The following is a 70,843-nucleotide window of genomic DNA, read 5'->3' as shown; positions in this document are numbered from 1 at the left end:
AGGTCTCGATGAGTGTGGTCTGGGAGGCGCTGAAGGCGGTGGTTAGAGGGGAGCTGATCTCCATTAGGGCTCACAGGGAGAAGAGGGAGAGGGATAGATTGGTAGGAGATATACTTAGGGTGGATAGGAGATATGCGGAATCCCCCAGGAGGGGCTGTTGAAAGAGTGCCGAAGCCTCCAAACGGAGTTTGACTTGCTGACTACGGAGAAAGCTGAGGCCCAGTGGAGGAAGGTACAAGGAGCAGCATATGAATATGGGGAGAAGACGAGAACTTTTAACGAGGCGAGGGAAAAAGGAAGTCTTCCCCCGACGATGTCGAGAGCTTTGATCTCGCTTATTCTTAAGAGGGACAAAGACACGCTGCAATGTGGCTCGTATAGGCCGATTTCACTCCTCAATGTGGATGCCAAGTTGTTGGCCAAGGTCCTGGCCACTAGGATTGAGGATTATGTCCCAGGAGTGATACATGAGGATCAGACGGGATTTGTGAAGGGCAGGCAGTTGAATGCAAATTTGTGGAGGCTTCTGAATGTGATCATGATGCCCTCGGGAGAAGGGGGGAGGGGGGGGGGGGGGGGGCAGAAGTGGTGGCAGCTATGGATCCATAGAAGGTCTTTGACCGGGTGGAGTGGGAGTACCTGTGGGAGGTTCTGGGTAGGTTTGGGTTTGGAGAGGGGTTTATAGGGTGGGTTAAATTGTTATACCAGGCCCCGGTGGCGAGTGTATTGACGAACCGGTTGAAGTCAGAGTGCTTTAGACTATGTCGTGGAATGAGACAGGGGTGTCCTCTGTCCCCCCCCTGCTGTCTGCTTTGGCGATTGAGCCATTGGCCATGGCCCTGAGGGAATCTAGAAGCTGGAGGGGTTTGGTTCGGTGGGGGGGTTAAGGAGCACCGCGTCTCACTACATGCGGATAATTTCCTTTTATATATTACAGACCCAGTGGAGGGGATGGGGGAGGTTATGCAGACCCTCAGGGAGTTTGGAGACTTCTCGGGGTATAAGCTTAATGTTGGGAAGAGCGAGCTCTTTGTGGTGCATGCGTGGGGCCAGAAAAAGAGTTTGGAGGAGCTGCCGCTCAAGATGGTGGAAAGGGGTTTTCGGTATTTGGATATTCAGGTGGCCAAGAGTTGGGGGGTCTTGCATAGGCTCAATCTGGCGCGGCTGGTGGACCAGATAGAGGAGGACTTTAAGAGGTGGGATATGCTTCCGCTCTCCCTAGCGGGTAGGGTGCAGTCTGTCAAGATGACAGTCCTCCCTAGGTTTTTGTTCATGTTTCAGTGCCTGCCCATCCTCATCCCTAAGGCCTTTTTCAAGTGTGTGAGCAAGAGTATCGTGGGATTTGTGTGGGCCAATAAGACCCCAAGGGTTAAAAGAAGGGGGGGGGTTTGGCGCTGCCGAATCTGTGTAGCTACTACTGGGCAGCAAATGTGTCGATGATTCGGAAATGGATGATGGAAGGAGAGGGGGCGGCATGGATAAGACTAGAGGCGGCGTCTCGATGGGTACTCGGCTGGGAGCACCGGTGACGGCACCCTTGCTGCTTCCGCCGACGTGGAATACCACGAGCCCGGTGGTGACGGCGATGCTGAAGATTGGGGGCAATGGAGGCGGCACAGGGGGGAGACGGGGGCCTCATACGGAATAACCATAGGTTTGCTCCAGGCAGGATAGATGGTGGGTTCCGAAGCTGGCACCGGGCGGCAATTAGAAGGCTGGGGGATCTATTCATTGACGGGACTTTTGCCAGCTTAAAGGTACTGGAGGAGAAATATGGGTTACCCCCGGGAAATACCTTCAGATACATGCAGGTTCGGGCATTTGTCAGGAAGTAGGTAGGAAAATTTCCATTGCTGCCTGCCCGAAGGATACAGGACAGGGTGATTTCGGGTGTGTGGGTCGGAGAGGGCAAGATCTCAGAGATATACCAGGAGCTGCAGGAGGCGGAGGAAGCCTCGGTGGAGTTGAAGGGCAAATGGGAGGAGGAACTGGGCGAGGGCCTCTGGGCAGGGTCAATTCCTCCTCACCTTGCGCCAGGATCAGCCTAATCCAGTTTAAAGTGTTACACAGGGCGCATATGACAGGGGCATGGATGAGTAAGTTTTTTGAGGTGGAGGACAGATGTGTGAGGTGTTCGGGGAGCCCAGCAAACCACGGCCATATGTTCTGGGCGTGCTCGGCGCTTGCGGAGTTCTGGAAGGGCTTTGCAAAGGTTATGTCCAAGGTCTTGGACACTCGGGTAAAACCGAGTTGGGGGATAGCGATATTTGGGGTATCGGAGGATCCGGGAGTGCAGGAGTCGAAAGAGGCCGGAGTTCTGGCCTTTGCCTCCTTGGTAGCCCGGAGAAGGCTCTTGCTATTGTAGAGGGACGCGAAGCCCCCAAGTGTGGAGGCTTGGGTCAGTGACATGGCAGGATTTCTTAGGTTGGAGAAGATAAAGTTTGCCTTGCGAGGGTCCTTGCAGGGGTTCTCCGGGCAGTGGCAACCGTTCCTTGACTTTCTCGCGGAACGTTAGGTAGAGGTCAACAGCAGCAGCAACCCAGGGTGGGGGTGGCTGATTTATTTCCCTTTTTGAAAGGGGCGCATGCCCTATTTTGTTTTGAGTTAGGTGTTAATTTGTTAAACTGTTTATTGTTTAGAGGGTTAAGTTGTTGTTTGGTTGGCATGTTGCCCTTTTCTCTTTGTATTAATTTCCTTTTTGGAGTGTTCTCTAAAACTTTTTGCAAAACTTTGAATAAATACATTAAAAAAAACACTTTCAAAATTCACAAAAGTTCCATTCGCATTGATAGTTCAATATAATAATTACTACTGATAAAATTAGAGGATGAGTAATATCAATTATATGTCGAGAATGGAATGCTGCGAGATCAAGCAGAAGTAGGGCACTCAGAAGTGTTTGAAGAAGCGAGCGCAGCGAAAGGGAGTGCACAACTGGGAGTTCATGAAAAATAAATTTGCGTTTATACAACACGATTCACAAAATCAGGATGTCCGGAGGGCTTTACTGCTCACCAAGTTCTATCGGAGTAAAAACTGGAAGTGCTCAGCAGGTAAGGCAACGTCTATAAAGAAGTGTGGCCATTGTTGTAATGGAGGAAACACAGAGTCAAGTTGCTTGCAGCAAAGTCCCACGAACATCAAAGGCTTGTTATCACTTCCATCGCTGTTAGGCATGTTTTCCCCTGATTTGTTTTATAAAATCCAATATAATATCTTAATCTCATTGGAAAATATCATTGCAACACTTGTAGGTGGGGGGAATTTGAACAAGCAGTACACATTCTCTGGCAGATTTAGCATATTTCGGGGCAATACATACAAAGAAGTTTTGTGAAAAAGAAAGCTGTATAATTTGTATGAAACAACATAAACTTATCAGAACACGGATAATTTAAAGCTTTATACACTGTGAGGTGAGGTCTTGTGGCGCAGTGGGTAGTGACCCTGCCTCTGAGCGAGAAGCTCTGGGTTCAAGTCCCACCCCAGGGCTATTTAATCTCATGGACTGAAGGTTAAAAAAAAGCTAAAGAGAGTAGTTTAACTGCCAGAGGCTACCAAGATAATTTTGCCGATGATTAAGAGCAGACTGAAGGGGTGGCAATTGGCTAGATTGAATTTGTCCTGCTTTTTGTGGACAGGACATTCTTGGGCAATATTCCACTTTGTCGGGTAGATGTCAGTGTCACAGCTGAATTGGAACAGCTTGCCTAGGGGCAGCTAGTTCTGCAGCACAAATCTTCAGTACCACAGGTGGGATATTGTCAGGGCCCAGAGCTTTTGCAGGCTCCAGTTCCTTCAGCCATTTCTTAATACAGTATCACATGGAGCAAATTAAATTGGTGAATACCAGCATCTCTGATGCTGAGGACTTCAGGAAGAGGCCGAGGTGGATCATCCATTTGGCAAAGCGTGTTGAAGATGGTTGCAAATGCATTCCGTCTTGTCTTTTGCACTGGCAGACTGGGCTCCCTGAGGATAGAGACGCTTGTGCCCTCTCTTCCTCCAGTCAGGTGTTTTATTCCCCAAGAGCCAACCGGCCATCCTGGGGTGGGCCTCAAAGGGGCTGGGCATGTCTGACTGCTCCAGGATGTAGCTGTCGGAGTCCAGTGAAAACTTCAGCAGTCAAGAGATCCAGTTTTCCTGAACCTGAGAACTAAGAATGGTGTGGGGGGTGCACACGTAACAGTGCAATAAACATATCACTGATAAACAAACAGAAAATGCTGGTTGAACTCAGCAGGTTCGGCAGCATCTGTGGAGACAGGAGCATAGAACATAGAACAGTACAGCACAGAACAGGCCCTTCGGCCCTCAATGTTGTGCCGAGCCATGATCACCCTACTCAAACCCACATATCCACCCTATACCCGTAACCCAACAACCCCCCCCTTAACCTTACACTTATTAGGACACTACGGGCAATTTAGCATGGCCAATCCACCTAACCCGCACATCTTTGGACTGTGGGAGGAAACCGGAGCACCCGGAGGAAACCCACGCACACAGGGGGAGGACGTGCAGACTCCACACAGACAGTGACCCAGCCGGGAATCGAACCTGGGACCCTGGAGCTGTGAAGCATTTATGCTAACCACCATGCTACCCTGCTGCCCCTTAATGAGCAGTTAATGTTCAAGTCCATATGACCCTTCTTCAGGCTCAAAATGTTAACTCTGATTCTCTCTCCACAGATGCTGCCGGGCTTGCTGAATTTATCCAGCATTTTCGGGTTTTATTTCAGATTTTCAGCATCGGCAGTATTTTGCTTTTCTATCACTGACATATGGCATTTTGATTTTGCTGAAAGCTGGCCAGTCTTCATGTGATGTACACCAGGCAGCAGAGTAGCGGGAATATCAAGATTCAAGATGTAGTCTGACAACTCTCAACAAGCAATTAGGCCACCATGAATACAAACTAATTTCCAAACATTTGAATTGTATATATTCCAGTGTACACATTCATATCACCTCTATTTCAGTTCCGCAACTCAATACAGGGTACTTTCCAGAGTACAGGGTTCCCAACTTTCATCGGATGTCTAAAATCTCTTTTTCGATGCTTCAACAGAAACCTAGCTTCTTTTACAATTTTTAATTGCAAGTCACGAATGACCGGCGACTAAAATTGGGAAAGATATCATCCTCAAAACAGCTTCTGCAGCTACACACTAGAAAATTGGCTTCATTGATTTGGCCCTGCTTGAAAGGAGCCAGTCAATATTGCTCATTACTAACCGCCTTCTGTTTCTCTGAGAATCCAAGTGTCAGAATTCTATTAACAGAATAGCAGGCTATTAAAGCACAACAGGATCTGATCAGGAGAACCCAAGGGTGGACACCCTGGATTCTCTGATTCTGGAGCTATGTCCCCACGCTGGCGTGGGAACGGTAGCATTTTACTCCAGAACAAAATGGCATAAAACGGCTGCCGATTCCTATTTTGCTGGGGGCTAGCATGCCGACAGCGTAGAGCACCCGGCTCCAGCTGTCGATACAGCCCAGCGAATTGCTGGGTCTGTGGCCGCGCATGCACACAGCGGCGGCCTTCAGCGGTCACTCCGTGCTACATGGCGGAGGCCGCTCACAGACCTGGCCCTCGAAATAGTGCCCCCCCCTTTGGCCAGCTCCAGCGCCCTGGGCCACCCCCCCCCCCCCCCCCCACCACAGTGCCCCCTGCCCGCGGATCGGCCCTGCCCCGACTATGACAGCGTTGGACTGAGTCCGCAGCCACCACACCGAGTTCCTGATGGATGAGACCACGCCCAACCGACACCGTCGGGAACTCGGCCGGTCAGGGGCGGAGCATCGGAGAGTGGGCCTCAGGCAATGTCCTGAGGCCGTCGATATGTGGCGCGGAGTACTCTCCGAGTACGCCGTTTTGGGGGGGGCCGCACACTTGCTACCCGTGCCTGGTACAGTAACCGGGCACATTCCACAAACCCCTGTCCAAACCCAAACTACCCCAGCACCTCCCACAAATAGTCCCACTCCACCCGATCAAAGGCCTTCTCTGCATCCATGACAACCACCACCTCCACATTTTGTCCCTCCGGGGGCATCATTATAACATTCAGTAACCTCCTAATGCTGGCAGACAGATGCCTTCCCTTAACGAACCCCGCCTGGTCCTCCCTTATCATCCCCGGCACAGTCCTCGATCCTTAAGGCCAAAATCTTGGCCAGTAACTTGGCATTCAAATTTAACAATGAAATTTGCCTGTAAGACCCACACTGCTCTTGATCCTCGTCTTTCTTTACAATTAGGGAGATCAAGGCCTGCGATAACTTCAGGGCTGATGCAGCCAGCAGAAGCCCCAGGTCCATTGCAAACAAATGGGAACCCATCCAGGCCCGGGGTCTTCCCCGCCTGTATTGCCCCAAGACCCTCCACCAGCCCAATGGGGGCTCCCAGCCCCTCCACCAGGTCCTCCTCTACCCTCAGGAACTCCAACCGCTCCAAAAATCACCTCATTCCCTCCTGGCTGGGGATTCTGACCCATTCAGCAGGAGGCCAGTCGGCCCATCGAGTCTGCACCGGCCCTGGGAAAGAGAATCCTAACCTAAGCACACCTCCACCCCATTCCCGTAACCCAGTACCCCACCTCGCCTCTTTGGACACTAAGGACAATTTAGCATGGCCAATCCACCTAACCTGCACATCTTTGGCATATGGGAGGAAACTGGAGCACCCGAAGGAAACCCAGACAGACACAGGGAGAACGTGCAGACTCCGCAAAGCCAGTGACCCAAGCCAGGAATCAAACCTGGGACCCTGGAGCTGTGAAGCAACATTGCTAGCCACTGTGCTATCGTGCCACATCTGCTGGATGTAAAGGTCAAATGTGTTTGATTTAGTCAGCAAAGATGTCATGGTAAATTGCACCCCTTACGCTTACAGAATTCGGAGAAGGAACGCTCCTCTTCGAAGCGTTTGCTTAGCTTTTGTTCAAAAGATCTGGAAGAGTGCCAAAGAAACTAAATAGATTAAACTATTTGTTTAATGTTTTATGAAATAGTTCAAGGCTGCTGTTATTTGAATTTACTTGAACAAATAACTTTTAGTGCTCAAATCTGCAAACAACAGCATCTGTGAATAAACCAATTTGATAGTTCAGTTTTAAAAAAAAAAGTATTTGGCACCACAGATATTAACCATTTCTGAGTATGCTTTGTGGTTAGGATACAAATTCATTTATGGGGTGCGAGTGTCGCTGACTCGGCCAGCATTATTATCCATCCCTAATTGTCCTCAAGGTGGTGGTGAGCTGCCTTCCTGAACCGCTGCAGCCAATGTGGTGTAGGAACACCCACAGCGCTGTTCAGCAGGGAGTTCCCTGGTCGCCACATTCCGGCGCCTGTCCGGGGAGGCTGGTACGGGAATCGAACCGTGCTGCTGGCCTGCTTGGTCTGCTTTAAAAGCCAGCGATTTAGCCTGGTGAGCTAATCCAGGCCCATGGCCTTGGCATCGCAAGTGCACATCTAAATACTTCTTAAATGTTAAGAGGGTCTCTGCCTCCACCACCCTTTCAGGCAGCGAATTCCTAATTCCCACTACCCTCCGGGTAAAAATGTTTTTCCTCACATCCCCTCTAAACTTCCTGCCTTAAATCTATGCCCCTGGTCATTGATCCCTCCGCCAAGGGGAAAAATTTCTTCCTGCCTACTCTATCCGTGCCCATCAATTTTATACATTGCAATCATGTCCCTCCTCGGTCTCCTCTGCTCCAAGGAAAACAACCTCAGTCTATCCAATCTCTCTTCATAGCCAAAAATCACCAGACCAGGCCCATGTGAAGGACACAATAGATTAGTTTGTACAGTTACAGCATTTCCAGCCAATTTTCCTCGCAGGTTATTTAAACTGCTTTGCAATAATTTATTTACTGTCTGTCTCAAATTTCCACATAATTTCTAGGGCACAGAGATCGATGACCATCTGCTTAGTGAGAAGACTAGTCCGCTTGCTGCAAATATGCTGCATTTTAATATCGAATTTAAACAAAAAACAACGTAAATAATTAGTTTGTATAATTTATTTTGAAGTAATTTACAATGAAAAAGACCATGAGCACAGTAGGATATTTTTATACATTAGCTGATAGACAGTCGTGTGAATTATAACAATTACCCAACATGGTCAACTAAGGGCTACCGTCAAATAGTTTAGCGAATTGGATGAAAATCCTCCAGAATCTCTGCATATGTCTTTTTTTCTGAAAAGAGACAAATAAGAAAATCAATCATACTCAAAAATTTAGAAGAACCAATCATTTCATAGTGCTATAATCCATAAGCAGACTCAAAGTACAAGTTGCGGTTGTTGGGACTGGATGCCTCAGAGTTTCAACATTGGCCTGGAAGAGAGGTAATTAACCGTAGCCACACGGCCAGAGACATCGCTCCACATCAGGGAGACGCGGGGGTTCCTCACAAGCGTGGGGCAAGGGAAGGATGGTGGCCTCCATGAACCACCACAGCCGGTACAGGGATTGAAGCCATGCTGCTGGTATCATTATGCATCTCACTCCAACCAGCTAGCTAACTGACCCGCACAGCCTGCAAATGAATGCTTCGTAGTTTTGCACATATTCCTCTGTCTACTATTTGACGGAGACATTAACCTTCAACACATTACCAACATAATACAAGTTAACTTCACAGCTGTAGTAGCGGGCAAAGAGGTGTCATAAGAATCAGCAGTAACTTTTAAAATAATTTTCCCTTCACTGCAAGGCATAGTCCAAATCCAACCTAGATTGATTAGAGCAGGGGTGGGCAAACTACGGCCCGCGGGCCGCATGCGGCCCGCCAAAGTTCTTTATGCGGCCCACCAAGATCAAGTCATTAAAAAAATAATTTTTTAAAATTTTTTTAATTAAAAAAAAAAATTTTGTTTTAAGGTTAATGGGGGGGGGGGTTGTTGGGTTACTGGTATAGGGTGGATACGTTGACTTGAGTAGGGTGATCATTGCTCGGCACAACATGTGTTTCATGTGAAGTTTCTTCGTTAAAATATTAATTAATAAAAATTAATTGCTTTTTTTTCTTTAAAAACCTTTTATTTTGGCTATTTTAAATATTAATTATTTTACTTAATATACTATGCAGCCCTTTAAAATTGTGAATTTCTGAATGTGGCCCTTGCACGGAAAAGTTTGCCCACCCCTGGATTAGAGTGAAGGCTTTTTTTTCTTTACTAGCTGTAAAAGTCCATAGTGAAACAAATATTCATCCGTTTTAATCTAATTCCTGCAACTGGCACTCTCACGTAGGTTACATGCCCAAGATAAAAAAAATAGAATTGCGTTGATGTAGCGGAGGACAATCTTGAAGATGGGCTTTGACACACTGGGATGTACTTTCCACAAGCTGTTCCTTTACAAATCAACACAATCATAAAAAGCTTTCTGTTTTTTCTTAAAGCACAGATGCCAGCCCATTTACCTGGGGGTAATGTAGATAGTTTTGTTGAAAAATGAAATAAGAGGATGAGAGACATTTAGTACGAACAGATTGCAAGTGCATACAGAAACAGCATGTTATACTGGGCAGAGTGAAAAGTGCTCCAACGGTGCACTAATGGATCATGTCTACTCTCAGTTATTCTTTTGAACTCTCCAGTACAGAGCATCAAATAGGTAATTTTATTCATGCGAAACTGGACTGAAACAAGGTTAACTCACTTCACACAGGTCACAATACACAGCAAATTTCAGCCATATAGGCTGACTGAGGAGCAAGAGGGAGGGAGGCTACCAAAGCCCATTGTGGCATCCGCAGATTAAGGCAGGAATTTGTTGCAATCTTCAAGCACGAACCCAAAGCCAAGAATGGCTGGGAAAATCATGATCATGCACTAACATGATGACAGTGGTGATTTAGGGAGTTCTGAAGCAGCACCTATGTGCAAAGGGTGTCATTCACTTAATTCTCAATAGTGAAACATGTGAAGAAGATTTGCTTCACTGCTTCGCTTCATGAAATTTAGGGAGAAAAACCATTGCATGTTCTGCGTATTCTGAAAATTATATTTCACTACGAAATGTCATTAATGGGTCTGAACAGATGAGGAATGCTGGGTCAGCTCTAATGAAAAATTATCAGTATCCCACATACATTTGCAATGATCCTCTCTCCAGGTATATGTTTTCTATTCTTTCATGTGATGTGGGCGCTGCTGGCTGGGTCAGCATTTATTGCCCATACCCATTTATCTTAAATGCATTTCAGAGGGCATCTTAAGGGTCAACCACATTGTCATGGATCTGGATTCACATGTAGAGCAGACCAGGTTACAGAATTCCTTCCCTAAAAGAACATTAGTTAACCATTCCATCAATCGCTTTATGGTCATCATTAGACTTATAATTCCAGATTTTTATTGAAATCAAATTTCACCATCTGCCACGGTGGGATTCGAACCCGGGTCGCTAGTCCAGACAATACCACTACACCACCACCACCTCCCCATTAAATACATCTGTAAATATTATTCATATCATTTTATTCATTACTTTCAATTCATGGTATATTTTTAACAATATTGCAAAGCAAATTCTGTATTTAAATTCCCAACCATCATATTCTAAGTACAGAACTAACCTTTGAACTTAGTTGAGCCCCATCTGAGCTGTCTAACCAAAACCCTGTGGCTGGCTAGCACAGGGCTAAATAGCTGGCTTTTAAAAGAGACTAAGGCAGGCCAGCAGCGCGGGTTCAATTCCCGGACCAGCCTGCCCGAACAGGCGCTGGAATGTGGGAACTAGGAGCTTTTCACAGTAACTTCATTTGAAGCCTACTTGTGACAATAAGTGATTTTCATTTCATTTTCATTTCAATGAAAGATGCTCCTCATGGCAATACTGCTTGCTGTGCCATTAGCATGGTGCAAAAACTTTCAGGAGATTCTGGGTTCAAGTTTAAAAAAACATATATTTCTGGCTTTTCTTTTTATGTAAATCCAGAATTTGACAGAGATAAATTTAAGAAGCTTCTTAAAGTTGGTTTGAGTGTTTCCACATTTTGTGCATGGAAGGAGTGGACGATTTTTTCATGTGAAGGTGTGGTTCTTGGAGGGGTGGTTTGCCAGCCTGGAGAAGCTGAAGGGGAAATTTGGGCCTTTAGACTCGGACATTTTAGGTACACCCAGGTGAGGAGTTTTGTTAGTTTTTTTTACGGCTTTACCAGTGGTGCAGCCATCTTCTTTATTGGAGCGGATTCTCTCCTGTTCGGGGTCGGAAGAGCGCGGTACGTCCGACATAAATGCGTGAATAGAGGGGGAAGAATTGAGTTGGTGGAATGGGTGAAAGCGATATAGGTGCAGAGGTTGGGGCCAAAACTGGAGGAGGGGGGGTGTGGAGTGAGGCGTGGCAGAGGGTGAATGCTACGTTGTTGTGTGTGCGACTGAACCTCATTCAGCTAAAGGTAGTGTTTCGAACACACAAACATGTGCTTTTTGGCCCCGTTCTAAATTGGAGGTCCTTCTTACACACAATGTCGGCGATCCTAAATATTGAGCTAGAACCCTTCTCCCGGTGGTTATTTGAGGGTTTTAGATGTAACAGAGCTGTGGATGGGTGCTGGGGCAGATGTCCTGGCCTTCGGCTCGTTGGTGACGCAGAGGCTGATTCTGTTGGGCTGGAGGTTGGCAACACCACCAAGCGCTTTGGTATGGCAAGGGGGTTTGTTGGATTCCTGGGTTTGAAGAAGTTCAAATACACCGTGATGGGGTCGGTTAAGGGCATTTCCGGTGACGGCGACCATTTATATTGTATTTCAGAGAATTGGTCACTATTAGCTGTTAGGGACAGGAGGGTGGGTAGCTGGAGGGGGAGCGTTCTTACTTTTTTCTGTTTGTGTTTGTTGTTATTGGTAGGTTGTTGGGGGGGGGATTTGTATGGGGTTGGTGTTTTATTAAAGGTATTTGTACGTTTTGTAATTTTGTTAAAAAACTTGATAAAATCATTTCCAAAAATAAAATTGGTTTGAGTGTAGCTGGACCATTGAGCTTAAGAAGATAATCCCCAGTCTATGCTGACCTCAGCCAAGTATAGCACAAATGACCTCATTTTCCTTTGGAAGGAAAATTTAGCAAAATTTTCAACACGACATTTTTCTACAATGAATAAATTATAAGTTAAGCTACTCATCCAGCGTTACTATCATGAGAGAGAGGTTACTGTTCACTGGGAAATTCAAACACCTAGAGATCAACTTAAAGAACTATGTCACAAGGGTTCATGTTCTTAAACAAAGCAGACATTCCTGTAAAAAAACACAAAGAATTCTCCCCGTGACTGCATGGGTCTCAACCCAAAGATGTACAGGGTAAATGGATTGAGCACGCTAAATTGCCCATTAATTGTAAAAATTATTTTAAAAACACAAAGAAAGCACTGGTAATTTAATACTATAGTTTATCAAGACTTGGGAGAGTACAAATCCAGTTCTTTAACTTCCTAATTCCACCGAAGCGTTCACTTATACAAAATCATGAGGGTACATTCACTTCTCTTTCTGGAACCAAACCAAGTATGCTACAACTCTCTGGAATTAACTTTGATTTCTCCTCAGCCTTCCAGTTATTCTTGAATGAGATTTCATGGGGATCCCTTCATTAGATTTTGGCTAAGCAACCTTCAATTTTCCTTCAAAACCTCAGCTCAAGCTTGGGCCTCACTGCATTCGTGCTTAATTATTTACAAGTCAGGAATACTCATGTTCCTAATGCTTACGACCCTCCTTGTCTTGGCTTTGGACAGACACAGACTGCTTTCTCCCAGCTACGGCCGTTGAATGTTAACGGATGATGGTTAGATTCGCTCTTGTTGGGCATGGTCATTGTCTGGCACTTGTGAGGTGCAAATCCTACTTGTCACATGTAAGCCCAAGCCTAAACGCCAGCACAGATCACATGATCCCTCTCAATTACCTTAAATTTATTCATAGCAATCTCACTGTAACACCAGCAACCCCTGCTGGAAATATAGATCTCTTCATCATCACAGACTAAGCTTGTCTGAAATGTAGTTCACTAATCTGCAGATCTTTCTTCCTTAGCTCTGTATTTCTTCATTATAATCATGTGTATGATAGCAAAATGCCTTATTGGAGGTAGTTCATCACCTACCTGAACAATAACATCCCTTAAAACCGTATATATATTTTACTTCTCCAGTTTGTATTCAATTAATGGATACCTTTTTCAGGAAAGTTATCTGGGTGATGCCGAATATATTCCATCATCTCTTGGTCTAATTTGGCAGTCTTGTAATTTTCCACTTTGGTGAGATAATAGCCAAGAAACCAGCCAACAGTAACATAAAGCAGCTGCCGGTGCACACCTGTAAGCAAAGCAAGGGGTCACATATTGTTTCATGGAATAAAGTGACAAAACATAGAATTATCACCACCCGTTTTTATGACAGGCATTCATATTAAAATAACAATGGATTCTTTAATACAAGTCTGCCAAATGCACAATGCGTGTGTGGATTTCACTTGCAAACCCAAACTGCTTATCCTGAGGTTTCATTCACATTTTTACCTAGCTTTGTAATAGCCTTGTTAACCCGTGGTATTCACAATATGTTGGTACATTTCATCATCCGTTGACTCCAATTATTCACCTCAAAGATTGCTAAGAGCACGAGCCTTCGTTCTTTAGAACACAGGGTCACGAATTCCCTCCCCTCAGTACTTCTCAGGATGACATTTACTGTTTTTTTCCTCTGCTTTCTGGGGTTCAATGGTCACAGTTTTTTGGTCGCCACACTATGCGAAGGAAGTGATTCTCACTAGAGAACGTGCAGAGGAGATTCACCAGGATGGTACCTGGGCTGCAGCATTTCACCAATCGAGATTGGTTAAGTTGCGATTGTTTTCCTTAGAGCAGAGAAGGCTGGAGGGGGGTGGTGGATATAGATAGGAAGGAACATTTCCACTTATAGGAGGGTTCATAGATTTACGGTTAGGGGCTGGAGATTTAGAGGGGATTTGAGGAAAAAGATTTTCACCCAGAGGGTGGTGGGAATCTGGAACTCACAGCCTGAAAGGATGATAGAGGCGGGAACCCTCACAACATTTCAGAAGTATTTAGATGAACACTTGAAACACTGTTACATACGTGGCTATGGACCAAGTGCTTGATGACTCACAAATAGGCTGAATGGCCCCTTCTGTGCTTTAAGCCTCCGTTTCTCTTCACGAAAGGCATAATACAGTCACAGGGATAAGGCTGGGAAATGGCTCCAAGTGATAATGCTCATTTGGAGGGCCAGTGCGAACAGGATGGGCCGAATTGCCACCTTTCGGGCAGTAACAGTTCTGTGTTCAAGATAAAATAGTTGTTCTGAAGGGCAAGTAGGGGTGGGCAATAAATGCTGACCTAACCCCAGGGATTCCCACATCCCGTAAATGAGTTTTTAAAGACTGGTTTTGTCTAAAATGAGGGGGACGGTGCGGGGAGTTACTGGACCGGGCCCCCAGCCCCGGTGTGTGAGGGGGGGTTACTGGGCCGGGCCCGCAGCCCCCGGTGTGTGAGGGGGGGTTACTGGGCCTGGCCCGCAGCCCCCGGTGTATGAGGGGGGTTACTGGGCCAGGGCCACAGCCCCCGGTGTGTGAGGGGGGGGGGGGGGGTTACTGGGCCGGGCCCGCAGCCCCCGGTGTGCGAGGGGGGGTTACTGGGCCGCAGCCCCGGTGTGCGAGGGGGGTTCCTGGGCCGCAGCCCCCGGTGTGTGAGGGGGGTTCCTGGGCCGCAGCCCCCGGTGTGTGAGGGGAGTTACTGGGCCGGGCCCGCAGCCCCCGGTGTGTGAGGGGAGTTACTGGGCCGGGCCCGCAGCCCCCGGTGTGTGAGGGGGGTTACTGGGCCGCAGCCCCGGTGTGCGAGGGGGGTTCCTGGGCCGCATCCCCCGGTGTGTGAGGGGGGTTCCTGGCCCGCAGCCCCCGGTGTGTGAGGGGAGTTACTGGGCCGGGCCCGCAGCCCCCGGTGTGTGAGGGGGGTTCCTGGGCCGCAGCCCCCGGTGTGTGAGGGGAGTTACTGGGCCGGGCCCGCAGCCCCCGGTGTGTGAGGGGAGTTACTGGGCCGGGCCCGCAGCCCCCGGTGTGTGAGGGGGGTTACTGGGCCGCAGCCCCGGTGTGCGAGGGGGTTACTGGGCCGCAGCCCCGGTGTGCGAGGGGGTTCCTGGGCCGCAGCCCCCGGTGTGTGAGGGGGGTTCCTGGGCCGCAGCCCCCGGTGTGTGAGGGGAGTTACTGGGCCGGGCCCGCAGCCCCGGCGTTTCCTGATCCTCACTCACCGGCGGTGAGCGCCGGCCGCCGCATCACGCCGTTCTGCATCACCGCCGTGGTCCAGCCCATCAACCCGAACCACACGCTGTTCCTATTGACGATCCCCGGTGGCGGCAGCACCTTCGCCCTGTCCGGCAGGAGCCCCATTTCCACAGCAGTCACCAAGGGCACAGCCCGCCCCTCACCACAGCCGCTCCGGGTGGACACCCGCGCCTCGCGACAACCGTTCCGGCCCCTCTTCAGCACACCAGCCGCCTGCTGTCCCCAAACACACCCCCCCCCCCCCCCCCGGGAAAGCCCCCAACTCCAGTCAGCACAGCGACTTCCCAATTCCCACATGGATCTTGATTAGAAATCAGAACATAATTGGCCTCAGTACTTATTCAGGGGAGTTAGGTTGGGGGAAGAGGGAATCACTCCAGCTTCCTGCTCTTGATCACCATCCAGTGATCACTGCCGGAAAGTGTTGCCTCCCAAGATTGAATACCCCACTGTCACAGGGAGGAATGTTTGCAAGGCACATGGGTTGCCAGAAACCAGGAGAGGTACACAGGAAATTCAGCAATCCACAGAGTACATGAATGGAATATGACTAACTTTCACCTCTAGCTGGTTTGGGGTTTTCAGAAAGAAGGATACAATACATAGATACATAGATACATAGAACAGTACAGCACAAACAGGCCCTTCAGCCCTCGATGTTGTGCCGAGCAATGATCACCCTACTTAAACCCACGTAACCCGTATCCCAACAATCCCCCCATTAACCTTACACTACGGGCAATTTAGCATGGCCAATCCACCTAACCTGCACATCTTTGGACTGTGGGAGGAAACCGGAGCACCCGGAGGAAACCCACGCATACACGGGGAGGATGTGCAGACTCCACACAGACAGTGACCCAGCCGGGAATCGAACCTGGGACCCTGGAGCTGTGAAGCATTGATGCTAACCACCATGCTACCGTGAGGCCCCAATAGTGATCTAAAAGGAATTTTGTCAACATTTGTTTACTTCCTTGTCTAAAGGGGTCTAAAAGACCCTGTATAAAAGAGCTTTCCTTGGGTTGCCACCTTACCATGGCGGAGAGGCTTGAAAGTTCCGTTGATCCTGAGAGCAATGCCATCGGGAGTCCTAAACTGCTGGCAGGGCCGCCCATACCGGTAAGACCAGAAGGGAGGAACCAGACAAAGCACAATCGAAAACAAGTTGTCAATGGCGGATCAGGCGGAAGATATTCGTATTAACGGCTGCGATGTGGATGAAGGCTGCAGCAGTGGGGAGATCCCAAATCGTTGAGGTTCCCTTGCCACTGGAACTGGACTTACTCTCTGTAAAGGACCTTGTGTCTGCTGATACGCAACGGCATAACCACGTTAAAAGATGTCCTGCACCACGCATCTACCTCGAAGAAACCAACACCTACCCCCACACAGACACATGGAGTTTCTTAGATGGACAATCAAGTGATCGCCAAAGACTCAGTTTTCAGCGAGCAATTCATTTTTTCTTTTTAAAATTTTTTGCAATTATTATTTATTTCCAATTAAGGAGCAATTTAGCGTGGTCAATAACCTGCACAACTTTGGGTTCTGGAGATGAAACCCTGGCAGACACTGGGAGAATGTGCAAACGCCAAAAGTGACCCGGGATTTGAACCCGGGTCCTCAGCGCTGTAGGCGGCGGTGATAACCACTGTGCTACGTTCTCAGGGAGCAATTCATGATAATTATCTATTTCATATTTTTGTCAGTCTATTTTTCAAATGAAACATGCCAAATTGCATATATATGTTATTTAACTGATAGTTTGAGCACTTTGGTAAAAACAGAAGGATAGAGAATGGCTGAGTTTGTCAAATCCATTCTTTCCAACATATGCACAGTTTGATTTGTCATGAGCACTCCCACATACAAAATTGCTGTCATCATAAAGGTTTATGGCAGTGATAATTCAGAATTGCAGGTGGGGAATTAGGGGAGTGCAGAAGCAGAGAAGGACTCCTTTACGACAGTCCACAAATAAAGATGCTGGATACTTGATAATTGAAATGTGCTATTCTCGCATTCCGAGCATCCATTCTATAGAAAAACAATTCAATATACCTGGGCTTACTTCCCCCTCATATATGTAGGAGTTTACATAGCTGTTTAAGTAATTTTTCTGCTACTTTCTATGACCATTATTTCTGATGCTCCATTATACAACCCACTGATCTCACAGTTTCATGCAGCTTAGACCAGGTGGTAGTGAAATCATAAAGGAGGCAACTTTTTCCTAAACGTCTTGGTAATTCAGTTAACCCCCAAATATCAGTATCAACTTTAGTTAGAAGACAAATTAATAATCAGAAGTAAAATGATCTGAGGACTTCCGGTGACAGCGGGCGGGAGGCAGCCGCACACTGGAGAACTCCCGTTCGGGAAGGGAATTTTCGGGGTCTTAACGTCCGGTCCCAGGGGCAACGGAGGCTGCAAAGGCAGTAAGAAGGCACAGTGAGGTGAGATGTCCAAGTTGGGACAAAAAACGTCCCTGAATAAAGTGGTTAATGAAAGTCCGCCGGGGAGTGGAAAGGTCAGCGTGGGGCCTGCAAGGAAAGCGGAGGCTGGGGCACCAGGGAAGGCCGCATTGCTCACGGCAGAAGAAATGACCAAGGTGATGGCCGTGGAACTTGAAAAACAGTTCACAAAGCACATGGAAGCAACGAAGAAGGAGATGGGGGCAGTATTAAAGTGCTGGTGGAGGAGGCGATTGCCCAGGTGAGGGGAGGGTGGCGGTATCAAGCACAGTGGCAGAGGTGCGGGAGCAAGGTGAGACACTGAAGGAAGTGGAAGAGGCATTATCGCAGCACAGTGATCAACTCACCTCGATGGGGAAGGAGTTGCGGAGGGTGATAGAGACCAACATGGGTGTGCGAGCCAAAATGGAAGACCTGGAAAACAGATCCAGGCGACAGAATCTGAGGATTGTGGGTCTGCCCGAAGGAGTGGAAGGCCCGAGGCAGACTGAATATTTTGCCACGATGTTGGCGAAGCTATTGGGGGGGGGGGGGGGGGGGGGGGGGGAGATCCCTCCTGATATGAACTGGATCGGGCTCATCGGTCGTGGAAGCCGCCAAGAGTAGTGACTGTGTTTTTGTAGGTACAGTGTGAAGGAGAAGGTCCTGTGCTGGGCAAAGCAGAAGTGGGTGGTGCATTGGGCTGGAGCTGGTATATGCATATGCCAAGACTTTTCGGTGGAGCTGGCGAGAAGGCGGGCTGCCTTCAGCCGGGTGAAGAAGGCACTGAGAAAGGACGTACTGGTGCTGAAGGGTGTGCAGAGGAGATTCACTTGGTTAATCCCAGAGCTAAAGGAGTTGGATTACGAGGAGAGGTTGAGTAGACTGGAACTGTACTCATTGGAATTTAGAAGGATGAGGGGGATCTTAGAGAAACATATAAAATTATGAAGGGAATAGATAGGATAGATGCGGGCAGGTTGTTTCCACTGGCGGGTGAAAGCAGAACTAGGGGGCATAGCCTCAAAATAAGGGGAAGTAGATTTAGGACTGAGTTTAGGAGGAACTTCTTCACCCAAAGGGTTATGTATCAATGGAATTCCTTGTCCAGTGAAGCAGTTGAGGCTCTTTAAGGGTTATGGTGTTCGTGCCGGAAAGTGGAGCTGAGTCCACAAAAGATCAGCCATGATCTCATTGAATGGCGGAGCAGGCTTGAGGGGGTCAGATGGCCTACTCCTACTCCTAATTCTTATGTTCTTAAGGTGCAGTGCGGCATAGTATATCCAGCTAAGTTGAGGGTGACCTACAAATCCAAGGACTTTTATTTTGGGATGGCGGAAGCAGTGGAGAAGTTTGCGAAGGCAGAAGGACTGTGGCAGAATGAGAAATGGTTGTTTACTGATGTAGCCTCGTGTAATTTTATTTTTTCTATGCGTGTTAGTGTATGTACTAAATGAGTCAATACTGTATATATTTGGACAAGGGAAGAGATGGGACTTTAATTTGCAATGATGGTTCTTTGGGGCTTGGGTGTGTATGCGGCAGTTGGGTGCTAAAGGGGATTTCTTGGTTTTCCTGGGACCGAACAAGGGGCCAGTGAATAGGAGTGAGGTGGGGGGAGGGGCTGCGGCCATCAGAGCCTGGTAGAACAGGTTCCGGTGAGTCTTGCTGAGGTGAAAAGTTGGGGGAAGGAACCGAGGTTGGGGGAGGAGTTTACAAGAGGAAGTGGAGGGGAGGAGTCTGAGAGTGGGGGCGGGGGGGGTGTCTACAATTCATGGGTGTCATTCACGGTACTCTTTTGGGGATTGGATGGCATTGAATATTAGGGGGAGGAGTTGGGAGGTGGACTCTATATGTCAATGGTGACCATAGGCGATTCCTGATTCCTTTTTTTTCCCCACCTTGGGAGGGTTTGTTTTATTTGATGCTTATATTGTCAGGTGGGCCGTTGGTTGGGGTGGTGGGAGGATGGGATCGTTGTTGTTAATAAGGGGATTGACATTGTATTCGTTACCATTTACTGTTTGTTGGTGGGGTGTAAACTCTGAAGAAAATGCGAAAATGGAGAATTAAAATATTTTTTTTTAAAAAGTAAAATGATCTAAGGTCTCTTTTTTTGTGGTATCGAACTATGGGCAAGGCTGCATTTATTACTCGCCCTTACTTGGCCTGGGGTTTGGTGGTGGTGGATCTTCTCCTTGATCTGCTAATAGTCCTTGTGATGATGATGCTCCTATTATGGTGTTAGGTGAAGAATTTCAGGATTTTGACCCAACAACAATGGCGTAATGGCATTTTCTGACTGAGTCAGGATTTCACTTCACAGATAATTTTGAGGTGGCAATGACCTGACTTTGCTACTAAGAGGTACAACAGCAGAACTGCTCATAGAGCTGGGTGTTGCTGCCAAATTAAGATTTGGAATTTGCTGCAGTGCATCTAGCATACAGTATATACAGATATCATAATGTACCAATCACGGAAGGAATAATTATTGAGCCAGTAACAGGTGCTGATGAATAGACTCTTTACTCCTGAATGGAGTTGAACTTCTTTAATGTTGTGAGTGTATTGTGATGAATGGAGGATTTTAGGAATATTGGCTTCTAAATATTGGGGCAATTTAAGGGTTAAAAATCTGGGGTTAGTGCGTTAGACTGCAATGGTCATTTAAAAAAAAAAAAAATTCTGTCTTGCCTGGGTGGGTTTAGCAGCCAGAAGGTGAAATTGAGAAAGGAATGTATTTTTCAGTCCGGGCTAATGGACTGGTTTCACTCAGAGTCACTGTGGAGTTAATGTGCTTTTGTAGCCTGCAGAGATTTTTTTAAAAATTCAGCTTGGGGAGATGACTTTGTTGCTGGGTGGAGCCCAGGAATGCAGAGAGGCAGTGAGTTGTTGGAGCAGCTCTAGGAGAGAGGAGCTGACTTCTGATCTGCCTGACCCTGAGTCCACAATTCTCTCTCAGTAGGATAGTTATAAAACAGTTATGACATGTAAACCAGAGCAGTCGTCTGGGGCCCAGGAAGTAGGTGAACTAGTGTTTTGAAGATATTCATCCAAATTCTGAAGGGGTTCTAACAGGAGCCAAATTTATTTTATAAAGCAAGTATTACTCTATGCCATGCTAATTTTAAGATTGACAGCTGTATGCTTCTTGTGTTTAATGAAAAATTGATTAGTAATGTTTAAGGGGTAATTGTAAGATGTTCTTTCTGGGTGTGATGTTCAGGAATTTAATATTGTATTCATAAAGTTTTGTTTTAAAAATACCAAATCCCTATTTCTTTGTGTAATCACTCCTGGAGCAAATCATTCTTTTTGCAGTCTTACAAATAATCTAAAATATTGGGGTTTTGGGCAGCATGGTAGCACAATGGTTAGCACTGTGGCTTCACAGCACCAGAGTCCCTGGTTCGATACCCGATTTGGATCACTGTCTGTGAGGAGTCTGCACGTTCTCTACCTGGGTTTCCTCCGGGTGCTCTGTTTTCCTCCCACAAATCCCGAAAGACATGCTGTTAGGTAATTTGGACATTCTGAATTCTCCCTCCATGTACCTGAACATGCACCGGAATGTGGCAACGAGGGGCTTTTCACAGTAACTTCATTGCAGTGTTAATGTAAGCATAGTTGTGACAATAAAGATTATTATCCTAGCCACTGTTGGGATCCTAATGCTATCCAGTCCAATGGTGAGTTTATCGCCACATTTCATATTTGTACTTTAAAGATGGTTGAGCAGGGGCAGTAGGTGAATCACTGGTCACTCTGCGCTGTATCGTAGTCATGATGTTTTGTTAGTGCTACTACTCAAAGTTGTTAATTGTTTAGTTGGCAATGCTGATTCCATTGAAGGCCAGAGGGAGCATTGTTTTGCTATAGTTTTATTATTTTGCTGATCAATTAATAAGTGCTGTGATGTGAGTAGTTGTTGTTACTTGTGTATATTTGTATTTAACTCTGTTAGTTCTGATTCTTTTCAGTTACTTTTATTTTATCATTCAACTAGCTGCTGTTGTTTTAGAGTCCATACCACATTTTAAACTTCATTATTTTTATATATTACTTTCACAACACGTTTCAACTACCTTTTTTGTGCACAAGTTACCGCTTCAACTTCATGTCCTGCTGCAGGCCGGCACAGAGTGCTTCATTGTAAGAGGAATTGTGAATGGAGCTGAAGACTGTGCAATTCATTTCATTTCTTCATTTCAATTAGCAGCAAATTGGCCTGTCCTAACTTCATGAAGCAAGTGAAGATAGTTGGCCAGAGGGTATCAAAAGGAGTACATTCAAAAAATGACATTTTAAAAGTACTTAATGCGGTGGCATGGTGGCACAGTGGTTAGCGCTGCTGCCTCACGGCGCTGAGGACCCGGGTTCGATCCCGGCCCTGGGTCACTGTCCGTGTGGAGTTTGCACATTCTCCCCATCTCTGCTCTGCGTGGGTCTCAGCCCCACAACCCCTAGATGTGCAGAGGTAGGTGGATTGGTCATGCTAAATTGCCCTTAATTGGAATTCTTTTTTAGAAAGTACTTAATTGACTGTAAAGGCCTTTACGGCATTTTGCGGTTTTGTTCAGGCATGCAGAGTTTATTTTATTTTCCCTAAATTTCTTCTTCATCAAATGTGAGAGAGTTTAGAAAACACATTCAACCATTGACATGTGCAACTGTGCTCAGAATTACACAGTTGAGATGCATATTCGGCACAAGTTCTTCAGTTCCATGCCTTCAATTTAGAATCACTAATCTCACCCTTTCTTCGTTTCGTTGACTTTTTGGTGAATGTTACATTGGGCCTGATGTCCCAGCATTACTTTAAGTGATTTGAAGTAAATGAGGTTTGAAACAATCAAGAAAAACAATTTCCTTTATTATATGTGATATAAAATGAATTTCGCAATTTGACATAATTCAATCTCAAATGTTTACCAAATGTTTCTACCTTCATGGGTAATCCTTTATAGAAAATAAGAAAATAAATGTATTCTGCACTTAGCAAATTGTTTTGCTTCTGGATTGTAGTTACTGATGACATTTCAAAGCATACCTGCAGGATTTTACTTTTAAACACCGTTCTGGGTTACATTTACAATTCACAATGTACAAAAGTTAACGGGAAACATACACTGGTGGAAATATATTTGGTCCTTAAGAAAAAGTAATTATTGAGACATCAGTAGATCTTTTTTCAAAAATGTTCAACCAAGAACAGACTTGTATAAATGTTTGGAGGAAACCTCGACGTAAAAAAAAGTTAATGCGGTTCTTGCAGGAGTGATGCAGATTTATTATTTGAAAATTCAGTATTAGTATAATTTTGACATTAATAGTCCCAAGGTGCTGAATTTTGCATAACAAAATACAGTGGAAGCATTTAGCATCTGATGCCATTCATGGGGAGGATGACACAAAAAATATTCATAGTACAGGAACAAATCTTTAATCACCAGGAAAGAGTTTTCCAAGCTAATTAAATTAATCTTAAAGATCAACAATGACACAATACCATGCAATTCTCATTAAGGGTGCTGAAATACGTCTATAATTGAAATATCCTGCCACACCCATCACTAGTGCTTTCAAAACCTGTAATAAAATAAGATCTGCATCACAGCTGCTAAGGTCTCAACACAGGAATACATCCATGATTCCTGTATCATGTCCATGATTCTTTTATTGTGTCCATGATTCCAGTATTGTAACTCCCAAGTTAACAGCATATTCACATGTCCAAATAAAACAAAACTTTTTGTCCATCAATTACTGTGCTTTCATTTTCCTGTCAGTCTGTGGCTCCCTCAGGAATGAAATGTACAATTTACTCCAAGAGTAGGTAACACCCAGCGAACAGTATACGGAAATGAGCAACAGTGGCACAAAGGGAAACCTCTGCTGCCAGGGCGTTAGGGGATAAATCATCTCACAAATAACTTGCAGAGGAACAAGACCGCTGAGGTAGATGGATTCAGGCAGGTTTAGAAGTGATCCCTCTTTCCTAGATAGGGAAGATGATCAGTTAGAGATTCAGCGGATTTACCATATATACCTTTTTAATTCAATAAACTGAACGTTTGAAGTTGAAAATATTTTAAGTGGGATTCGGAACTTCTGTGGAAACAGGATGAGGCAGATATTGCTGGTCAAGATGAAGTGGTGAATGTCCACATTGCTTTAACTACATTTCAAGAAGTGAAACCAAGATGAGCTACCGTGCCCTGTCAGAAGGTTCTGGATAAAACTCTACTGATTTGGATAGATTATTATGCCCTTGTTGCATTAGTTCTCATCTAGAGTAGTTATAAAAAGAAAGAATATTGCTGTAAATATACAACAGATCAATCAACATCTGAAAGACAAGAGATTCTTTCTTCATGAATGTGAGAATCATCCAATAGAATCACAGAATTCCTACAGTGAAGGAGGCCATTTGGCCCATCGAGTCTGTAGTGACCTTCTGAAAGAGCATCCTAACTAGGCCCAATCCCCCACCCTATCCCGTAGCCCCCAACTAGGGGCAATTTAGCATGGCCAATCCACCTAACCTGCATATCTTTGGACTATGGATGGAAACTGGAGCACCCAGAGGAAACCCACGCTGACACGGAGAGAATGTGCAAACTCCAGTCAGCCGAGGTCGGAAATGAAGCCTGGTCCCTGGCGCTGTGAGGCAGCAGTGCTAACCACTCTGCCACCGTGACGCCCAGCAGGCCATGCTAGCAGACCTGATGTACATTCCCAACGATTCCTGTCATCTATAAAGAGCAATACTTGCTCAAATGTTGTAGTGGAACAGATCTTTGGACCTCCAAGTGCAATGGGACAGAACAATAAAACATGTTCCTTTGCCCCACCATGGACTGTTTTAGGCTGTGGAATTCACTTAAGCCTCTCCATCCTTTAAAGTGCTCCTTCAAATCAACCTATTTGATGAAGATAAAAGTGAATGCTAGAAATCAGAAATAAAAACAGAAAATGCTGGAAATGCTCAGCAGGTCTGGCAGCATCTAACTTCATTGCAGTGTTAATGTAAGCCTACCTGTGACACTAATAAAGATTATCTGTGGAAAGATAAACAGAGTTAACACTGAGTTCATATGACTCTTCTTCAGAGCTCTGAAGACTGACTTGAAACGTTAACTGTGTGTGTCTCTCTCCACGGACGCTGCCAGACTTGCTGAGTTTTTCCAGCATTTTCTGTTTGACAAAAAGTTTAGCCATTTGTCCCAAGGAGCTCAGTGTCAAAAAATTCAGCTAATATTCCTGGGAAAAGACTTGGGGTATTTTCTGGTTTCCACAATCACCTCTGAGTCATCAGGGAGCAACATAATTTGGAAACTAGGCACTTAAACATGGTTGGGATAGAAAAGAAACTACTTAAAGAAAATACATAAATGCATTGAGTTAACACTTTCTTTTATTGGTTGTAGGAAGCCGCACTTCAGCCACAAAGTGATAAAAAGGAAAGCAAGGGGGAAATCTTCAGTCTTTAATTTCTCCAACCCTTCTTTACTATTTCAGATGGATTTGCTCTAAGTACAGGAATGCTACCTATTGGTGATATTATGGTAGCCCAAAAGAGAGGGACATTTGACATTTGATTTGAAGGTTTTTTCATGTGGATAAAAATAGAGCTTTTACAAAACTGAAGAAGTAATTTCAACAAAACTCCTTCTCTCTCGGCTTTTCTTCCCATTTAAACAGTAATTACTGTATTTAAATACTGATAACGCATACTTTCACAATCTCTACAGCAGAATGTTTTCCATAGATTTCTACGGTGGAATAGATACATTTGAACTCACCTGAACAAAGCATGCAAAGCAGAGAAACTGTATACAGTGAACAGCAGCATGAGGCAGATTTTGAGTGGCATCTCTATAAAGGATAACAGATCAGTACAAAATCAAATGCATTGCACTGAATGCAGGACAAACAAGAGTAAAGTCAGCAGCCCTACACTGCCAGCAAGGCGTCACGCTTGCAGGGAACAGTCGAACATACGGCTCAAAATCTGTAGCCTCAGTTCTCTGCCTTTGAGTTCATTGCCTGCAAAAAGTATGGAATCAGTTTACAAACTCTATGATATCGTCAATGTGAGATATACTACCCACTACAAACCTCTTGTGGCCGATTTTGATTTAGAAATGGTTCCTCGATACACAGAAAATAAATAAGCAGGTTTAATAATTTTAACTGTGTGGCATGTTTATGAGACATGGCAAATGAATTACAAGGTAGCAACGGGTAACTGCCAAAGTGATCAAATTTATTCTAGGAATCTAGTTATGGTTTATATTAATGACAGACAGGGTAGAAACATTCTGGATTCAAATGCTTAACAGAGTACAAGTCAATCATAGGAATAGTTGCAGACCATTCAATCCCTCAAGCCTATTCTGCCTATCAATTAATGAATAGCCTTGGGGTGCTCTATTCCTGCCCTGCTGCTGCCCTCCCCCCAATCCAACTACGCCCCTCCCATCCCACCGAGCCCCAGCGCTGGCCCTCACAGAACGAGTTTCACGCTGGGTGGCTATTAACTAGTTATAAGACGCTTAGCATTCCGGTTGTTGATCTTAATGCAGTAACCTGGCAAAGCCACTAAGAAAAAGAAGCTTAATATATTTTCATATAATTCTTAAAGTGAGTGGAAATCAGTGAATAAAATGCATCTATTTGTTTAGGGCATCCACAAAATTAAAAAAATATATATAAATGAGCATCTTATCCTTACCTGGCCCCGTGAAGAGGAGTGGGAAGAGGGAAAGATGCCCTGCTGTTACTAAGATGAGATATGTTCCAGCATCGTTTCTATTTTGCACAGCAAACAGGCTGAGAATTTAAGAGAAAAATATTGCAGCATAAGTCCAGCTTCTTTGGAACTGACAAAAAAGTAACTGCTATTCGTTTACTTAATAGATTTACTCCAACAATACAATATATTATCGGAGGTGAGGAAATCACGTCTCTTGAATCTTAATGTCATGAGATAAGGATAGGAGTCAGTTATTTTTAGAAAAATGTTAAAATAACAGACAAGAGGAAATAAGTTTATAAAATTCTGGTTACAGACATGACCATCGTTGTTCTGTTAAAACTGTACATGATGCTTACATAAAAACATAGAAAATAGCAGCACGAGTAGGTCATTCGGCCCTGCTCCACCATTCTTTTTTTAAAAAGTATTTTTATTAAGGTTTTGCAGAATTTTTCATAATAAAACAGAAGTAACCATAGTAACAAAACAAACTAGAGTGAACATTAACATAGTGCAAAACGAGAATATACAATAACAATTAAATAGACATTACCCCATGCGACGCAGTATTCCCATACCATCCCAATGAAGCACTCACCACCCACCCCCTCCCCCCCCACCCCCACGGATTGCTGCTGCTGCTGACATTTTAATTTTCCCCGAGAAAGTTGACAAACGGCTGCCACCTCCAAGTGAACCCGAGCGTAGACCCTCTTAAGGCAAACTTTATTTTCTCGAGGCTGAGAAACCCAGCCATATCGTTAACCCAAGTCTCTACACACAGGGGCTTCGAGTCCCTCCACATTAATAAAATCCGTCTCCGGGCTACTAGGGAGGCAAAGGCCAAGACATCAGCCTCTTTTGCTCCCTGAACTCCCGGGTCTTCTGACACTCCAAAGATCACTATCTCTGGACTTGGCACCACCCGTGTGCTAAGCACCTTGGACATTGCCCTCGTGAACCTTTGTCAGAACACTCTAAGCTCCGGGCATGCCCAAAACATGTGGACATGGTTTGCAGGGCTGCCCTTGCACCTCATACAACTGTCTTCTACCCCAAAACACTTGCTTATTCTCGCTGCCGTCATGTGTGCCCGATGGACCACCTTAAATTGAATTGCTCCACCATTCATTATGATCATACAACTCAATAGCCTATTACTTCGAGCACTTAAGATTCTGCAGATGGATCACCATCTTCGCTCTCAAGTTATATTACCACCTTCAGTCATTGCAAATCACTTTCTTTCATGTTGAAAAGGGCAAAATAATTGAACCTTTATAAAGAAATACCATACTAGACCTATGACTGTGCTTTTCAATAGTCTTTGTATATTAAATTGTAATCCTACATATATTACAACATATTAATGAACTTTAGATGGTTGTAAGTGTTCGCACTATTTATTACAACCCATTCAAAAAACACTTCTGCCTGCAGAAACAATATTCATTGTTATATGGTTCTAGAGGTGCTGGTGTTTTTCCAGTATCTCAGCATATGTGCTTTCATCACGTGTAAGCATGAACACTTGGATGGATGAATGGCTCCACCAACATCACAATTTCATTCCTAAATCAGCCATGCATATTTGGTGTTAAATTACGGTCAGTCCTGTTTTATCTATTCTACGAACTGGACTGAAGGGCCCAAATTCATTTCATACATTTACTGCCAAGAGCAAGAAGGAACTTCCATCCTACCAGCAGTCAAATTTAGTTAAAGGACAGAATGGAAATCCAGGAGAACCATGGAGCATCAACTGTCACTTAATAAATTTGAAATCCATTTTTCCATTGATCAGGACGTAGAATAGAATCATAGGATCCCTACAGTGCAGAAGACCATTCAGCCCATCAAGTATGCACTGATCCTCTGAAAGATCACCCTATCTAGGTGCACTCCCTTGCTCTATCTCCGTAACCCCACCTGACCCGCACATCTTTGCACTGTGGGAGGAAACCAGAGCACCCGGAGGAAATCCCTGCTCCGGGGTGAACGAGCAAACTCCACACAGTTACCTAAGGCGGGAATTGAAGTTGGGTCCCTGGTGTGGCGAGGCAGCAGTGCTAACCGCTGTGCCCTCCACATGTGCCATTGTTAAAACTAACGGACCTTCTATACCAATGAGGCATCCATGCTACCCACTAGGGCAGCACGGTGGCGCAGTTGTTAGCACTGCTGCCTCACGGCGTCGAGGTCCCAGGTTCGATCCTAGCTCTAGGTCACTGTGTGTGTGGAGTTTGCACATTCACTCCGTGTTTGCGTGGGTTTCGCCCCCGCAACCCAAAGATGTGCAGGGTAGGTGGATTGGACATGCTAAATTGCCCCTTAATTGGGAAAAATGAATTGGGTACTCTAAATATATATATATATTTTTTTAAATTTAGATTACCCTATTTTTTCTATTAAGGGGCAATTTAGCGTGGCCAATCCACCTACTCTGCACATTTTTGGGTTGTGGGGGCGAAACCCACGCAGACACGGGGAGAATGTGCAAACTCCACACGGACAGTGACCCAGAGCCGGGATCGAACCTGGGACCTCAGCGCCGTGAGGCGGTTGTGCTAACCACTAGGCCACCGTGCTGCCCTCTAAATATATTTTTAAAAAACAATGCTACATACTGCTAAACCTCCAGCCCCTGAAGACACAAACAGGTCAAAACCGCAAAAGAGAAATGCAAAATAGAAATGAGGTGCTAGGGCTTTGGGGGCTGGTTTACCAGTGACTTGCGACCCCTGCATATTTGCAGTTTGAACATGCCTGTAACTAGCTCATTACCCCATCCATTACCAACGGGCTCCTCACATCAAGATCTAATATTTGAGAAATATTTCTGCTTCTGGCATTGTAACAGAATCCCCATTATTGATATTACAAAACGTGCTACAGTGGTATTGAACTGCACCACTAAGCAAACAAATTTAAGATACCTCAATGGCAGTATCGCGATGAGAATGGCTTTTTCATGCACATGCCAGCCAAACATGAACGACCCCAATGCACAAAGGATGAGGCACTGAAGGAACCCTCTAGGTCCTCGAGGTCTGAGCCAAAGATGGAGAATAGCAGGCTTGAAACAAGAGATATGGAAAGGTATAAGACACTGGTTAATAGTTGAGGCAAAAAAATTCTTTTGTGTTCTCTACTGGCCATTTTGCACATAATGAAATACTCACACCAGCATTCAGCTTCAAAAGCAGAAAATCAATACAAAACTCGGAAACTCCTCTCATCAAATGAACATTGCTATCTTTACATCAACCAATGCCAAAAAACATAAACACCAAAGAATGATGTTCCATTGAGAAAGTATGTGCTGGTACTGACCATTATTGAGAGCAATGTACAGACCAATGTTGTGAATGGCGACACAGAAGGGAGGACACTGTGCTGGAACTCCTGCACTAAACCGCCCGTCATTGATGCTTTTGAAAGTTTAGCAGGATCCAGCAGTTGCAACTTTACATCTGTATCGGAAAAATAGAAATGACCTGTCAGTTGTTTGGAACATTAGCTTTTTGTTTGATGAAATAATTTAATATGATAGTTACAGAAATAGCACCAGCAACTGGTAAGAAATTAACTTCAATCTGGTAAATATCAGGACTGTGAAAATATAATTTCCTGAGTATTTATTAGTTTTCAATGTTCAGATAAAGAATTAATTTTTCTTCCCATTCACTATTGACAGTTCAATATCTTAGAGACCAACACGTTAAATGTCTGAGATGTTTAATATATTAATGTCCGATATAAGTAACCAGACCGTACCAATGATAGATAATACTTTGTCCACCACATTGTACAGAGCCCAGAAATTTGGGGCCCAATATGCATGACAGAGACCTCGCTTGAAGGGGAAAAGTCGTGCAAGCACCTGAGGCAGCTGACCCTGGGAAAGAAAGAAACATCTATTAATAAACAGCTTGGGGAATTCTGTGCTTGTGTCTCAAAATTTCCTTCAGGAGCATACTTTTAAGTAAAGGCCTGGTCTATTACTTGGTAAGAAATCTTAACATTTGTTTTAAATTATTACTTATTTTCAAATTAAACATATGCTGATATTCAGCTCAATATGAGGAGGGAAGGTGATCACTGATCAGAAACTCAAATGGACCAGTCGCACAAATGCCACGGCTACTGGAGCAGGCGAAAGGCTCAGAGGCTTGGTATTCCGTGATGAGTGGCTTCCCTCACCTCCTTACTCTCAATGCCTCTCCACCACCTACAAGGCACAAGTCAGATATGTGAGACAATATTTTTGACTTGCCATGGTGAGTACAGTTGAAATAATACTAAGAAACTAACACCACCCAGGATAAAGCAATTTGCTTGATCAGTACTCCATATACTAGCTTAAATATCCACCTTCTCCAACAAAGAACAAAGAAAAGTACAGCACAGGAACAGGCCCTTCGGCCTTCCAAGCCTGTGCCGACCATGCTGTCCGTCAAAACTAATATCTTCTACACTTCCTGGGTCCATATCCCTCTATTCCTATCCTATTCATGTATTTGTTAAAATGCCACTATCGTCGCTGCTTCCACCACCTCCTCCGGCAGCGAGTTCCAGGCACCCACTACCCTCTGTGTAAAAAAACTTGCCTCGTACATCTCCTCTAAACCTTGCCCCTCGTACCTTAAACCGATGCCCACTAGTAATTGACCCCTCTACCCTGGGAAAAAGCCTCTGACTATCCGCTCTGTCTATGCTCTTCATAATTTTGTAGACCTCTATTAGGTCGCCCCTCAACCTCCGTCGTTCTAGTGAGAACAAACCAAATTTATTCAACCTCTCATTGCTGCAGGATATACTGCTGCAAGATGTCAAGGTTCCTTCAACAGCACCTCGCAGATAATCAAAGGATTAGGACAGCGGACACAAGAGTGCACTAACCTCAAAGTCAACATTCAAGTTCACACACCATCTTATCCTGAACACGTATCGTCATTTCCTCATTGTCATTGGGTCAAAAATAAGAGTAAAAGAACTGAATTTACATCAGTAAAGAAACAAAAATTAATATTTGGTGCTTCAGCAATATTGTTATTGCAACTGTTCTCAAGATCTTACATTGTCCCTGATGACACCATCAGCAATTGAAGGATAGCAGCATGTTTTCAACTATAATTTGCAATTTAAATGCATGCCCTGCAGAAGAATAGGTATGTATGAGCTATGAGCATATATTGGGCTTGGAATGGACGAACAGCAAATGTCAGGAGATGTGAAAGAAGTTGTGCAACTCTTTGTGGCAAACGTTTTTGGGTCATGATACTATTAGGTAATCTTACCCTGCTAGGGTGCTAGAAGTACGGCGTCTTCTCCCATCTCTATTCCCAAGTATTGTAGATAATGCACACAGCCTTCAATATGGCTAGCCATGCCCTCTTTCTAGGCATGTGTTGCTGCCTTTGGGGAGGATGTCCTTGAGTGCTAAATCAAGCAACATTCCTTGTACCTACCTCATGCAATAGGTCAACTTCATCCATCCATGATAGTGGATTTGTGGCTGTGCCCTCTACTGTTTGCCCACTGACTCGAATCTAGTATCTCCCTTGAGTTTTATCTTCTAGTTTCTTACCCTGCATATAGCCTTCAAGAACAAAATAATGTTTGCCCCCATACACAGCCACTTACCTTTAAATGGCTGCATCCTTGTCAATATTTTCAGCAGCGATTTAAGAGTTTCTCCAGATATCCGCAGTATATCAAGTATGCTTCCTACTCTTGGGCTAATGTTCACAGAGCGCATATTACAAACACAATAACATGTTTGACACTGGAGTCTTCTGGTATTGTGGAAGAACTGCACAACCGCCCGCAATATAAATAAAAGTATGCTCAACGGGAATCCGAGAACATCAAAGTTACATCTTAAATGCAGAGAAATATAAAGTACACAAAAGCGTGTTTTAAATTCAATTTATCAAGCTCATCTTTACCATGGCTATGAAGGGCCCAAAGGAAACAGCAAAAACAGAACAGACTATAGATCCCAAGGCAAAAAGACGGGAAAAGCTGAAACTCTTCCACTGGATAGATCCATCTTAAAAATAAACACAAGGAACAATAATGACAAATTATGATTTGAGGACATTACAAAAGAAAATGTGTCATTAATTACAAGCCAAGCAATGAGAAAATTAAATGATGAGGCATTTTGAATCCAAAAGGTAATATTCACCATCCATACCCATTAAAAAACAAATCAGACAGCTTCAACGTTGCTTGCTTTTTTTAAACAAATACTTTCACATAAACAGAGAGTGGAGATATTGGGATAGTCAGTTTGAATAGGTCACTGTGACTGAATGTCAGACAGCTAAATTAACAATCAAAAAAATTTAATGATTAATTGTTAACAGAGAATAAAAACATAAGAGATTAGTGGAACAGGTTTACACATCCACTTTTTCTTAGGCCTAACATTAGGACCAGAAAAAAGTATAGTAATAAAATTGTTCTTGAAAGTTTTGTTGTATCTTCATTAATCATGGTATTCTTGGAGAATAAATTCACAAAAAGAGGTAATATCAAAATTACTAGAATGAAAGTAGAAAAATATTTTCATGCAACAATGTATTAGGGTCTCCAATGCTTTACTGCAAGTGCCTTTTGTAGTTGAGGTAATCAGAACATTTAGTGCAGAATTAGTTAAATATTTGAGGAAATTATGAAACATTTTGATGTCAATGCTTCTATAAACTAGTATCCCAAGCAAAGCCGGTTGCCGCAGCGAGAGAGAAAGAGAAAGAGGAATTTTCCTGAATTGGTCAGCTAGTAAAAGTGCTTCTTACGGTAAACCTACTTTACAAAAGTTAGAGCACAAAATGAATCAGAATGCTGAAATACAAAACAAAATAAAGCTTAGCTTGTACAAAGAAGAATGGTTAAAAATTAACACAGGAAGACAAATTCAGCAGAAATTAAAGATTTAGCCTTTTGAATATCCATCATGGATAGAAAAGAAACACTTTCTGTAAACTTCTGACACTAATTATAATTAATCGCTCTCTGACATCACGTAGCAAGTCACTCTGTTGTATCATAGCGTTATATTGCCTTTGCAAGGCATCAGTAGCTTCATTTGCAATGTAAGCCTACTTGTGACAATAAAGATTATTGTTATTAGTAGTTGGAATTTGGCCCCTCAAATCTGCTCCTCCATTCAATAAGATCATGGCTGATCTATTTGTATTTAAAATTCTACATTCCCATCTACCCCTATGTCCTTTGATTTCCTTGCCTAACAAGAAATCTGTCTCCTTCCACCTTTAAATTATTCAATGATCCCATCTTCACCCACTTCTGAGGCAAAGTTCCAAAGTCGCACAACCCTCTGGAAATCCTTTTAAGGAGCAATTGGATATAGCAAGAGGCATTTTCGGGTCATAATGGATGAATGAATTGAAGATGGGCCTTCCTCAACTGATATTATCTTGTGATCATTTCACAAAAGACAACATTTGGTTTAATATAATTTCCTACTCCACTTTCTTTGCTGCTTTTATACTTTTCTCCCCTGTTCTGCACACCTTGGCACCAACCCTGTAATTCTTCCCTGCTTTTCATTTTACAAATACAAGTCCATTAAAGGACTAAACGGAGCTGTACATTATCTCAATTTGTTTTTTAAAAATCAGTACCTGGTGTGTTCATAGTGAAGCAATATGAACGTAGTAGGTAAGTACCATAGGCGGGAGCCACATAGAGAAAAATGTGCTTAAAGTTCATCAGGATTGCAAATAGTAATGCACTTTCCAAATGCCTTTCCTGTAATAAAACCAAATATTTAATTATTGAGTTCTGTGTTTTTGTTAACATTAATGAGTATAAGCCTATTCACATTCCTGTGATTAATGTGTACAATGAGCAAACACTGAGGAGAATAGCATTCAATTATTTATGAGTTATTGGACTGAATTTTGCAAATTACCTGAAACATCCGTGCAATGGAAAGAAGCATCAAACCAAATAAGAAGCCATTGTACTGAAAATGAATATCTGGGTTTGAGTTAAGGAATATTAAGCATACAAACAGAGAAGCTTTTTAAAATTAAAGTCAGCACTTCTTCCCACATCATGCACATCCAAATCAAAGAAAGGACATCTGCTCTCTATCCTCTATCAATGAAATTCAAGGTGAATCTCCTTCTAAGATTTGATCCCACGGAAATTACCTTTCCAAAGTAGCTTCTGAGCAATATGTGGCATTCTGGAAAGTTACAATGTCCTATTTATGTATTTAGTGAATGCAAAGTCCCTAAACCAAGCAGTTTCTTCCGGTCTTGCTGCGTTGAGTGTTGACTCAGCTGCGTCTGTGGATCGGACATCCTTCTATAATGTGGTGCATAGTTTGCACTCTCCCACAGGAACATGGGGGCTGATACAAATGCTCCATCTCTGGAGGTTGGCCAAGCAGGGGCTGTGGCTGGTCCTAAACCTGTTCAGGGTGGACCACTCTTTCCTTGGAAGGCTGAAACCAGGCAGCAGTTCGGTTGGGTTTGAGACCGAGTACATGTTTGTCATGTCCAATGATTCCCACTCATTTGCCAGTTGGGATTTGCATTGAAGTCTTGTGTGGGAGGGTTTTTCTAGATTGGCCTTCTTGATGAGAGTCATATATTGGATGGGCTGAATAGATCAACATGAAGTGGCGGATGGGGGGCATTGCAAACTTTTTCCATCATTTTGTGGGTTGTTGCAAGTCGGTGGATATGTGGAAGAGTGATCCTTGCCAGGACAGGGAGCGGTGTTGAGCCTAGTGTTCCAGCAATGATATGCATGGCAGCATTCACCTGGGTGTCCAATGTGTTTGTGTGTATGTGTATGTATATGTGTGTGATAATCTTGACCAAATGAGGGTGCAGTATTCTCTTCAGAGTACGAGTGCTGAGGTTCAGAGGATGGTGGTAGCAGCACCCCACGATGAGCTGGCTAGTATGGTAATCAAGTTGTTTCTGGACTTCACCTTGGCTGTCATTGTTTTTCGATGTTCTGGAAAGTCACTCCAGGGTATGGAGTTGAGTGGTTGAGTTGAGTTGAGTATGCAAGTTAACTTGCAGCCATTTATTTGGATGTTAAGTTGATGTTAAATTGGCTTTTCCATTGTAAAGATGGAATAAGCTGGATACTGTTTTTACAGGGCTTGGCTTTAGTCTCCATGTGTTGCAGTATTGTTCAAATTCTGTTAAGTCTTCATTTAGAGGGCAGCACGGTGGCCTAGTGGTTAGCACAACCGCCTCACGGCGCCGAGGTCCCAGGTTCGATCCCTGCTCTGGGTCACTGTCCGTGTGGAGTTTGCACATTCTCCCCGTGTCTGCGTGGGTTTCGCCCCCACAACCCAAAAATGTGCAGAGTAGGTGGATTGGACACGCTAAATTGCCCCTTAATTGGAAAAAATAATTGGGTAATCTAAATTTATTAAAAAAAAGTCTTCATTTAGGTGTCAAAGTCGGAGGCTTGAGTTGCGAAGCTGATGTTATTGGCATATATGAATTTTCAGGAGGCAGTTTTGGAAGATAATATGTGTACAAGTTGAACAGGGTTGGAGCCAGTACTGAGCCTCGTGGAGTCCATTGGTTTCTCTTTTCCATGTACTTTTTGCCTGTCCAAGGTGAACTCTGAACCTTTGATTGTTCAACAATGTTCTGATGCTTTTAGTCGCGAGGATGGGGGCATGACATCTTTAGAAAGAGGCCGCTTGTGCCAAATGGTGTAGTAAGCTGTGGGGGGTCAAGGAACACAGCACCTGTCCTGAAGATTTTCTGAAAGTAGTGTTCAACATCCTAACATTCCATAACCCCCATGGCAGTGCTATTAGTCAAGATATCACTAAAAATATTGACAACTAGGTTAGCAAGTTGTACACCTTTGTTTAGCATTAAAGATATCAAAACTATCAGATAAAGTCCTCCATGTATAGTGCTGTTGAAGTAAACTCATTTTTACTACCACCGCCATGGTGTGGTGGTAATGATTTAAAATCATAAATTTCTCTAAGAAATATGCCCACAGCCTCTACCATTATAAAACAGACTAAAGTGTCATAAATTAATACAAGTTAAGGCACGTCATATTTACTTACTAAAATTAACTAGGAACAACGATAATGTTTTGTCATGATGAGGAAAATGAAACTAACTTAAGGCATTTGAATCTGTGTACTATTACCCTTTAGTTGTTTTAAAGGATGTGCTTTATAATGTTAAGGATACGATCAACAATCAATAATCCAAAGTTCCAAATTAACAGCGCTGCAAGTATAAAAGCTGGTCCCTCCATTATTTCCTTTGACTCTTTTATTCTATTTACACACTTGCAACACCTTTAAAAAAGGACAAATAAAAATTCTCTTACTGATTATTCCTTTTCCATTTTATTCTACGGACAACTGGATAGTGCAATGATTTAACACACATCTTTCACCTCGGGGATCATGTTTTGAATTGCTTTTTAATTGCGGTTAACTGTGCGGGCAACAAAATTGTTAAAAGTGAATACCAAGGATTTTCTTTTGCACATTTTGTAGTTGTACATACTGTAGGAGCAACACTGCAGTGTATTCTAAATGTGGCATTTCTAAAGAATAAAACAACTTGTAATGTTGATCACCAGCCACTGCAAGACTGATGTGCTTTCCCCTCAACTCAGTAAAGTTTCTGACTGCTATAGGAAAAATGGTGCAAAGCACTTAGGAGATTTTGCTTTGGTTGCATGTTAAAATGACAATGCCTTATGACGATCATGTAATTTTAAGCAGATCATTTTAAGTTAATTCCAAAGATATCCATATACTGCCTTTAAAAGTATTTAAAATGTCAGAATCAAGATACAAAGTCTATTTGTAGGGGAAAACAGAAAGACTTGCGGTCAATGTGACTTTTTAAAACAATCACTTTAAATCCATTGTTAAGGAATGAGACTATATCAATCAATGTACATAGAATTCTCTCTACGGTCATGCTCCATTCTCAGGTTTACTAGACTACGCCAGTAATGGATGGGTTGCCTTATGGGAAAGAGTGGAGAAGTTAGGTTTGTATTCACTGGAGTTTAGAAGAGTGAGAGATGACTTGACCAAAACTTTTAAGATCCTGAGGTGTATTGACAGGGTGGATGTGGAAAGGATGTTTCCTATTGTCGGAGAATCTAGAACCTGGGGTCACTGTTTCAAAGAAGGGGACACTCATTGAAGAAGAGATGAGGAGAAATGTTTTCTCCGAGGGTCGCGCAGGTCTGGAACTCTTCCTCAAAAGGTGGTGGAAGCAGAAGGCAGGATTAGAGAGGTTCCTGATTAACAAGGGGTGGAAGGCTATTGGGTGTAGGCAGGGATGTGAGGTTGAAGTTACAATCAGTTTGATCATGATTTTATAGAATGGTGGAACAGGCTCGAGGGGTAGAGAGACCTACTTCCGCTACTAATTTGTATGTTTGTATGTAGTATGGATGGTGATGAGCTCTCAATCTTCCAACAACATTATTTTTCAGCTGGCTACTGGGAATATGGAAATTACATAGATTGCGTGGGAACTACCTGGACTCCATCCCAGCTCCCTCTTTAACAGTGTAACTGGATTGGTAACTCAGCATAGTGGGGAATTACTATTAATAGTTTTAAAAACAATGGCTGCACTACCCTCATCGACAATCCCAGGACACAGGAATCAGGAAGAGATATACATTTCTCATCAGCTACAACTGGGCACCACGAACCATGATTTTTTTCTTGTTAGCTTTTTCTTTCAAAACACAAAGCTAAACAGAACGCTCCTCCGCTGAGGTGTAATAAATGAGTTGCAATGCCAGATACTTTTTGAGACTGACAGTTCACCTTTGTTTGAAAGATATCACTGGCTGACTTGATGCAATTATAAATAATTAAAGTGGAACTCCTCCAATGGCTTAGTAGCTAATGCATTACGCAGTGTGATACCGAGCCACATAAAGGTTCCAGGGTTCAATCCTGAGTTAGCTGATTTCAGCCTGGGATAGTACAATTGGCTGCAATATCATTAGGCTGCTCTGTGCTGGAAAGTGCATGTGTGGAGATCAGATGAGCTTCACTCTGCTTAAGAAACACTCTCTTATTGTTGAATAAACTACTGACACAAAAGATGAAGAATGGCCATTTGGGCCTGGTACCAATATAGTACCAGTATCCATAGAACCATATCTTCAAAACAATCAGCACTTTCAGGGGAGCAAAATTTATTTTTTGAAATCAACACTTTAAACATGTAGTGATCCTCCACTTCTCAAAGTTGGTAGTTTCACAAATATTTTATGATTACTGATATTTAACTTTTCAAATGTTCATATTTGCTCTACAACTAATAAATAACTAACACGAGCTTTTAAAAAATAAATATAAAGGTAATATTAAGACATACTCCATCACTCCATAAATAAATACTACGTCCACGAGGATAACGGAAAGTCGCTGAAATAGGATTGTTGCGTTACTGGCATAATTAACATTCTGGACAACCAGCATTTCCTTGTCGAAATATTGTGCAACAAAGGAGAGTAGATATTCAAACCATGCAAAAAATGGTGGATAGTCCAAAGTCCACTGTGACGTTGCCTACATTTGACGTGAGGGTGGGTGGGTGGGAGAGAGAAAAAACAGAAGGATTAGAAATAATGGAGAACGAGAAGAAAATAAAAGTTACATTTGACTTAATTATTGGATCAACTAAAAGATGTTATTTATTGAAATCAAGCAAATATCGTGAGAAGATTTTGGTTATATGACTATTTTTGCTAATGGCCATTACTATAAGTGGTCTTACACAATTATATAAAGTTACAATGCAGAAGAAAGCTTTAGATTTAACCCACTATGCATACAGTGACTCTGAACAGAGCAATGTATTGAATTCTGCTTCTTTCCCTTATCCATTTAAATTCATCTTTTTACAAATTTCTATCCACCTTCCATCACAAATTCAACAGAAATTATTGTTAATAAGCTTCTGTTAAAGGTTTTGCAGGGGGATAGTCAAGGAGGCAATAGACAGGTTTTGTTACAATTTGTTTATAGAATAGCCAAATACAATTTATGGGTGAACAATAAGTCTATATTTTCTGCAGGAATGTCCAAGGTAAATCTAAATAGGCAGATTGAAATAAAACCCACCGAATTTTCTTTTTTCAACCAAGAGTACAAATTCGGAGCAGGAGAAGACCTTTCGACCCCCCAGGTTTGCTCCATGATTCAATAAGATCATGGCGGATCTGATTGTGGCCTCATCTCCACATTCCACCGGCCTACCCTCGATAACCTTTGACTCCCTTGTTAGTCAAGAGTCTATCTGCCTCCACCTTAAAAATAGATGTATTTACCATAAATATCTGAAATCTACATTCAATATCTGATCTGTTTGCATTTACCAATCGATTTCCCATAGCATTAGAGTCGTAGAGGTCTGCAGTACAGAAAAGGCCTTTGGCTCATCATGTCTGTGCTGGTCAAAAACAACCACCTAACTATTCTAACCCCATTTTCCAGCACTTGGCCCATAGCCTAGTATGCCTTGGCATCGCAAGTGCACATCTAAATCATTTTTAAATGTTGTGAGGGTCTCTGCCTCCACCACCCTTTCAGAAAGCGAGTTCCAGGCTCCTATCACCCTCTGGGTGAAAAAGTATTTTTCGCACATCCCCTCTAAACCTCCTTCCCCTTACCTTAAATCTATGCCCCCTGATCATTGATCCCTCCACCAAGGAGAAAGGTTTCTTCCTGTTTACTCTATCTATGTCCGTCATAATTTTTAAAATCTCAATCATGTCCCCCCTCAGTCTCCTCTGCTCCAAGGAAAACAACCCCAGTCTATCCAATCTCTCTTCATAGCCAAAACTCTCCAGCGCACTGTAAACCGTGTACTGGTAAATCTCCTCTGCATCCTTTCAAGTGTTAACACATCTCTCCTATAATGTGGATTCAAAACTGAACACACTACTCTAGCCAACGTTTTATACAGTTCCAGCATGAACACTCTGCTCTTAAACTCTATGCCTTGGCTAATAAAGGCAAGTGTACCATGTGCCTTCTTAGCCACTGTGTTCACCTGCCTTGCTACCTTAAGGGAAGAATGTATATGCACACCGAGGTCCCTCCGATCTTCGGTGCTTCCCAAGGTCCTGTTCATCATGTATTCCCTTGCCATGTTTGCCCTGCCCAAGTGCATCACCTCACATTTATCCAAATTGAATACCCACACCATCCCTTTCACTAGGCACACCGACACAGAACATTCATTTAGAAGCCTACTTACATCCTCCGGCTCCACACACAAATTATCACTGTGGTCCTTAATGGGCCCTATTCTTGCCCTAGTTTTCCTTTTATCCTTAATGCACTTGGAAAACAACCTAGGTTTTTCCTTTATTTTACCAGCAGTATCCTTATCCTTCTCCTAATTTCCCTTTTAAGTTCCCTCTTGCACATTCTGTACGCCTCTAGGGTTTCTGCTCTTTTGAGCCCTCGATATCTACCATAAGCCTCCTTTTTACTTTTTGTTTCATAAGGGGAGTCAAACAACTCTATTACTTGTGAAGAAGGGTTCAAGAGATAATTGGATCAGGATGAGGAAAAGTAATTCAGTCACCATTTTAAAGCCATATTTTGTTCTTAAGATTTTTACTGTTACTTGGATTTGATATTATCCATTTAACATAGTAAAAATCTTACAGTTTACACTGTCCCACATTTAAAATAAGAACTACTTACATGCATGTAAGCTTATAGTATAATGATTTCCTCCTGCCAGTGGTGTCACAACAGAGCCTATTTTCGTGTCATCTGAACTGAGAAACGACTATGTTCCAACTCCAGTTTGATGCTTTCCAAACGGTTTTAAGTTTTTCTGTTTAACTATATTCTATTTTGATATCAAAGTATCAGAAGAATAAGGACAGAATGCATGGTTTTAAAAAGAGGACTGAATTGCAGCTGCGTACTGTGCCCTCTAATCCTCCTGCAATTGAAACCTATATTTGTATAATAATATAATCTTTATTATTGTCACAAGTAGGCTTACGTTAACACTACAACGAAGTTACTGTGAAAATCCCCTAGTCGCCACACTCCGGCGCCTGTTCGGGTACACAGAGGGAGAATTCAGAATGTCCAATTCACCTAACAAACACGTCTTTCGTAACTTGTGGGAGGAAACCAGAGCACCCGGAGGAAACCTGCGCAGACACGAGGAGAACATGCAGGCTCCGCACAGGCAGTGACCCAAGCTGAGAATCAAACCCGTGTCCCTGGAACTGTAAGCAACAGTGCTAACCACTGTTGGAAACCATCCATATTTAACCATTTTGAAATATTCCAGGCGTTACCTTTACAACTGAAACTGTACGATGTATAGTTCTAAATGCAATTCGAGTACTGTGAACAGATTCTACACGCAGACATAAAACAGGAAATAAAACCAGGAGGTGGTGCACAGGGAGTGAAAAGTCTGTTTCCGAGCATCGGAGCACTGAATCACAAAGAAATAATTAAGCAATGTTTACATTTTACCCTGGTAAATGGAGGAGCCTTCAAAGAGGCATCTACGTTCACAATTTTTAAAATTCATTTATGGGATATGGGCATCGCTAGCTGGACCAGCATTTATTGCCGATTCCCAATTGTCCTCAAGATGATGGTCTTGAAACACTGCAGTCCCTGTGGTGTAGGTATACTCAACGTTCTGTGAAGGAAAGGGTTCAGGATTTCTACCCAGCGACAGTGAAGGAATGGCGATATATTTCCAAGTCAGGATGGTGAATGACTTGGAGAGGGACTTGCAGGTAGTGGTGTTCTGACGTGTCTTTGTCCTTTTAGGTGGTAGCAGGCGTGGGTTTGGAACGTTCTGTCTCAGGAGCAGTAAATTCAGGACATAGTGTCAAGTTAAATGATGATGGTAAGATAAGAGGTCACAGGTCTAAGCCAACAGAAGATAACCTTGCGGCTGCAGCTTTCACATAAAAGGGTTCAGTTCATGGAAAGAGTTTTTGGAGAAAGTATAAGTCTGGAATCAGATAAGAAACAATTGGATGTTATGATGAGCAGAAATGAAGATCCTCTGAATGCATCAAATAAAATGGTCGTTCTCATTTATATCATGACTGATAGGACATGACAGGGGCGGCACGGTGGCACAATGATTAGCACTGTGCCTCACAGTGCCAGGGATCCTGGATCGATTCCGACCTTGGGTGACTATCTGTGTGGAATTTGTATGTTCTCCCCGTGTCTTACGTGGGTTTCCTCCAGGTGCTCTGGTTTCCTCCCACAGTCCAAAGATCTGCAGGTTAGGTGGATTGGCCAGGCTAAATTTCCCTTAAGTGTCCAAAGGTTAGGTGGGGTTATGGGGTTAGGTCAGGGGAGTACGCCTAGTTAGGGTGTTCTTTCAAAGGGTTGGTGCCGATTCAATGGACCGAATGGCCTCCTTCTGCACTGTAGGGATTCTATGACAGAAATGACTGAGTTGTCATTGCACATTGAACACCCTCATCTTTCATATATCATAAAGCTACATTTAAAGCATAAAGACTTACTTCATAATACCACTGTGAAACAGGTAAACTGTGAGTAATTGCCAGCCAGTTTCTGTGGACTTCAAAGTCTGTTGAATGACTGCAAATGAAACAGTCAAATAATAATTAAGCATTTCATGGAAATAGATCAGTGACATAACTTTCCCAAATTACTGAAATGATAAATACACCAAATCAGCTGTTCACACTTAATGGTCATGTTTGCTGCAGAATAGTTGCACATCAATTAAACAAGCTGTAAACATGAAATATAAAAGTTAACAATCTAATGGTGTGTAAACGTTTATCAAAGTGTGATCATGGTATGATTGAGCTTCAAGTTTCATTTGAAAGGGGGAGATGCGAAAGAACTGCTAATCTTTAGGTCAGGCTAACTTCAATGGGAAGAGATGGAGATGGTCCACAGTAACCTGGTGAAAATTATTCATGAGCAAAATGACAGATGATCAGTTGGAGGTGTATAAAAAAATGTAATAATTAAATCCCAAGGAGGGGGCAGCACGGTGGTGCAGTGGTTAGCACGGTTGCCTCATGGCGTCGAGGACCAAGTTTCAATCCCGGCCCTGGGTGACTGTCCATGTGGAGTTTGCACATTCTCCCTGTGTCTGCGTGGGTCTCACCCCCACAAATCCAAAGATGTGCAGGCTAGGTGGATTGGCCATGCTAAATTGTCCCTTAATTGGAAAAAAAAGAATTGGTACTCTAAATTTATTTTTAAAAAATAAACCCCTAAGGAGCACAAACTTTAATTACCAAATTTACCAAAATTCCCAAATACCTAATTACCACATACAACTGAAGAAGAGACGACATAAAATTAAAAGGCACACTGGAATGGCAAAAATAACAGACAAGGCAAATGGAAAAGATTCAAAGAGCAGCAAAGGGTGACAAGACAGATAGTAAGAGCGAGAAAAATAGAATAAGAAACTTGAAGGAACGTCAAAGTCAACACAAAAAATCTTTACAAGTACATAACAGAAAACAGGGTGGTTAAGAGCAATGTGGGTCCTTTAATATTTGATTAGTGATATTATAAATGAACATAAAGGAGTGGTAAACGTTCTGAACTTTGCATCATTATTTACAGTAGAGGAACAAAACAACAGACTGGACATCCCATGAAAACTAATATTGATCAGGGACAGAGACTCAAAATAATTAACATAAGCACTAAAGAATGGTAAACCCCCAGAATTAGATTGTTTTCATTCTAGCGTTTTAAAGGAAGTAGCTGAGAACATTGCAGCTATCCTAACTATAATCTTCTAAAGTTTTTGATTCAGGAACCATCCCTTTAGATGGGAAAATTGAATGTAATTCTGCTACTCGAGAAAGGTAAGAGTGGGAAGCCTGGGAACTATAGAACACTTAGCTTAACATCTGCTGTCAGGAAATTTCTAGAGTCCAAAATTAAAAATTCAGTGACTGGACAACTTGAACATTTTGAGTTGATCAGGGAGAGACAGAATAGATTTGTAAAGGGAAGGTCATGCCTGATGAATCTGACTGACTTGTTTGAAGTAGTAGTCACAGGTCTTCCTATGAATGCTATATATATATATGTGTTTCCAGAAGGCATTTGGGAACATCCCTCATAGTGACTACAATTGAAGGTCACAGAATTGAGGACATTTACTGACCTGTTTGAGAATTTGGCTGAGCAGCAGGAAACAAAGAGATGGGACAATAGGATGGTCTGATTGACAGGATGTGGCCAGGTAAGTGAAATCATGTTGAACTAATGTAATGGCGTTCTTTGAAGGAGCCACATGTGTTTCGGATAAAAGGAAGCAGTGGATGTACTGTACTTAGATTTTCAGAAAGCATTTGATAAGATGTCACATCAAAGGTCACAGCGGAAAATAAAAGCTCATGGTGTGGGGAAAACATATTGGCATGGATTGAAGATTAGCTATGTAACAATAAAGAGTTGGTATAAATGGGTCTTTTTTTGTTGGCAGGATGTAACAAGCGGTGAGCCACAGATATCACAGATATAAGTGCAAACTCCACAAGGACAGTGACCTGGGGTCAGGATCGAACCCAGGTCATTGGCACCATGAGGCAGCAGCACTAACGACTGCACCACCATGCCACCCTCTTTTCTGTAGTGCCTCAACTTTTTACAATACAATGATTTGGTGTATTTCTGTGAGATGAGGCACTAATGGAGTTTAATTTTTTTTTTCCAATTAAGGGGCAATTTAGCATGGCCAATCCAAATATGCTGCACATCTTTGTGTTGTACAGGCGAGACCCACACAGACATGGGGAGAAAGTGCAAACTCCACAGTGCCTCAACTTTTTACAATTTATATAAATGAATTGGATGAAAGGTTTAACGGTATTGGTTGCTAAATTTGCTGATGATACAAAGATAGATAGGGAAGTAAATTGTGATGAGGACAAAAGGAGGCTACAAAGTGATATAGATAGGTTAAATGAATAGGCAAAAATTTGGCAAATGAGAGTATAGTGAGAAAATGTGACATTGTCCATTTTGACAGGAATAAAAAAAGCTTATTATTTAAATTGTGAGAAATTGCAGAGTCTGAGATGCAGATACATCTGGGTGAGCTGGTGCAATCACAAAAGGCTAGTATACAGGTACAGAAAGTAATTAGGAAAGCTAATAGAATGTTGTTGTTTATTGTGCGGGGAATTGATTACAAAAGTAGGGAAGTTATGCTTCTGTCATATAGGTCATTGTTGAGAACACATCTGGTGTATAATGTACAGTACTGATCTCCTTATCGACAAAAGGATGTAAATGCATTAGAAAGAATTCAGAGGAGGGTTACTAACTAATACCAGGAATGAGCGGATTGTCTTTTGAGGCGAGATTGGAAAAGTTAGGTTTGTATCCAATAGAGTTTAGAAGAATAAGAGGCGTCTTGATCAAAACCTTTTAAGATCCTGAAGGGTATGACAGGGTGAATTTGGAGCAGATATTTCCTCTGGAGGGAGAATCTGGAACTAGGAGTCATTGTTTAAAAACAGCATTCCACATAAATGAATTACAAAGTTACAAGTAGACCCATTTTACTCTTGAGTTAGAATGAGATTCACTCAACTTGGTTTCATTCCACAGTGATGACTCACTGGATAAATGTATTTGGCAGTGAGATACTGCACCGATTCGTATAAAGAATGAAGGGGCAGTTCAGGCCCACAGCTTTACACCAGATAGGATCTTGTTGACCTGGCAAGATGCACTAGACAGGCTGGGTGCCCTTTAAACTACAAGAGTATTGAAATATGCTACCTGGGTAGAGATGGAGGACTAGAATCCCTTAGGTAGGGAAGAAGAAAATAATCCAAGATCAATGTCCAGGGAAAGTGTATCCATGGGTGGACAAGATTGAGTCGGTCATTCTGTCTCTACCCTTCCCCAATGTAAGTACCTTACAGTAACAATCCACAGGTACAAATAAGAATGTGGCTTTGGGTAAGGCAGTGGGCATACCCATTAGCCGAGTTACTGAAATTAAATGGCTGCTGAAATGGAGAGAACTAGAAACATCCCCAATTACATACACTGCTTACACCTGCCCTTCAACTTTAGCGTGAAGATATAACCCTTAAAACGCGTCTCCGTTTTCAAAAACATTTGATGCAAATCTTTTTTTTAAAAACTGCACTTATAACAGCTGCAGCTCGAGGCCGCTCCTCTCCACGGACCTGCGCGGCGAAAAATACTTTCATTAAAAAAATTAGTTTTGAAGATTAGACCCCTGTGCCCGGGGCAGCTCTTACTAAGCCGGGATAAGCAGAGACTTTAACAGGGTCACACCGAGGGCGAGTGGCACGAACCAGCTCCAACTGCTCGCACTGGGCGCCGCCATTGCTCTTTCATTCAACTTTATTCAAACTGGCAGTCAGCTGGTGCGAGCAAAGCAACTGACTGAGTGAAGGCAATACTGCAGCATTTGAACCCCTATTTGTATAAAGTTAGCAACTCAATGGGAACCTGTTACTCCTGGAGTAACGTCCATAAAATATTCCAGATCTTTTTTAAAATATAATTTTTTGAAGTCCTATTGAAGGTCGAGCACAAGTGGTTACCACTGTGGCTTCACAGCGCCAGGGTCCCAGGTTCGATTCCCCGCTGGGTCACTGTGCGGAGTCTGCACGTTCTCCCCGTGTGCGCGTGGGTTTCCTCCGGGTGCTCCGGTTTCCTCCCACAGTCCAAAGACGTGCAGGTTAGGTGGATTGGCCATGATAAATTGCCCTTAGTGACCAAAAAGGTTAGGAGGGGTTATGGGGTACGCGGATAGGGTGGAAGCGAGGGCTTAAGTGGGTCGGTGCAGACCCGATGGGCCGAATGGCCACCTTCTGCTCTGTATGTTTGATGCACTATCAATTACGCAAAGAAGAGAGTAGGATGTAATCGAGGCTTTATTACACTGAGATGTGTGACCTCCTACAGCAGCTGACGAAATGGCTGCTGGACGGGGAGCACACATATTTATACTCCGCCTAATGGGCGGAGCCGGCAGCCAGGGATCTACCCCCGTACCTGTAGTACAGAAGCCTTACCGTAAAGCACCTATATCAACATCCTTTATAGACAATATATACATCAGAGGTAACTACCACATTCACCTCCTGTTAAATAATGAGTCGGGCGGGGGTGGTGGAGAACTGTATACAGAAAATTGTATTTTAAAAGTACAGATAATAAGACAAATTCAGGTGGTTCAGTGCCTTGATCTGTCGTCGAGAGCGCCGTAGTGCTGGTGGCAACTCCAGCGGCGGCTTGGTCTTCGATAACTCCGGGAGCGTGTCGAAATCCTCTTCATCCCTGGGTGTGGGCAAGGGGGAAGGGAGGGTGGCGCCGGGTCGTAGGGGTGGGTGTGTGGGGAACCAGCTGGTGCCAGGTCCCTGAGGGAGACTATGTCTTGGCGGCCGTTGGGGTACGCTACGTAAGCCTACTGTGGGTTGGTGTGATGTAGCTGTACCCTCTCAACCAACGGGTCCGCCTTGTGGAGTCAAACGTGTCTACGGAGGAGAATGGATCCTGGAGCAGCCAGCCATGTCAGGACCGAAACCCCAGAGGTGGACTTCCTAGGGAAGGCAAAGAGACATTCCATGGGGGTGGGTTTCATTAGTCGCAGTGCACAGGAGTGACTGAATGGAGTGAAGTGCGTCGGGGATGACCTCCTGCCAGCGGGAGCCTCAGCTGTCAGAGAAAAAACAGTGGATTGAATGAGGGGGTGGGCCTTGTCCGCATAGTTTGGGACCCACTGGGCGTAATACGAAAAGAACCCCAGGCATCGTTTGAGGGCCTTGGGGCAGTGGGAGGGGGGGAGTTCCACGAGGGGGCAAATGCGATCGGGATCGGGCCCCAGAACTCCGTTCTGGACCACATAGCCGAGGATGGCTAATCGGTTTGCCCTGAACATGCACTTCTCCTTGTTATACGAGAAGTTAAGGAGAGTGGCGGTGTGGAGAAATTTGGCAAGGTTGGCGTCACAATCCTGCTGATCGTGGCCGCAGATGGTGACATTGTCCAGGTACGGGAAAGTGGCCCGCAGTCCGTACCGGTCAACCATTCAGTCCATCTCCCGTTGGAAGACAGAGACCCCGTTGGTGATGTCGAAGGGAACCCGAAGAAAGTGGTAAATGCGGCCGTCTGCTTCGAAGGCAGTGTATGGGCAGTTCACCTTACGGATGGGGAGCTGGTGGTAGGCAGATTTTAGGTCCACTGTCGAGAAGACCCGGTACTGTGCAATCTGATTGACCATATCAGATATGCGTGGGAGGGGGTACGTGTCGAGTTGCGTGTACCGATTGATGGTCTGACTGTAGTCAACAACCATCCTGTTTTTCTCCCCAGTTTTGACCACTACCACTTGGGCTCTCCAGGGGCTGTTGCTGGCTTCGATGATGCCTTCCTGAACCAGCCGCTGGACTGGTGGCGATGGGTTTGCAATCCAGGGTTAGGTTTGCAAAAATGGTAGGTGGGTCAACCTTAAGGGTCGCGAGGCCGCACACAGTGAGGGGTGGTAGGGGCCCGCCGAATTTCAGGGTTAGGCTGTGGAGGTTGCAACAGAAGTCCAGGCCGAGTAGCAAGGCAGCGCAGAGGTTGGGGAGGACGTAGAGGCGGAAGCCGCTGAACTCCACGCCCTGGACAGTGAGAGTGGCGATGCAGTTCCCCCGGATCGCCATGGAGTGGGATCCGGAGGCCAGGGAGGTTCTCTGGTTAGCGAGGTGTACCGCGAGGGAGCAGCGCCTTACCGTTTTGGGGTGAATGAAGCTCTTAGTGCTCCCGGAGTCCAGCAGGCAGGAGATCTCATGTCCGTTGACCTTCACTTTAGTTGAAGCAGTCGCGAGGTTGTGTGGTCCAGACTGGTCAATCGTGACCGAGGCGAGACGCGGCTGGTCATCGGCAGTTGCAGGCGATGAGCGGCCTGATGAGGTGTCCGACGGGCAAGGGTCCTGAGTCGGGTAAGATGGCGGCCGCCACGAGCCGCATGTGTCATGGGGGAGGCAAGATGGCACCCTGGGGCTGCACGTGTCGCGAGGAAGGCAAGATGGTGGCACCCACGAGTCGCACGTGCTGAGAGTTGAGCAAGGTGGTTGCGTCCACTGGCCACACGTGGTCCGAGGAGGGGAAGATGGCGGCACCCACTGGCCGCACGTGGGGGGTGCCAGGACAATAGCGGCGATTGAGCGGGCCTGGCACACTGCAACGAAATGTCCCTTCTTGCCACAGGCCTTACAGAGGGCGCTCTGTGCCGGGCAGCACTGTCGGGGGTGTTTTGACTGCCCACAGAAGTAGCATTTGGGCCCCGGGGTTAGTTGGTTGCCGCGCGGCACAGACGTAGGGTTGGCTGGGGGCAGTCGCTGATGGGGTCCACGATGGAGCGGCCGTCTGCGGAGTCCACGATGCACAGGTGGGGGTGGGCCGCACGGTCGGAGGCATAGTCCTGAATGTTGCGTGATGCAACTGTAAGTGAGAGCACTAGTTTTTTGGTTGCCGCGAGATCGAGCGTGGCCCCTTCTAAGAAGGGGTTGGCGGATGTAGTCAGACCCTATGCCCGTAACAAATGCGTCTCTCATCAGCAGATTCAAAGGTTCAGTGGCCAAAATGGCCTGACAGTCACAGGTCTCTAACTAGGGCAAGCAGGGTACACCAGAAATCTTCCATCGACTCACCGGGAAGTTGGCGCCGTGTGGAGAGGAGGTGTCTGGCGTAGATTTTGTTAGTCCGCTGAGCGTAGTTTTCCTTCAGTAGCGCCATGGCCTCTGCGTAGGTGGGTGCGTCCTAGACGAGTAGAAAGACGTTGGAGCTCAGCCACGTGTAAAGGTTCTGGAGCTTCTGTGCTTCTGGAATTGTGTCTGGCGCAGACCCGATGTACGCTTCAAAACAGGCTAGCCAATGTTCAAAGTCCTTTTTGGCGTTGTCTGCTTGAGGATGCAGCTGCAGGCGATCCGGCTTGATGCGGTGGTCCATTTCTGAAAAACTCAGTGTAATAAATTGATACACTATCAATTACGTAAAGAAGAAAGTAGGATGTAATCAAGGCTTTACTACACTGAGATGTGTGGCCTTCTGCAGCAGCTGATGAAATGGCTGCTGTAGGGGGAGCACACATATTTATACTCCACCTACTGGGCGGAGCCAGCAGGCACAGATCTACCCCCGTACCTGTAGTACAAGGGCCTTACCGTAAAGCACCTTTATCAACATCCTATATATACAATATGTACATCAGTGGTGACTACCACAATGTTCTGTGTTCAATGTAGCCACTGTAGCCACTTAAAATGGACACTGGACTAATAAGATGGAGAATTGCTAAGACTGCAGGGAAAAAACAGTTTAGCCAAGACAGCAGTCTGCAAAGACTGATTAGCATTTTGCAAGCAGCAAAACTAGTTTCTGGCCAGGTGGAAGATCTCAGACCAAAGGTGTTAATGGCAAAACGCTTTGCATATTAATGAGGCAATCCAGATCTGGGCACACACAATGGCAACATTTAGGTTTGAATAGATACTTTAAGTGGATGTCCAGACAGAGCGGCACCAGAAGTATCCACTATAGAAACCGCCCCCTCCATCAAGAAGAGACCCTCACATTGGGGGAATTCAAAAGATATCGATTAGAATTTGGTCCAATCGATACCTGAAGGTAAAGCCCGCCCCAAAAGAGGCACGGACATTGGGGCCCTATAAAAGATAGACCCCACACATGGTCCTGTCTGTTGTTTCGTGCTCCGGCTTTGACCAAGAACTTCGACCTGTATCCTGACTCCAGCCGTTGAGCAACAGCCGCCGAACCATAAGTGCCAATACGACGCTCGCTACGCGAACCAGGCCCACTAGACCCCCAGCGACCAGCACACTCTCTGAAGGTTGCAGACCAAGATCGGAACGAAGGCCTCGCTCCCTGACCTTGCCTGTTCCTGTTTAGTTAAGTATTCTGATTGCTTAGTTTAGTTGTAGCTTAGTCCCTTAGCGTGTGCATGCGTATTTATTATATTTGTATAATAAATATTGATCGTTTGGAACTTACTAATCGGTGTATCGTTTTATTACTTTGAACCTGACCTTGGAATATTTGTGAGGTGTCTAGATACGGCACCTGGCGACTCCTGAGCTGAAAATACATACATAGAGCCTAGCAGTGTTAAGCACACGGCCTTTAAACGGAGGTGTGTTAATACACTCCAATAAACGCGAATTACACTCAAGTAAAACGTGCAACATCTATATTGAATGTGGTATTCTAGAGGCCTGTGTTATCAATTAATAGGTCAGGACCACTGTTTTGCAAGTGATAATCTGTCTCTGAAACCTCTTGGCAATGACAGCAACCAGAGTCGGATTTATAGTCTGTGGGGCCCTGCACTCACCTTTCTCTCTGCCTCCCCTGACCCTACCTCACAATCCCTTCCTCACAATCCCTACCTCACAATCACCCCATGGATCCCCAACCCCACCAGAAACTCTCCAGCAATCCAAAATGCAACCCGACCCTCATGCACTCTCCCTCCCTGTAAATCTGCAACCCTGGCTAGCCTCCTTATACATTCCTTTTCCCCCACTTCCTCACACCCTTCCCCCCATCCCAAGCACAGTGGGGTAAACAACTGGTTTGTAAAGCAGAACAAGGCCAGCAGAGTGGGTTCAATTCCCGTACCAGCCTCCTCGAACAGGTGCTGGAATGTGGCAACTAGGGGCTTTTCACAGTAACTTCATTTGAAGCCTACTTGTGACAAAAAGCGATTATCATTTTTTTTCATTTCAGTCTCCGCTCACACTTGCCATTCTGAAAATCTAACTCCCCTCACTCGCCTGGAGTGTTCAAGGCAGCCTCCTGCCTCACTCATCATCTCCTCACGGCTGAGGGTTATTTCAGGATGTCATGCCTCGTTGTTGCTGGCCTTTGGCTGATCTCACCTTGTGGAGGGATTGGCACCTCGCTGTTGCTGAACTGACCTGCTTGAGGCGCAAACCTGCTTGCCTCGCCTGATCCCCCTGCCCAGCGCCTGACCTCACCTCGTGGTGGCTTTTGGCACCTCTCTGTTGCTGGCCTGCCCTCAGCCCTAGGTCGAGCCTCCTGCTCACCTCGCCTGCTGCTCCCTCTGCAGTTGACCTCACCTCATGGTGACATTTGGTGCCTTGGACCTCACTGTTGTCGACCTGCCCTGATCAAAGGTCTTCACGTGTGCACACCTCAAGTAAACCATTTGTATAGTTTGGATCAGTGTTTTCTCGCTTTTTCAGACTCGTCCATCAGTCTGATTTTGCTCTGCATTGCCTACTTATAATTTGAGCCTATCAGCAAATTCAGATTAATCAGGCTCTGATTGGATGCCCAATGCATTGCCGGCAAGAGGGCCCCCCATTTGGTCTGGGGGCCTCCACATTGGTCTGGGCCCCATGCCTAGGCACAGTGTGTTTCATTGTAAATCTGCTTCTGACAACAACTTCTGCTGGCAAGTAAGCAATAGTTATACAAATTACACAAACATGGTTCAAAGTTCTTATTCCCAGTATCGTACCTTAGCTTAGCTTGACAAGCACCTCGATGGATATGAGCAACTCTCTGGTACCTGAGAGAAATGCTCACTCTATGAGTGTCAGTGATTATTTGTGAGATGGATGAATGAATAGTGTGGGGATCAAAGAGAAGGAAAAGCAAATAAGCCCCAATTGACATTTCCAGCAGGAGTCATTGAAGGTGAATTTTTTAAAACTTGCATTTATGTAATATTAAAATGGAAAATGCTGGAAGGACACAGCATGTCTGGCAGCATCTACAGAGAGAAACAGAGTTAATGATTTGAGTCCGAATTATTCTTCAAAGTAGACTTACTCCCTCCACAGATGCTGCCAGACCGGCCGAGTCTCCAGCATTCTCTGTTTTAATTTCAGATTTCCAGCATCTTCAGTATTTTAATTTCATTCACATAACACTTTTCACGACCACAGGGGCTGGTTTAGCTCACTGGGCTAAATCGCTGGCTTTGCAAGCAGACCAAGGCAAGCCAGCAGCATGGTTCGATTCCCGTAACAGCCTCCCCGAACATGTGCCGGAATGTGGCGACTAGGGGCTTTTCACAGTAACTTCATTTGAAGCCTACTCGTGACAATAAGCGATTTTCATTTCATTTCATAAAGCACTTTTCAGCCAATCACATACTTTCATAGTGTTGGAAACACAGTGACCAATTTGTTCACAGTAAGTTCCCACAAACAGCAATGCGACAGTGATCAGACATGCTTTCATGATGTTGACCGAGGGATAAATATTGGGCAGGAAACCAGGGAGAACTCACTTCATTTTCAAAATAGTGCCAAGGGATCTTTTCTGACTCCCTGGGAGATGAGACTTCAGTTTCATGTTTAACCTGAAAGATTGCACCTCAGTCAATGCAGCACTTCCTCGGTAATGTAGTGTCAGCCTTGGTTTTTGTGCTGAGATCCTGGAGCAGAACTTGAACCAAGAACCTTCTGGCTCCAAGATCAGAGCACTACCAACTAAGGCAGGACTAGTACAGGTTTACTACACTCCACCATCCCAATCCCTTCAGATTATAATCACTGCAACAACTGTAGTTCCCCCATTACTGCCCCAGCAGGATCATCTAACTTGTCATAGAATCTATTAGGTTAGTACCAAACCATGCGGTGCACTTACCCACTGATGTGTGTCGTATGTTTTAATGGAATATTTTTAATTATTTGATAGGAAAATGTACTCAGATAACCAAGACAGGAACATAACACTTGAAGTTATATTTATGGGGTAAGATCATGTACAAATCTGTCTGCAGGTAAACTTTGATTTGGGGGCATGAGGCAGTGAGATTGTTTCTCCAGTCTTGACTGCTTGTACTTAATTGCAGCAGGAATTTGAACATAGATAGTATTACTGATCAACTCCATAACCAATATATTACCATGCATTTTAAAAATCTTCTAAGTGCTGTGTTATGCACATTGGTCCAGTAAGGTGCAACTAAATTTAATTATTTTTCATCATTTGTAGGCGGTACAGTGGTTAACACCGTTGCTTCACAACTCCAGGGTCCCAGGTTCGATTCTCGCTTGGATCACTATCTGTGTGGAGTCTGCACGTTCTCCCCGTGTCTGCGTGGGTTTCCTCCAGGTGCTCCGGTTTCCTCCCACAGTCTAAAGATGTGCAGGTTAGGTGGATTGGCCATGTTAAATTGCCCTTGGTGTCCAAAAGGTTAAGTGGGGTTGCTGGGTTGCGGGGATGGAGTAGAAGCGTGGGATTAAGTGGGGTGCTCTTTCCAAAGCCGGTGCAGACTCTATGGGCTGAATGGCCTCATTCTGCACTGTAGATTCTACGATCAAAGTTTTCTTTGGCAATAGCTATTTGTGGAATCTTGCCGTGTGTAGATTCTGCCACATATGCTGACATAACATGCATTCCACAGGAAAAAACAGTCATTTATATAATGTAAATTGTTGTGATTTATTTCTGATATGGTGTGGTACAAATATAAGTATTTCTTTCCAAATCTCAACTGCTAATACTATTAAGGACCAATTTTGCCTCCATTTTTATTTAAATATTGCCAAACCTTGTTTTCTGTAATGAGAGAAAATCAACAGTGAATATTCATCATTGTGAAAGTTAACAAATTGATTGACACATAACCCTTACACTGGGTAACATCCCAAGCTACTTCAGAGGAGTAATCACACACACAAAATGAAACCGGACAATAAAAAGGTCTATTCTATACAAAGAATGTAAGGAATAAGTTGCCAGGTGACTAAAAGATGGATTCAAGAGGTGACTGCCAGACAAGGCAGCCACAAAGTATTCAATGATTAATGTACAGCCAAGGACATCCCGCCAATAGAAATTAGATTGCGTCAGCAACTCTCAAAAATGTATGTGCACATTTAGGATGATTTATTTTAAAATAAGTGTCCTCGAGCAAGCGAATCTAGCAATATTAGTTTAATCTCAACTGCAAAATTCCACTGTACCACCAAAGGAATCAACATTCATGATGTTACACATGACAGAACTAAGTGCACAGCTGGTAATAAATGCTGTTCTAAATAGAAAAAGGAAGCGTCTATTTATTTTTTTAAACCCAAAAGATCAGAAATACGTGTTAGTTGGCTTGCGGTATTATCAATACTGAGTGAAATGCAGAATCACTGGATCGGATAAAACAGAAGGAATGGAATGAAGAAGGAATCCACCATCGACAGCTATTTTTATGATTTGCTGAACAAACATTTCCAGATTTCGGATTTCCTTATGGCTTGGTGAAACATAGAGGCTTTTCCAATTCTGCATTACATAATGTCTTTCCATTCTAGTTCCATTACTTTCAACCCATTCCAGCGAAATAAATTTCTGATCTTCCAGATTGGTGCCTGCAGATACATTATCTCCATTGAAAACATAGTAAAATTTGGAACTGAGGATTTTCAGTAAGGCACAGGATGTGGAAAATACTTGAACGTTGACAATTTTTACAGTGGAGGACCCAACATTATGTGACTTCGAGTTGTGAATGATGTTAAGCATTACATTATTTTTTATTTCAGTAACTGGCGACTTGACCATCTGTAGAGCCTCCAGCAGAGGTTGGATCTGGAAAAAATCAGCCTCTCTGTTCAGAAGGTCCAGCTCTTGGAAATTAACTGGAAGGTCCAAGTGCGATGTTCGAAGAAAATTCAGGATGTAACGAAACATTTTTCCATCTCTGTCTATGAAGTAGTTTCCTTGCTGATCCACGCTGGTGGTCATTGTTCCGGTAAACATTAAGCCAAGCATTGATTCTGGATAGCGAGTTAAAGTCTTTTGGGAAGTGGTGTATAACGTTCCCCCTACATTCAGCGTTATTGGTTTTGACATGCTGAAATCCATAACTTAAAATCTGTAAGTAAAATAAAGACTATGATGTGGAATCTTGAAGAAAATATATGTCCTGTTAAAAATGATCTGCCTTTGTTGTTAGGTCCTAGACTGTTCCAATAGTCTTGAATCACGTATAGAGAACTTGTAAAGATTCTCCTTTTTCAAAATGATTGTTAGCTATTAATGATACCAGTATCAAGCACTCCCTACTATAATATGGCATAAATAGCTGCAGATTAAATCTCTTTCATCTATGTCCTCAAAAGTGGTCAGCTACAGTTGCACACTCAATGGAAGCAGTGTGCCTTTCTGTTTCCCTTTTAGGCATTTAAGAGAGACTGCCATTTAACATGAAATTCGGAACAATTTTGCGCTGTGGGCCCTTCTTGCTAGGAATTGGTTTGAGAATTACTGAGCTTCATGACATCATCACTCATCGCCTACCTCAGCTACACTTGCAGCATTATTTTCCAGACAGCAATTAGGACCAGGAGCCGAATAATGTTCCTCTATCTAACCTGGGAGCACAAGAATCCAATTGTCGTACCCATCCTACTTTTGCAACTGAGATCAGTTAACTTAGCATGAAACAGGGACTCCCTGGTCTGTCTTATCAATAGATAAACTCAAGTGAACTACTACTGGGAGATCTAAACCTTAAAAGAAAATTAATTCCACAGAGTAGCCATTTCCCCAGACAGTTGTTTTGCTCTTCATACATCTAACATAGAATATTCCATAGCTAACACGTTGTCAACATGAAAGTGTCAAACACCACACTAAGAAGTCTTGGAAAAGTGAAGTATTGTTGCATCACGTAAGAAAATAAAGATAACTTTTTGAAGTTATGTGCCCAATTTACTTTGAATGTCAAAAGAAGTTGATATGAGCACCATGCTTTAGCAGATTGAATTCCAGGCCAACAAAAGGCCTATAAAAAAAGAGTATGAACTGCAATGTCAAAAACCATGTACTTGGAGAATTCTTAAACTATTCCTTTTGTTGATCAATGAAAATTCCAGGATAATCTACATTTAACATCTGCCCTTACCTATATTAAGGAAAAGCAAACACGGTCACACCCAAGATCACAAAAGCAGTTCAAGGAAGTTTGGATCCACAGACCTATTAAAACTTTGTTTTCTCTTCTTAGAGTATTATTGTAATGTTTATTTCCTCTGACAACCACCTTATTGTAACGAGATCACCAAGCTAATTAGACTTAATTCGAAATTCGATGGAAAATAATTTGAAACAGGAATGTGCTGCAGGTGCTCCTTACCTTCTGAAAAAGGCTGCTCAGCCCACAGCATTCTGGGATATGTGGTTTCATTACTCCGTCCCAGAATGCATTTCAGCTAGTTTCATTTGAAAACACACCTGTTGCTGTCACATGTTTTTCTTATTCACAAGATATAGGCAGCGCTGTGATTTCCCCTTCTTGAACTGTTGTAGCTCGTGTGGTGAAGGCATTCCCAGTGTTGTTAGGAAGGTGTTCAGGGATTTTGATCCAGCAGCAATAAAGTGATATGTTCCCACGGGGTGAGCTCATGTGTCGTTGTTCTGGCTGTTCTAGGTGGAGGAGGTCATGGATTTGGAAGGTGCTGTCATCATAGAATCCCTACAGTGCAGGAGGCCATTCGATCCATTGGCCTCTCTGAAACAGCACCCCACCTAGGCTCAATCCCCCACCCCATCACCTCACCTAACCTTTGGATGCTAATAGGCAATTTAGCATGGCCAATCCACCTAACCTGCACATCTTTGGACTGTGGGAGGAAACCGGAGCACCCAGAGGAAACCCACACAGACATGGGGGAGAACGTGCAAACCACACAGACAGTCATCCAAGGCCAGAACTGAACCCGGGTCCCTGGCGCTGTGAGGCAGCAGTGCTGACCATTGTGCCACCACGCTGTCAAAGATGCCCTGGTGAGTTGCTGCAGTGCATCCTGCATACAGTACTCACTAAATGGTGATAATGGGGGGTGTGAATGATTAATGTGACGTGCGAGGTGCCAATCAAGTGGGATGCTTTGTCCTATATAATGTTGAGCTTCGAGTGTTATTGGAGCAGTACTCATCAAGGCAATTGAGAGTATTCCATCACACCCATGATCTGTTGATGGTGGACAGGTTTTTGAGAGCCAGCAGGTGAGTTTCCTGCAGTAGAATACCCAGCCTCTGTTGTGCATCTTTTAACTGTATTTTTCCCAAACTCCCTTAGCTACAGTTGTTTTTCCTCACCCACCTCCTACTCAATACCCACTGTCCTTCTTGACTCCTGTAAAATGTTTTTGTACAGGGTGTAAATATAAAATGTAATAATAGTGCAGCAGTTTTCAGATCTAATTCATCAATATTTATTCATTACCTTGGCACAAAATAATCCAAATTTAACTTAAAAGTAGATTATTTAAAAAAAACAGAGGTTTGGAAATCTTTAATAACGAAACAGATAATGATAGAAATATGTAGTGAGTCAGCATAATTCCAACACCTTTTTTTCATTTAAAATTAGAATACTGCTCTATACAGTACAATATATGACCCACTACCATCTCATTTTTGAAACCTTTCTTCATGAGATGCGGGTGTCACTGGCATTTGTTCTCGAAGGTCTTCTTGAACCACTGCAATCTATTTTTTGGATATTATAAGGATTTTAATTACAACAAAAATATATCCTTTGCACTCTGTATTGTTAGTATTTTATACAAAAATATTTCTATGTTCTACTTATCTAGTTGATCAATTCAAGCATTCCCAACAATAGATAGCCAATTATTTTGATTCAAGCCCTTCACCCGTACAGGCTATTTGTGTTTCAATTTTCCCGAAAGAAAATATTTATTTCATATATCTGGGTCTTTTTTTCTCTCTCCAGTTTTAACTAAAGTAGCACCAAGTATTGTAGGAAAAAAATATTTTTGCAAAACTCATCTTTGGTAAGAATTGCACAAAGCAAAACCAGAGATATTTTTTGCTTGATTCAAGCTATCTCTCGGTAGGTTCAGCAGTATTAAATTCAAGTTTGCATGGGGAGTTAACAAAAGGCTAAACATTACATTATCGCCATAACTTGTTCACAAAGTGCATTCCATCTGTTATGTAGCTCATTGTCCACGGAACAAATCCTTAAATGGGCGCTTGCCAAAACCATTGTTTCAGTAGGGCAAAACCTATTGCCAATGAGGTCTGAGGCTAACTGGTCACACATGGTAGATGGTAGCCACTCAGAAAACACTTCAATACTACAACTTTCAATCCTGCCATGGTTAATGCTCATGTTCAATTTAACCTCTTCCTCGTTCACATCATGGTGCAGAGAGAACAAGTGGCTGATACTGAACTTGGGTGTTCTGCCATAGGTCCACTCCCAGCTTTTCAGCTCCTGAGTAAATTTGCCAATTCCTGGCAGCAACAGGTCGTCTCGAGGGTCGATGAGCATGATTTGGCCACGGAGGCCGTGGCGCTTTGCGTACTCCGCAGCAATGGCCTCCATCAGTACATCACAGGTGAGGGTGGGATCCTCTTCACAGAGGTTTTTCACTCGGGCAGGTGTGCTGGGGGTAGCGTTGGTTTTAAGACCTTGGTGTGGAGACTGGAGCACCGAGGAGAGCGTGGACCTGTCTGAGTTGCAAAGCAAGGTGCAGTGGTGGTAGGCCGAGGTCCTGCCAATCTTGGAGGCAGTGCCTGAGATCTTGAAGGCCCGGTTGAGCAGCAGGTCGTGCCTGTCTGTGGCCATGACGTCCAGGTGAGGTCGGATCCCCTTCAGGGCGGAGATGAGCAGCTCCAAGTTGCCACGCCTGTCGTAGCCCTGCCTGGAGGTGAAGAAGGTCAGGTTGATGTTGCCCAGGTCGTGGTACACGGTGCCTCCCCCACTCCTCCTGCGGCTCAGCTGGACCCCTCGCTCCCTCATGAGTTTCAGGTTGCACTCCCGCCAGGGATTCTGGTGGCGACCGATGACCACGGCGGGGCCGTTCCTCCAGAGCAGGAGCGCCTGCCCGCCCCAGGTCTGCACGTACTCGTGTAGCCAGTCCTCCAGCGCCAGGTTCTGGTAGATGTCGGTGGACAGGGACTGCAGGAGCAGAGGGCCGCCGGCCTGGCACTCACCCAGAGCGGCCAGGGTGGTGTAGCGAGCAGGGCACAGAGCTCCCCACACTGTCCGGAGTGCCGCTTCCAGCAAGGGCATGGCGTGGCTGCAAAACACAAACTAACAAATTAAAAAACCAAAATGCAGCCAGCGACAGCACGGAAGCAGCCGCCCCTGCAAACTAATCGCCAGGAGCGTTTACTCACCGCCTTTAAAATACTCCTGTCCTCAGCAAAGCGCCTTTCCCTTCGTCCCCAAGTCCTCCTACACCGTCTGTCATTGCAATGGGAGAGGACCTTGTGCGGGACATCAGATGAGCTATTTTCACTCCCTCGCTTTCTCTCTCTCGTTAGCGCCATCTACAAGGAGGTGCTGCTGGATAAAGTCCCTGCAGGGTTGATAGAGGGCTTGCACACTTCCAGACGATTCTGGGATGGTTCCCCTTCCATGATTGGAAGAGAAACACTGACATATTCCAAATCGTGCTGGGTTTTAAAGACAATGGGAGCGAGGGGTGGTGCTTTAGCGAGACGGAGGGAAAGGCACCGTGAATGAGATAAAATGTCCATTGAATCCCTACCGTGCAGAAGTAAGCCATTCAGCCCATCCAGTCTGCACTGACCCTCTGAAAGAGCACCCTACCAGCGCCCACCCTATCCTTTATGTGCGACGTGGTATCACAGTGGTTAGCACTTTTGCTTCACAGCTCCGGGGTCCCAGGTTTTATTCCCACTTGGGTCACTGTCTGCGTGGAGTGTTCACGTTCTCCCCATGTCTGCGAGGGTTTCCTCCAGGTGCTCCAGTTTCCTCCCACAAGTCACGAAATAAGAGCTTGTTAGGTGAATTGTACCCGAACAGTCGCCGGAGTGTGGCGGTGAGGGGACTTTCAAAGTAACTTTATTGCAGTGTTAACGTAAGCTTACTTGTGACAATAATAAAGATTATTATTATCCCCGTAACCGCAACTAACTTTTTTTGGACACCAAGGGGCAATTTAGCATGGCCAATCCACCTAACCTGCACATCTTTGGACTATGGGAGGAAACCGGAGCACCCGGCGGAAACCCACGCAGACACGGGGAGAAAGTGCAAAATCCACACAGACAGTTACCGGAGGTTAGAATTGAGCACAGGTCACTGGTACTGTGAGACAGCAGTGCTAACCACTGTATATGTACTCCTGTGATACTTCCTGCACTGCAGTGACTAGACTTCAAAAACACATTTTGCTTGGAAGTACTTTGGGAGGTCTTGGGGTTACAAAAAACGACATATCAGTGAATTTATTTTTCAATGGTAGTATTGTTTCGTTGCAGTCCCAGTTCGTGCTACAACTGGATGGGAAGATCCCAGATAGGAACCGTGGCTTCTTTGACTGTAACTTTTTACTTTTTTTAAAACGTGGAGTCACAGGGCTGCTCATTAATTTTAACAACAGGAAAAACACATTTATTAAACAAAGAAAGTTGACGTGTCCATCTCTGAGCAAAGCCTGTAGAACACTGAGTCCTTCACTAATTGACTAACCAGCCTAGCTCATTGATGGATTGAGAGGGAGATGTTGTTCATTGCGTTCTGATAACTTCTGATAACTTTGCACGCCTACACCATATGGCATCCTAGATTTTGCTCAGAAACACATTCACCACACAGACGGCAGCAATTCAAGGAGAACGCTTTCCATCACCTTCTGAAGGGCAACCAAGGATGGACATTAAATATTGACTATGCCAGAAATGCACAGATCTCAAGAAGGAAAATATATGCCTCAGAAATATCTGCCAGGGGGCAGCACGGTGGTGCAGTGGTTAGCACAAACTGCCTCACGGCGCCGAGGTCCCAGGTTCGATCCCGGCTCTAGGTCACTGTCCGTGTGGAGTTTGCATATTCTCCCCGTGTTTGCGTGGGTTTCGCCCCCACAACCCAAAGATGTGCAGGTTAGGTGGATTGGCCACCCTAAATTACCCCTTAATTGGAAAAAATGAATTGGGTACTCTAAATTTATTTAAAAAAAGAATTATCTGCCAGATAAGCCAATATGTAATGTACTACTGAATCTATCAGGCCACTGACACCAAGTTTAAAAGGACAAATAACTTTATCATCTACTCCAAGGAAGCAAAGGGAGAGGGCCCAGCACAACACTAGATGGCAAGAAACCCAGGTCTTAGCATTTATTGACAACACTCACCCAGTCGCTTCTATTAAAAAGGAAATGATGCCTCTTTTGGGTTTCTGGAATTGCTTGCATTATTTATGCTGCTGCTGTGGTTGCCTGGGCCAGTTTACCATCCAGCACAGCAAGTGTCATTCGAGTGGGCCACCTGAGCAACAACTCACTAATATCTCAGCTCGTTATGCCACAAATCTGATGCTGGGTATAGCCTCAGCATATTCAAGAACATAAGAAATAGAAGCAAGAATAGACCATATGGTGCTTCTAACCTGCTCCGCCATTCAGCAACATCGTGGCTAATCTTTTACCTCAACACCAATTCCAATTCTCCATATCCCGTGATTTCCTGAATGCCTAAAAATCTGTCTGTCTCAGCCTTAAATATTCAACGATGGAGCATCTACTGGGATAGAAAATTCTGAAGATTCACAACCGTTTGAATGAAGAAATGTTTTCTCCTCTCAGTCCTAAATGATTGGTCCCTTATTCAGACACTATGACGCTGTGTTCATTTTTTTTTTTGTTGCTTTTTAAAATTTAGAGTAGCCAATTATTTTTCTTTTCCAATTAAGGAGCAATTTAGCATGGCCAATCCACCTAACCAGCACATCTTTGGGTTGTGGGGGTGAAACCCACGCTAACACGGGGAGAATGTGCAAACGCCACCGGACAGTAACCCAGGGCCGGGATTCGAACCAGGGACCTCAGCGCCGCAGTCCCAGTGCTAACCACTGCGCCACATGCCGCCATGACTCTGTGTTCATGATTCCTCAATCAGTAAAAACAACCTCTCAATATCTACTCCATAAAGTCCCTTCAGAAATCTTGATTATCCTCAATGGGATCATCTCTCATTTTCCTTAACTTCAGAGAGTAGAGGCCCAATTTGCACAGCCTCTCATAAAGGACAAGGCTCTCACCCCTGGACCAGGAGTGGGGGCACAAACTGTAGAGCTGCTGTCAGGTCAAGGAAACTTTTAATCAAGGCTCCATTCAGAAGGCATTCCAACATGGAGAATCTTAAAAGGATGGAATTACGATGAATGGAGTCCAATTTTACATTACAAATATTTAATCATCTTTATTAGTGTCACAAGTAGGCTTACATTAACAATGCAATGAAGTTACTGTGAAAATCCCCTAGTCGCCACACTCTGCGGTACACAGAGGGAGAATTCAGAATGTCCAATTCACCTAACAAGCACGTCTTTCGTGATTTGTGGGAGGAAACCGGAGCACCTGAAGGAAACCCGCGCAGGCATGAAAAATGAAAAAAATGAAAATCGCTTATTGTCACGAGTAGGCTTCAATTAAGTCACTGTGAAAAGCCCCTAGTCACCACATTCCGGCGCCTGTTCGGGAAGGCTGGTACGGGAATCGAACCGTGCTGCTGGCCTGCTTTAAAAGCCAGCGATTTAGCTCCGTGAGCTAAACCATGCAGACTCTGCACAGGCAATGACCCAAGCTGAGAATCAAATCCGGGTCCCTGGCACTATGAAGCAGCAGTGCTAACCACTGTACTACCGTGCCACCCATAATTCTTATTTATGTCTGCACTGGATATTGTCTCAAATTCAGTGTCACCAGTTTATCATATACATGGACCAATCGCCATGGAGGGACCCTAAACCAAAATAACCAAATTTACTGAATGCCCAGCAAATGAAGAAGTTACCAAAAATATTTCATTTTTGTAGCTTTAACTTTTACAGAGAACAGAACCAACACAAATTAAACATAAATTAACAGGCAAAGGTAAATTCCACTTTAAATAGTCAATACAACACAAGTACATCTTACACAATCACAAGCACCCGCATCAGTCACCGCACATGTGTTCCCCTATATAGCCACACAGTTCCACAATATGCTGTTCTTTATTAAAGCAGGGTGGGTCAGGAGTCCTATCTGACAACAACCACCACCTCTGGGTCATTTGGAACAATTATCATCAACAAGGCATATTTCTACAAACTCTCTTTCCCTCAGGCCATGACAATCCTGATGGTGTAGCTTTCCAGAATTCTATTACCAACCAATAATATTCCAGTTCACAGTTTGGCTGTTTCTGGGAAAATACTCAGCTCTCCGAGCTAGTCACACAACTTTCCAGATTTTAGACCTGATTAGTCACCTTGCAGATAGTCTCCAAGATCTCCTATCCATTTTTCTGCCAAACAAACAAACTAACCCCGAGACAAATTGTATGTAGAACTAGAATACACCATTTATAAATAAGGGGTCTCCCATTTAAGACAGAGGTGAGGAAAAATTTATTTTTTCAGTAGATCTTTGGAATTCTTCACAGGGATCAACGCAGGTTGGATAATTTAATATCTTCAAGGCTGATTCAGACAGATTTTTGATTGGCAAAGGAGTTAGGCATTATGGGAGACAGACTGGAACGCATAGTCAAGGCCACAATCTGATCAGTCATAACCATAGAATCATGGAATTTACAGTGCAGAAGGAGGCCATTTGGCCCATCGAGTCTGCACCGGCCCTTGGAAAGAGCATCCCGCCCAAGCCCACGCCTCCACCCTATCTTTGGACTCTAAAGGCAATTTAGCATGGTCAATCCACCTAACTTGCACATCTTTGGACTGTGGGAGGAAACTGAAGCACCCGGAGGAAACCCACGCAGACACGGAGAGAACGTGCAGACTCCGCAGACAGTGACCCAGCGGGGAATCGAACCTGGGATAATCTTATTGAATTGTGGAGCAAGCCTGCTGGGCCAAATGTCCTACTCATGCCCCTATTTCTTTTTTTAAAATCTTTTTATTGGCATTTCCCATATTTATAAACAGTTGTGTGTATATATACACATCACATTTTTCTCGCCCGTGTAAATCTCCCCCCACCCCGGCTTTGGCTGTGCTTTTCTTTTATTTTCTGGACAGAGTGGAAACAAATGGGGGGCCATCTCTCATGGTTTATCCGCCTTCCTTCAGCGAGACAGTCTGCAGCTGTGGTGCTGCCGATCGCCAGCCGAGCAGGATTCTCCGGCGTGCGATTAGGGAAGCGAAAGTTAGGGCGTCAGCCCCTTCCCCATATGTAACTCTGGCTGCTCCGATACCCCGAAGATTGCCACTATTGGGCATGGCTTCACCCTCACCCTCACAACCTTGGACATTGCCTCGGAGAAGGCTGTCCAGAACCCAGCAAGCTTGGGGCAAGCCCAAAACATGTGGGTGTGGTTGGCCGGGCCCCTCTGGCACCGCTCGCATTTGCCCTCCACCTCCGGGAAGAACCTGCTGATTCGGGTTCTGGTCAGATGCGCTCTGTGAGCTGCTTTAGGCTTAGCCTTGCGCAGGAGGAGGTGGAGCTCACCCTGCTCAGTGCTTCGCTCCAGAGTCCCCACCTTACCTCTGTCCCCAGTTCATTCTCCCATTGTTCTGCCCCTATTTCTTACAGAGACTATGTTCCAGTGCAGATAATTTTGGACGTGTTGAGCATTCCAGAGTGGACACTTTTCAGTCAAAGCTGATCCAGCAGATGCAGGTAATGGACTGCTTCTTATCAGCTCCTATATTGTATGGAGATCTTTTCATGCAGGGACTCAATATATGGACACTTCTCAATAAGCAACTACATTTAGGTAGCTTTTTTTTCTCACTTTATCCACGATTCATCATTTGAAACATGGAAGTGAGACTTTTAGTCTCCTTCAGGACCTACCAGTAATGCGGAGGTAGTGGTGTAGTGGTATTGTCACTGGATTAGTAATCCAGCAACCCCAGGATAATGCTCTGGGCACACCCAGGTTCAAATCCTGCTATGGCAGATGGTGAAATTTGAATTCAGTAAAAATCTGGAATTGAAAGTCAAATGATGACCATGAAACTGTATTTTTTTATCATTAAAAACCCATCTGGTTCACTAATGTCCTTCAGGGAAGGAAATCTGCCCTCCTTACCTGGTCTGGCCTACCAGTGACTCCAGACCCCACAGTAATGTGGTTGACTCTTAAATGCCCTCTGAAATGGCCTATCAAACCACTCAGTTCAAGGGCAATTAATGTAGGGCAATAAATGCTAGTCCAGCCAGCAATGCCCACATCTCATGTGACAATAAAAAAAAAGCGACCTGATGTTTTCTAAAAATCGTAGTGTTAAATGTAAAGGTTAGCACTGCTGCCTCACAGTGCCAGATTCGAAGGTTTGATTCCAGCCTCAGGTGACTGTGTGGAGTCTGTACATTCTCCCCGTGTCTTTGTGCGTTTCCTTTGGGTTCTCCAGTTTCCTCCTACAGTCCAAAGATGTGCAGGTTCAGTGGACTGGCTATGCTAAATTGTCCAAAAGGACAAAACCTTGGTAAGGACACATTTGGAGTACTGTGTGCAGTTCTGGTCACCTCATTTTAGGAAGGATGTGGAAGCTTTGGAAAAGGTGCAAAGGAGATTTACCAGGATGTTGCCTGGAATGGAGAGTAGGTCTTACGAGCAAAGGTTGAGGGTGCTAGGCCTTTTCTCATTAGAACGGAGAAGGATGAGGCGCGACTTGAGAGAGGTTTATAAGCTGATCAGGGGAATAGATAGAGTAGACAGTCAGAGACTTTTTCCCCGGGTGGAACAAACTATTACAAGGGGACATAAATTTAAGGTAAATGGAGAAAGATATAGGGGGGATGTCAGAGGTAGGTTCTCAGAGAGTGGTGAGCCTATGGAATTTGTTACCACAGGAAGTAGTTTAGGCCAAAACATTGTAAGAAGCAGTTAGATATAGCACTTAGGGTGAAGGGAATCAAAGTATATGGAGGGAAAGTGGGATTAGGCTATTGAGTTGGATGATCAACCATGATCATAATGAATGGTGGAACGCCATGATTATAATGAATGGTGGAGCAGGATCGAAGGGCCAAATGGCCTCCTTCTGCTCCTATTTTCCATGTTTTATCTCAAACTTGTTGGGCAGTGAACAGTTTCAAAGCTTGTGATACAAAACTTGGAACATTGTAAACTGTGAGGAGAACAGTGCAGAACTTCAAAAGTTGGTCGAGTGGCAGACAGATGGCAGATTATGTTCAATTCAGAGAAATGTGAGCTGATGCATTTCAGTAGGAAGAACATGGGGAGATAATATAAAATAAGGTGTACAGTTCTAAAGGGGTGCAGGAGCAGAGGGACCTGGGTGTATATGTTCCTAGATCATTGAAGGTGGCAGGATGGAGAGAGCATTTAATAAAGCATAAAGAATCATTACAGTGCAGAAGGAGGCCATTTGGCCCATCAAGTCGCCATGAACCCTCTCAGAAAGAGCACCCTACCTCAGCCCATGCCCCTACCCTATCCCCATAACCTAATAACCCCACCTATCATAGAGAAATACAGCATAGAACAGGCCCTTCGGCCCACGATGTTGTGCCGAACTTTTGTCCTAGGTTAATCATAGATCATAGAATTTTGGACACTAAGGGCAATTTATCATGGCCAATCCACCCAACCTGCACATCTTTGGACTGTGGGAGGAAACCGGAGCACCCGGAGGAAACCCACGCACACAGGGGGAGGATGTGCAGACTCCACACAGACAGTGACCCAAGCCGAAATCGAACCTGGGACCCTGGAGCTGTGAAGCAATTGTGCTATCCACAATGCTACCGTGCTGCCCTTAAGAACAAATTAATCTACACTCCATTATTCTACCATAATCCATGTACCTATCCAATAGCCGTTTGAAGGTCCCCAACGTTTCCGACTCAACTACTTCCACAGGCAGTGCATTCCATGCCCCCACTTTCCCTCCATATGCTTTGATTCCCTTCACCCTAAGTGCTATATCTAACTGCTTCTTACAATGTTTTGGCCTAAACTACTTCCTGTGGTAACAAATTCCACAGGCTCACCACTCTCTGAGTGAAGGAATTTCTCCTCATCTCTGTGCTAAATGGGTTATTCCATATCTACAGACTGTGACCCCTGATTCTGGACACACCCACCATCAGGAACATCCTTCCTGCATCCACCCTGTCCAGTCCTGCTAGACGTATACAGGTTCTATGGGATTGTAGACATCTGAGATGGCCACTTGCAAAGGGAAGTATGGCCACTTGCAAAGAATCATGGGAAATATGGCCAACGCAGGATCCAGACGAACTTAGAGCTTAAGTGTATATTGGCCACTAGATAATCAGACACTATCAAAACCCCCAGCCGATTTGCATTCTAATGGCCCATTTCCCTAGAACAAAAGACTTGTACTCAGGTATCAGATACAGATACAGACTCATCGGTGCCACTCCCTTCACCCAGAAAGACCAAACAGCCTAGGTCAATGACCGTTCAGGACACGCCCAGCCATCAAGGCACCTGTCCCTTTGTTGGCTAAGATTGAAGGCAGTAATCGAAGCCTGCCGAATTATTGGGTCCAAAGCTAAGGACCACTCAAAAGAGCGTGAAACCCCGAAGGATAAAAAGAGACACAGCCATGTGTTCAGTCTCTATTGGCCCCGGCGCACCGGCACTCTCTTGGCCCAGACTACGACACCAATTGCAGCACCACAACCAGAAGCAAGTTCAAGACCAACAATCGCTACCAGACGGATGAGCCCAGCAGAAACAAAGTCACTTCTCCAGACCCAGTCACGCAAGATCCGAACAAAGGCCTTGTTCCTCTGCATAAAGCCGGGTGCCTGAAGTTAAGTACAGGTTGTTATAGTATTAGGTGTAATTTAGCTTGTAGTGTTTTATGGTGCATGTCGAAGTAATTCTTGTGTAAAAAAACTATCATTGAACTTGAACTAACTAACTGGTTGTTGGGTCTATGATCGATATCCGGCTAAACCTTATAGTGGTATCATTTGATACCTGGCGGCTCTGAAAAGAAATATCATCATGAATAACTGTCATATTAGTATCAAGTTAAAAAGAGCAACATTATTGGCGTCTCCGGTGCCAATTGGCAACAGGATCCCTCTTCATTCTTTTGAACTCCAGCAAAATCAATCCTCACTGATTCAATCTCTCCTCATACGTCATAGATCATTGACGTATGTCAGGAAAAGGAACTTCTCCCAGGAGACCCAGGTGGGCTTCTGCTAAACACTAATATAAGAACAAGGCCTAAATTTTATGGCCCGTCGCAGTGTGTCTCCACCCCATGGGACTGTGCTATCTCGCTGGGTTGGAAGCCTGTAAAAACCTGGCTGAAATACTGCAGATTTCAGTATCTTCACACTGCTGCCTCACAGTGCCAGGGACCCGGGTTCGATTCTGACCTCGGGATACTGTGTGGAGTTTGCACTTTCTCCCTGTGTCTGCATGGGGTTTCCTCTGGGTGCTCTGGTTTCCTTCCATAGTCCAAAGATGTGCAGGTTAGGTGGATAGGCCATGCTAAATTGGACTTAGGTGCGATATGGAGATCGTATGGGTTGGGCCTTAGTAGGGTGCACTTCCAGAGGGTCAGTGTAGACCCGATGGGCCTAATGGCCTCCTTCTGAGCTGTAGGGATTCTATGATTCTAGGCTGGAAATCTGAAATGAAAACAGAAAATACTGTAAATACTCAGCAGGTTTGGCAGCATCTGTGGTGGAGACACAGGGTTAACATTTCATATCAATGGCCTTTAATCAGAATTGAAATATTAACTGTTTCTCTCCACAGACACTGTCAGAACTTCTGGGTATTTCCACTATTTTCTGTTTTTCTTTCAGTTTCTGTTAGACACTGGCAGATGGTGGAACTGTTTCTTTTACTACTATTTTACTCTGTAAATTGCATAGGTACATTTAAGGGGAAGCTAGATAAATATAAGGGGCTGGATTCTCTGATTTTGAGGCTATGTCCCCGTGCTGGCGTTTTACAACAGAATAAAATGGCGTAAAATGGTCAACGTTCCTCCGTTTTGCTGGGGACTAGCATACCGGCAGCGTAGAGCACCCGGCTCCAGCTGCTGATACAGCCCGGAGAATTGCCGGGTCCGTGGCTGCGCATGCACACGGTGAAGGCCTGCAGCAGCCGTGCCGTGCAATAAGGCACTGGCCACTCGCGGACCCGGCCTGCAAAATAGTGCCCCCTCTTTAGCCGTCTCGTGCGCGCCAGACCACCCCCCCCCCAACAGTGCCCCCAGACCCCGGCAAAGTCCCCCCTG

General features: G+C 44.4%; 4 protein-coding genes across 7 annotated transcripts; all 4 read right to left on the bottom strand.

The window, feature by feature from the left end:
• Nucleotides 1–8,020: 8,020 nt before the first annotated feature.
• On the bottom strand, nt 8,021–15,547 carry ndufc2 (NADH:ubiquinone oxidoreductase subunit C2). The gene is made up of 3 exons (XM_038818731.1): nt 15,299–15,547; nt 13,205–13,348; nt 8,021–8,218 (listed from the first exon to the last, which is right to left on the bottom strand). Exons 1-3 carry the CDS (start codon nt 15,435–15,437, stop codon nt 8,169–8,171), a joined length of 333 nt encoding a protein of 110 aa, XP_038674659.1. The 5' UTR covers nt 15,438–15,547; the 3' UTR covers nt 8,021–8,168.
• A 7,096-nt stretch (nt 15,548–22,643) lies between these two features.
• Nucleotides 22,644–46,983, bottom strand: alg8 (ALG8 alpha-1,3-glucosyltransferase). Of its 2 annotated transcripts, none has more exons than XM_038818182.1 (13): nt 46,875–46,983; nt 43,116–43,194; nt 38,954–39,147; nt 36,779–36,888; nt 34,498–34,565; nt 34,208–34,334; nt 32,504–32,607; nt 30,330–30,450; nt 29,886–30,025; nt 29,489–29,628; nt 26,529–26,626; nt 25,597–25,669; nt 22,644–23,789 (listed from the first exon to the last, which is right to left on the bottom strand). In XM_038818182.1, exons 1-13 carry the CDS (start codon nt 46,961–46,963, stop codon nt 23,555–23,557), a joined length of 1,578 nt encoding a protein of 525 aa, XP_038674110.1. In that variant the 5' UTR covers nt 46,964–46,983; the 3' UTR covers nt 22,644–23,554. The 2 variants fall into 2 exon arrangements, with proteins under 2 accessions (XP_038674110.1, XP_038674111.1); XM_038818183.1 differs by lacking the exon at nt 46,875–46,983 and adding an exon at nt 46,384–46,640.
• Nucleotides 46,984–55,052: 8,069 nt separating this feature from the next.
• On the bottom strand, nt 55,053–60,913 carry LOC119977366 (BTB/POZ domain-containing protein KCTD21-like). Of its 2 annotated transcripts, none has more exons than XM_038818188.1 (2): nt 60,784–60,913; nt 55,053–56,500 (listed from the first exon to the last, which is right to left on the bottom strand). In XM_038818188.1, exon 2 carries the CDS (start codon nt 56,488–56,490, stop codon nt 55,747–55,749), a length of 744 nt encoding a protein of 247 aa, XP_038674116.1. In that variant the 5' UTR covers nt 56,491–56,500; nt 60,784–60,913; the 3' UTR covers nt 55,053–55,746. The 2 variants fall into 2 exon arrangements, with proteins under 2 accessions (XP_038674116.1, XP_038674117.1); XM_038818189.1 differs by lacking the exon at nt 60,784–60,913 and adding an exon at nt 57,764–57,799.
• lipt1 (lipoyltransferase 1) lies at nt 58,821–61,285 on the bottom strand. Of its 2 annotated transcripts, none has more exons than XM_038818186.1 (2): nt 60,784–61,285; nt 58,821–60,697 (listed from the first exon to the last, which is right to left on the bottom strand). In XM_038818186.1, the coding sequence occupies exons 1-2, from the start codon at nt 60,934–60,936 to the stop codon at nt 59,546–59,548; spliced, it is 1,305 nt and encodes a 434-aa protein (XP_038674114.1). In that variant the 5' UTR covers nt 60,937–61,285; the 3' UTR covers nt 58,821–59,545. The 2 variants fall into 2 exon arrangements, with proteins under 2 accessions (XP_038674114.1, XP_038674115.1); XM_038818187.1 differs by having other exon boundaries at nt 58,821–60,683; nt 60,784–60,956.
• Nucleotides 61,286–70,843: the final 9,558 nt, after the last annotated feature.

The sequence above is a fragment of the Scyliorhinus canicula genome, chromosome 14 (genome assembly GCF_902713615.1).
Source record: "Scyliorhinus canicula chromosome 14, sScyCan1.1, whole genome shotgun sequence".
NCBI classification, from domain to species: domain Eukaryota; kingdom Metazoa; phylum Chordata; class Chondrichthyes; order Carcharhiniformes; family Scyliorhinidae; genus Scyliorhinus; species Scyliorhinus canicula.
Note: the sequence above shows the minus strand (reverse complement) of the source record. Positions and strands in the feature narration are given on the sequence as shown.

What these genes read in the sequence shown, in the direction of transcription:
- alg8 (XM_038818182.1), bottom strand. Translation starts at nt 46,963, where the DNA reads ATGGCGGCGCCCAGTGCGAGCAGTTGGAGCTGGTTCGTGCCACTCGCC. An exon ending in TCTCTGCTTATCCCGGCTTA is followed by an intron (nt 43,195 to 46,874) that starts GTAAGAGCTGCC and finishes TTTCATTTGCAG; the next exon opens with TCATTCAACAGACTTTGAAG. An exon ending in GCTTTGCATGCTTTGTTCAG is followed by an intron (nt 23,790 to 25,596) that starts GTGAGTTCAAAT and finishes TTCCCTATCTAG; the next exon opens with GAAAGAGGGATCACTTCTAA.
- lipt1 (XM_038818186.1), bottom strand. Translation starts at nt 60,936, where the DNA reads ATGGCGCTAACGAGAGAGAGAAAGCGAGGGAGTGAAAATAGCTCATCT. An exon ending in ACAGGAGTATTTTAAAGGCG is followed by an intron (nt 60,698 to 60,783) that starts GTGAGTAAACGC and finishes TTAATTTGTTAG; the next exon opens with TTTGTGTTTTGCAGCCACGC.
- ndufc2 (XM_038818731.1), bottom strand. Translation starts at nt 15,437, where the DNA reads ATGGGGCTCCTGCCGGACAGGGCGAAGGTGCTGCCGCCACCGGGGATC. An exon ending in GCGGCCGGCGCTCACCGCCG is followed by an intron (nt 13,349 to 15,298) that starts GTGAGTGAGGAT and finishes CTTTGCTTACAG; the next exon opens with GTGTGCACCGGCAGCTGCTT. An exon ending in AGATAACTTTCCTGAAAAAG is followed by an intron (nt 8,219 to 13,204) that starts GTATCCATTAAT and finishes GTCTCTTTTCAG; the next exon opens with AAAAAAAGACATATGCAGAG.
- LOC119977366 (XM_038818188.1), bottom strand. Translation starts at nt 56,490, where the DNA reads ATGGATTTCAGCATGTCAAAACCAATAACGCTGAATGTAGGGGGAACG.